This window comes from Oncorhynchus mykiss, chromosome 4, assembly GCF_013265735.2.
Source record: "Oncorhynchus mykiss isolate Arlee chromosome 4, USDA_OmykA_1.1, whole genome shotgun sequence".
NCBI lineage: Eukaryota > Metazoa > Chordata > Actinopteri > Salmoniformes > Salmonidae > Oncorhynchus > Oncorhynchus mykiss.
The window spans coordinates 40,674,983-40,747,071 of NC_048568.1; the positions used below are offsets into that span (position 1 = coordinate 40,674,983).

General features: G+C 43.0%; 3 protein-coding genes across 6 annotated transcripts; 2 read left to right on the plus strand and 1 right to left on the minus strand.

Moving 5' to 3' along the window:
• Window positions 1-3,181: 3,181 nt before the first annotated feature.
• LOC110521110 (prepronociceptin-like) lies at window positions 3,182-19,296 on the minus strand. The gene is made up of 3 exons (XM_036976316.1): window positions 19,178-19,296; window positions 8,773-9,018; window positions 3,182-6,716 (listed from the first exon to the last, which is right to left on the minus strand). Exons 2-3 carry the CDS (start codon window positions 8,917-8,919, stop codon window positions 6,060-6,062), a joined length of 804 nt encoding a protein of 267 aa, XP_036832211.1. The 5' UTR covers window positions 8,920-9,018; window positions 19,178-19,296; the 3' UTR covers window positions 3,182-6,059.
• A 14,383-nt stretch (window positions 19,297-33,679) lies between these two features.
• On the plus strand, window positions 33,680-39,042 carry LOC110522626 (oocyte zinc finger protein XlCOF6). Of its 2 annotated transcripts, none has more exons than XM_021601088.2 (4): window positions 33,680-34,051; window positions 34,615-34,846; window positions 37,308-37,467; window positions 37,649-39,042. In XM_021601088.2, exons 1-4 carry the CDS (start codon window positions 33,743-33,745, stop codon window positions 38,943-38,945), a joined length of 1,998 nt encoding a protein of 665 aa, XP_021456763.2. In that variant the 5' UTR covers window positions 33,680-33,742; the 3' UTR covers window positions 38,946-39,042. The 2 variants fall into 2 exon arrangements, with proteins under 2 accessions (XP_021456763.2, XP_021456764.2); XM_021601089.2 differs by lacking the exon at window positions 33,680-34,051 and adding an exon at window positions 34,310-34,469.
• A 7,501-nt stretch (window positions 39,043-46,543) lies between these two features.
• On the plus strand, window positions 46,544-57,369 carry si:ch211-63o20.7 (uncharacterized protein LOC566836 homolog). Of its 3 annotated transcripts, none has more exons than XM_036976318.1 (5): window positions 46,544-46,747; window positions 48,521-49,385; window positions 53,586-53,826; window positions 56,433-57,243; window positions 57,350-57,369. In XM_036976318.1, the coding sequence occupies exons 2-4, from the start codon at window positions 48,600-48,602 to the stop codon at window positions 56,669-56,671; spliced, it is 1,266 nt and encodes a 421-aa protein (XP_036832213.1). In that variant the 5' UTR covers window positions 46,544-46,747; window positions 48,521-48,599; the 3' UTR covers window positions 56,672-57,243; window positions 57,350-57,369. The 3 variants fall into 3 exon arrangements, with proteins under 3 accessions (XP_036832213.1, XP_036832214.1, XP_036832212.1); XM_036976319.1 differs by having other exon boundaries at window positions 57,342-57,362; XM_036976317.1 differs by lacking the exon at window positions 57,350-57,369 and adding an exon at window positions 57,278-57,312.
• The last annotated feature ends 14,720 nt before the right edge of the window (window positions 57,370-72,089 follow it).

Sequence of the window (72,089 nt, forward strand, 5' to 3'; positions counted from 1 at the left end):
CTGAGAGCATTTCTCCTCCCCTTCCACTGAGAGCATTTCTCCTCCCCTTCCACTGAGAGCATTTCTCCTCCCCTTCCACTGAGAGCATTTCTCCTCCCCTTCCACTGAGAGCATTTCTCCTCCCCTTCCACTGAGAGCATTTCTCCTCACCTTCCACTGAGAGCATTTCTCCTCACCTTCCACTGAGAGCATTTCTCCTCACCTTCCACTGAGAGCATTTCTCCTCCCCTTCCACTGAGAGCATTTCTCCTCCCCTTCCACTGAGAGCATTTCTCCTCCCCTTCCACTGAGAGCATTTCTCCTCCCCTTCCACTGAGAGCATTTCTCCTCCCCTTCCACTGAGAGCATTTCTCCTCCCCTTCCACTGAGAGCATTTCTCCTCCCCTTCCACTGAGAGCATTTCTCCTCCCCTTCCACTGAGAGCATTTCTCCTCCCCTTCCACTGAGAGCATTTCTCCTCCCCTTCCACTGAGAGCATTTCTCCTCCCCTTCCACTGAGAGCATTTCTCCTCCCCTTCCACTGAGAGCATTTCTCCTCACCTTCCACTGAGAGCATTTCTCCTCCCCTTCCACTGAGAGCATTTCTCCTCCCCTTCCACTGAGAGCATTTCTCCTCCCCTTCCACTGAGAGCATTTCTCCTCCCCTTCCACTGAGAGCATTTCTCCTCCCCTTCCACTGAGAGCATTTCTCCTCCCCTTCCACTGAGAGCATTTCTCCTCCCCTTCCACTGAGAGCATTTCTCCTCCCCTTCCACTGAGAGCATTTCTCCTCCCCTTCCACTGAGAGCATTTCTCCTCCCCTTCCACTGAGAGCATTTCTCCTCACCTTCCACTGAGAGCATTTCTCCTCACCTTCCACTGAGAGCATTTCTCCTCACCTTCCACTGAGAGCATTTCTCCTCCCCTTCCACTGAGAGCATTTCTCCTCCCTTTTCCACTGAGAGCATTTCTCCTCCCTTTTCCACTGAGAGCATTTCTCCTCCCTTTTCCACTGAGAGCATTTCTCCTCCCCTTCCACTGAGAGCATTTCTCCTCACCTTCCACTGAGAGCATTTCTCCTCACCTTCCACTGAGAGCATTTCTCCTCCCCTTCCACTGAGAGCATTTCTCCTCCCCTTCCACTGAGAGCATTTCTCCTCCCCTTCCACTGAGAGCATTTCTCCTCCCCTTCCACTGACAGCATTTCTCCTCCCCTTCCACTGAGAGCATTTCTCCTCCCCTTCCACTGAGAGCATTTCTCCTCCCCTTCCACTGACAGCATTTCTCCTCCCCTTCCACTGAGAGCATTTCTCCTCCCCTTCCACTGAGAGCATTTCTCCTCACCTTCCACTGAGAGCATTTCTCCTCCCCTTCCACTGAGAGCATTTCTCCTCACCTTCCACTGAGAGCATTTCTCCTCCCCTTCCACTGAGAGCATTTCTCCTCCCCTTCCACTGAGAGCATTTCTCCTCCCCTTCCACTGAGAGCATTTCTCCTCCCCTTCCACTGAGAGCATTTCTCCTCACCTTCCACTGAGAGCATTTCTCCTCACCTTCCACTGAGAGCATTTCTCCTCCCCTTCCACTGAGAGCATTTCTCCTCACCTTCCACTGAGAGCATTTCTCCTCACCTTCCACTGAGAGCATTTCTCCTCCCCTTCCACTGAGAGCATTTCTCCTCCCCTTCCACTGAGAGCATTTCTCCTCCCCTTCCACTGAGAGCATTTCTCCTCCCCTTCCACTGAGAGCATTTCTCCTCCCCTTCCACTGAGAGCATTTCTCCTCCCCTTCCACTGAGAGCATTTCTCCTCACCTTCCACTGAGAGCATTTCTCCTCACCTTCCACTGAGAGCATTTCTCCTCACCTTCCACTGAGAGCATTTCTCTTCCCCTTCCACTGAGAGCATTTCTCCTCCCCTTCCACTGAGAGCATTTCTCCTCCCTTTTCCACTGAGAGCATTTCTCCTCCCTTTTCCACTGAGAGCATTTCTCCTCCCTTTTCCACTGAGAGCATTTCTCCTCCCTTTTCCACTGAGAGCATTTCTCCTCCCCTTCCACTGAGAGCATTTCTCCTCACCTTCCACTGAGAGCATTTCTCCTCACCTTCCACTGAGAGCATTTCTCCTCCCCTTCCACTGAGAGCATTTCTCCTCCCCTTCCACTGAGAGCATTTCTCCTCCCCTTCCACTGACAGCATTTCTCCTCCCCTTCCACTGAGAGCATTTCTCCTCCCCTTCCACTGAGAGCATTTCTCCTCCCCTTCCACTGAGAGCATTTCTCCTCCCCTTCCACTGAGAGCATTTCTCCTCACCTTCCACTGAGAGCATTTCTCCTCCCCTTCCACTGAGAGCATTTCTCCTCACCTTCCACTGAGAGCATTTCTCCTCACCTTCCACTGAGAGCATTTCTCCTCACCTTCCACTGAGAGCATTTCTCCTCACCTTCCACTGAGAGCATTTCTCCTCCCCTTCCACTGAGAGCATTTCTCCTCACCTTCCACTGAGAGCATTTCTCCTCACCTTCCACTGAGAGCATTTCTCCTCCCCTTCCACTGAGAGCATTTCTCCTCCCCTTCCACTGAGAGCATTTCTCCTCCCCTTCCACTGAGAGCATTTCTCCTCCCCTTCCACTGAGAGCATTTCTCCTCCCCTTCCACTGAGAGCATTTCTCCTCACCTTCCACTGAGAGCATTTCTCCTCCCCTTCCACTGAGAGCATTTCTCCTCCCCTTCCACTGAGAGCATTTCTCCTCACCTTCCACTGTATGTTTTTTCTCTTCTTTTTTAACATTTCATTCTTCCCTGTGGTCTCTACGGAGGTAGTGGAAACCTGTTACTTCTACATGGTGTGCTATCTATGAGTTCTTCCTTTGGACTATTTTGTGTTTGTGTCTCTTTTTAAATGATTGTCTTTCTGTCCCGCCTGAGAGGTAGACAGAGGTTTATGTTATGTTTTGCCACATTTTATGGCAATGTATTTTTACGAGGATAATGATAAATAAGCTACATTTGGTTTGACTCGTTGTGGTTTTTAATCGAGTCAGTTCCTTCCATAACAGTATTTTACTCTTCCCCATCTTGGTAAGCATTGTTATGGTTCTGTCTGTATAAGCTTCTGGACAGTATTGGGGTCATTTTGAATTGGGCAGTCAATTCAGCAATTTAAACTGAAATGGTGTTTGTTCTCAATGATTTCTCAATAAATGGAAGAGGAGAAGCAAATTATTTCAAAAGTTTGTCAAGTTTAGAATTTTTATTCAAAACACTTTCTGTATTGATTGATTTGAATTGGAATTGAACCCAATTCTACTATTGGACCACTACCAAGGGATCAGGCAATTAGACAACTAAATTTGTATTAGCCTTCTAATGAAACAACAAAAAACATATTGTCTAATGTTATTAACACATTCAAATAATGTATCAACAGAAATAACCACTGAGAATATCGGGAACTGACAATTTTCTGTAACGACAATCCACAAGAGAAATAGCAAATTCATTTATTATATTTTTCTCTATACAGGTTTCTTAAAGACTTTTAAACAATAATACACGTTAGAAATGGACACTGTTTTCCCAAAGTTCTTTGTGTATGAACGAGAGACGTGTACTCACAAACACACACTCTTTAACATACCCCACTGGATAAATACTGCCTAGAGGTATGGCAAAACAATATCAACCTCTAACAGGTGAAATTCTAACCTAAAACCATAACATAGTGTTGTGTTATTGAGTATTTTCAGACAAGCAGACAAACTGTGTTTCATACAGTAGCAAGAAGATAACATGCACATATCTCTCATCTTGCCTTTTTTTTTGTTAAAATCAGGTAAATTCAGTTTGGTATGTATCCTAGAAAACAAATACAGGACATGATCTACTCTACCAACACCAGGGGGCAGTGTTACCCTACTGTCTGGGATGCTGATTATACTCTACTAACACCAGGGGGCAGTGTTACTCTACTGTCTGGGATGCTGATCTACTCTACCAACACCAGGGGGCAGTGTTACCCTACTGTCTGGGATACTGATTCTACTCTACCAACACCAGGGGGCAGTGTTACCCTACTGTCTGGGATACTGATCTACTCTACCAACACCAGGGGGCAGTGTTACCCTACTGTGTGGGATGCTGATCTACTCTACCAACACCAGGGGGCAGTGTTACCCTACTGTCTGGGATACTGATTCTACTCTACCAACACCAGGGGGCAGTGTTACCCTACTGTCTGGGATACTGATTCTACTCTACCAACACAACACCAGGGGGCAGTGTTACCCTACTGTCTGGGATGCTGATCTACTCTACCAACACCAGGGGGCATTGTTACCCTACTGTCTGGGATGCTGATTCTACTCTACCAACACCAGGGGGCAGTGTAACCCTACTGTCTGGGATGCTGATCTACTCTACCAACACCAGGGGGCAGTGTTACCCTACTGTCTGGTATGCTGATCTACTCTACCAACACAACACCAGGGGGCATTGTTACCCTACTGTCTGGGATGCTGATCTACTCTACCAACACCAGGGGGCAGTGTTACCCTACTGTCTGGGATGCTGATCTACTCTACCAACACCAGGGGGCAGTGTTACCCTACTGTCTGGGATGCTGATCTACTCTACCAACACCAGGTGGCAGTGGTACCCTACTGTCTGGGATGCTGATTCTACTCTACTAACATAACACCAGGGGGCAGTGTTACCCTACTGTCTGGGATGCTGATTCTACTCTACTAACATAACACCAGGGGGCAGTGTTACCCTACTGTCTGGGATGCTGATCTACTCTACCAACACCAGGGGCAGTGTAACCCTACTCTCTAGTATGCTGATTCTACTCTACCAACACAACACCAGTTGGCAGTGTTACCCTAATATCTACTGTCTGGTAGCTGATCCAATCTGCGGTTGCCACTATATGCCCAAGCTGCAAAATCTAAGTTGGCTATATAGTAAACATTTATGAAAAACTAAAAGGCGCTTTTTGGTGGAAATAAAAAATGAGGTGGGCAAGCCTAAGGTTGGAGGTAAAGGCTAAGTTTAGGATTAAGGTTAGGGTTAGGTTTAAAATCTGATTTTAAGAAGAGAAATTGTAGAATAGGCAGGGGCTTCCAACTTTGCAACTTGGCCAGATAGTGACGACTGTTCTCTGCCCAGTGACATACAGTATATTCTCAGAATAGAGAAGATGCAGATCACCAGTTCTTTAATGACCCAGAGACCGTGAACAGTGCAAATAACAAATGCAACCCCTCACTCGCTCAAGCTTTAAATAAATAAAAAGTTAAAGTGCATACATAGATCATAAACATCCATCCATCATCCTAACATGGGTTGGTATTATATCTATGTCGTCTGGATTTTACGATACTGACACACAATATTACATTGTACTTTTATTTTTTCAGGATGCAGTTCATTAACTGGGGCGGTAGAGGGGGAGAAACATTGATTGGTTGGAAGGAAACGTTCCTTACTTTCTCTTCACAACACCGAATGTGTTTCAGAATGACCATATCGTTACTCTTCTTCATTAGGCTGATGAGGTACGAGGGAGTTCACGGTCCCCGTAGACATAGTTGGTAACTATAGGAACAGAACACTAAAATAATAGTAGACAAACGGTAAACTAAAGTTATTATCATTTCTATGGAGGTTCTTGGGAGGGTGGAGGCACGGGGAGAAGAGAATTCTGCTCCCCCAGGGGGTTGTGGTTGCACGGGGAGAAGAGAATTCTGCTCCCCCAGGGGGTTGTGGAGGCACGCGGAGAAGAGAATTCTGCTCCCCCAGGGGGTTGTGGAGGCACGGGGAGGAGAGAATTCTTCTCCCCCAGGGAGTTGTGGAGGGAAGGGGAGAAGAGAATTCTGCTCCCCCAGGGGGTTGTGGAGGCACGGGGAGAAGAGAATTCTGCTCCCCCAGGGGGTTGTGGAGGGAAGGGGAGAAGATAATTCTGCTCCCCCAGGGGGTTGTGGAGGGAAGGGGAGAAGATAATTCTGCTCCCCCAGGGGGTTGTGGAGGGAAGGGGAGAAGAGAATTCTGCTCTCCCAGGGGGTTGTGGAGGGAAGGGGAGGCTACAGCCGGCTGGGTAGCCTCCTGAATCCCTGGCCTGGGTTATTGAACCGACCAACACCGCGGCCAGGGATGCTGCTGCTGGTCATCCCCAGGTACTGCCGGAGGAGCTGGCTCACCCTCTTCTGGTTGTTCCACTTCCTGGCCGACTTCCTGATCCCGATGAACCCTCCTAGGCGTTTCTGCAGTGGCCGCCCCACCGGCCCACCAATAAACTTCCTATAACCGTGGTGACCTTTCAGGAAGCCCCCGAAACGCTTGGTCAGCTGGACCGTGGCTTCCTCCTCCTCATCTCCTCCCTCCCCCTGACTGCTCCTCCTCCTGTCCTCTTCCTCCTTCTTCTCCTCCCTGTTTTCCAGAGCCAGGGAGTCTTCCTCCTCGGTCGAGCCCAGTGGGGAGGAGTCGTACTGGGCATCACGTTGCTCCAGGGCCCTGTCTTCCTGGTCTTCTCTGTCCTGCTGGTAGTGCTCCATGGCTGCAGAGTAGAGGAGTTGTCCATCAGACTCCAGGTGTACAGGGCCCAGGTTCAGCTCCTCTGCTGCTCTCCTAGACACAGCACCGCCATCTGGTTGGAGGAGATAGTGCGGTAGGATGGCTCGCTGACACAGCTCCCAGGTGAGGGCAGTGGAGACGTGACCCTCACACTCCAACAGACACACCTGTGGACAGAGAAGGACAGGGAGAGGTGTTAGTAGAGTCTAGACTATATGTCCTCTGCGTCAAGTAGCCCTGTACGTTTGTTTGGGTTAAAGGGAGTCATTTGAGACTCATGCACAAACCTGACAGGCCCATGATAGCTGTAATTGTCAGTTTTGATGAAGTAAACAGTAAATCCTGTTGACTAATTCCCCTTCGGATTGGAGATGAATTGAAGAGAGTTGTATGAAATGCGGCTCACATCAAAGAGAATGGGTAGCTATTGGCGGAAATGATTTATCCGTCTCAAATGGAAATGGGCTCACCGGGAGATTCTCCTCACGTCAGATCTTTGCAGCAATTTGTGTGTGTGTGTGTGTGTGTGTGTGAATGCAGACCATGTAATGGCCTCACAATCTCTCAGTGAGTGGTGGGGAATCTATTTACCAATAAAACCACAATCTTTCCATCTAGAAGTTCCTGATACAATGTGTCAATCATCAATCTCTGTCTGCATCACCCTCATAAACAGCTAATACAGAGCACCACAGAGCTCTATCACCCAGCTGCAACAGCCAATTAGCTGCTATATTACCACAGAGCTCTATCACCCAGCTGCAACAGCCAATTAGCTGCTATATTACCACAGAGCTCTATCACCCAGCTGCAACAGCCAATTAGCTGCTATATTACCACAGAGCTCTATCCCCAGCTGCACCAATCAATTAGCTGCTATATTACCACAGAGCTCTATCCCCAGCTGCACCAATCAATTAGCTGCTATATTACCACAGAGCTCTATCACCCAGCTGCAACAGCCAATTAGCTGCTATATTACCACAGAGTTCTATCACCCAGCTGCAACAGCCAATTAGCTGCTATATTACCACAGAGCTCTATCCCCAGCTGCACCAATCAATTAGCTGCTATATTACCACAGAGCTCTATCCCCAGCTGCACCAATCAATTAGCTGCTATATTACCACAGAGTTCTATCACCCAGCTGCAACAGCCAATTAGCTGCCCTATTACCACAGAGCTCTATCACCCAGCTGCAACAGCCAATTAGCTGCTATATTACCACAGAGCTCTATCACCCAGCTGCACCAGCCCACAGAATCATTATCAGCACTGCTATGTCTCAGAACTACTTGGGTTCAAAGAGTATTTGAAACCATTTCAAATACTTGAGCTGGGCTTGATTAAGCTTGACTGGCTTAATGGAACCAATAGAATAGTCCCAGTACTGAAAAACTCATCACCCCATCTGGCACTCCAGGCAAGCTAGAGCAAACACTGAACAAAAAAAATGTCTAATAGTGTTTAAACCCAGGTGTGCTATTTGCTTCGTTAAGCTGCCTCAGTCAGAAGCATCATTAGAATGATTTTCTACATTAGCACTGCTACATCCCATGAGTCACCTTAATGGCAGAATACTCAATTACTGTTCTAACTTGTAAACGCTGTGTCGTTAAACTTTTAGGGAGAACGTTTTTCTTCCAAATAAACAATGATGATCACACTACAACTTTCATCCATACAACCATCATCTATCATCCGCACATCCATACAACCGTCATCCATACAACCATCATCCATCATCCATACAACCATCATCTATCATCCATACAACCATCATCTATCATCCATCATCCATCATCCATACAACCGTCATCCATACAACCGTCATCCAGACAACCGTCATCCATACAACCATCATCCATCATCCATACAACCATACAACCGTCATCCATACAACCATCATCTATCATCCATACAACCATCATCCATACAACCATCATCCATCATCCATACAACCGTCATCCATACAACCGTCATCCATACAACCATCATCCATACAACCGTCATCCATACAACCATCATCCATCATCCATACAACCATCATCTATCATCCATACAACCATCATCCATACAACCATCATCCATCATCCACACATCCATCATCCATACAACCATCATCCATACAACCATACAACCATCCTCCATACAACCATTATCCATACAACCATCATCCCCATTCTGCATGCAGGACATACATACACACACACAGTCACTCACCAGTGTGTTGAATGTTTGCTGCTGGGTCTGGGGGTTGGGTAGGGGTAGTAGGAGACCACAGGCCAGGCAGTCACCCTGGCAGTCACTTCGTCCTGGGGAACACAGACGCACCACCAGCAGCAGTAGGCTCCACAGGGACCACTTCATGACTCACTACAGAGGGAGGGAGGGGCGGGACGGACGGGCAACAGGGACGGGAAGAGGGTGGAGGCCCGGAAGTGTAGGGTGTGTAGAGTAGGGCACGGCCTGGTGAGAAGACACAGAGGTGAGGAAAGAGGAGGTTAGTCGCTCATTTCAAAGGGGTGAGCAGGGGCACAACAACAACAACACCAACAATAACAACAACAACAACAGCATAATACAACTGAGAAAAGTTCAATTGGTCAGGTGTGTCCACTTTTCCAGACAGGATAGATAGACCTTGAGGGTCTGTTTCTGTAAAGTCGATGAAGAAAGAGTTCTCAGTCGGCCCGACAGCGATGCAAGAGTAGCTTGTTTCATACACAGCGCAATACGTTCATTAAAGAGTCACAAAGGGAAGTTCATTATCAGCCTCAGTAATTGTACTGTGCATTAGCTGCCTGGTGGTTTTAATAGGGAGGAAATGAATGAGAGCGAGGAAACGGGAGAAAAAAAAAGAGAGTGGGGGGAACGCGAAGAAGGAACGGAACGGCGCTGCCGCTCGCTCACGATCCGACCAACCAACAAAGTTTTGCGCTTCTGACTCACATTGCCACCGTGTATTCCTGTATTAAATACCAACATAAGGCCCTGGTACTATACTCCTGTATTAGACACCAACACAAGGCCCTGGTACTGTATTCCTGTATTAAATACCAACATAAGGCCCTGGTACTTTACTCCTGTATTAAATACCAACATAAGGCCCTGGTACTATACTCCTGTATTAAATACCAACATAAGGCCCTGGTACTTTACTCCTGTATTAGACACCAACATAAGGCCCTGGTACTGTACTCCTGTATTAAATACCAACATAAGGCCCTGGTACTTTACTCCTGTATTAGACACCAACATAAGGCCCTGGTACTTTACTCCTGTATTAGACACCAACATAAGGCCCTGGTACTTTACTCCTGTATTAGATACCAACATAAGGCCCTGGTACTTTACTCCTGTATTAGATACCAACATAAGGCCCTGGTACTTTACTCCTGTATTAAATACCAACATAAGGCCCTGGTACTTTACTCCTGTATTAGACACCAACATAAGGCCCTGGTACTATACTCCTGTATTAGATACCAACATAAGGCCCTGGTACTTTACTCCTGTATTAGATACCAACATAAGGCCCTGGTACTATACTCCTGTATTAAATACCAACATAAGGCCCTGGTACTTTACTCCTGTATTAGATACCAACATAAGGCCCTGGTACTTTACTCCTGTATTAGATACCAACATAAGGCCCTGGTACTATACTCCTGTATTAGATACCAACATAAGGCCCTGGTACTTTACTCCTGTATTAGATTCCAACATAAGGCCCTGGTACTTTACTCCTGATTTAGACACCAACATAAGGCCCTGGTACTTTACTCCTGATTTAGACACCAACATAAGGCCCTGGTACTTTACTCCTGATTTAGACACCAACATAAGGCCCTGGTACTGTACTCCTGTATTAGATACCAACATAAGGCCCTGGTACTTTACTCCTGTATTAGATACCAACATAAGGCCCTGGTACTTTACTCCTGTATTAGACACCAACATAAGGCCCTGGTACTTTACTCCTGTATTAGACACCAACATAAGGCCCTGGTACTTTACTCCTGTATTAGACACCAACATAAGGCCCTGGTACTATACTCCTGTATTAGATACCAACATAAGGCCCTGGTACTTTACTCCTGTATTAGACACCAACATAAGGCCCTGGTACTTTACTCCTGATTTAGACACCAACATAAGGCCCTGGTACTTTACTCCTGTATTAGACACCAACATAAGGCCCTGGTACTATACTCCTGTATTAGATACCAACATAAGGCCCTGGTACTTTACTCCTGTATTAGACACCAACATAAGGCCCTGGTACTTTACTCCTGTATTAGATTCCAACATAAGGCCCTGGTACTTTACTCCTGTATTGGATACCAACATAAGGCCCTGGTACTTTACTCCTGTATTAAATACCAACATAAGGCCCTGGTACTTTACTCCTGTATTAGACACCAACATAAGGCCCTGGTACTATACTCCTGTATTAGATACCAACATAAGGCCCTGGTACTTTACTCCTGTATTAGATACCAACATAAGGCCCTGGTACTATACTCCTGTATTAAATACCAACATAAGGCCCTGGTACTTTACTCCTGTATTAGATACCAACATAAGGCCCTGGTACTTTACTCCTGTATTAGATACCAACATAAGGCCCTGGTACTATACTCCTGTATTAGATACCAACATAAGGCCCTGGTACTTTACTCCTGTATTAGATTCCAACATAAGGCCCTGGTACTTTACTCCTGATTTAGACACCAACATAAGGCCCTGGTACTTTACTCCTGATTTAGACACCAACATAAGGCCCTGGTACTTTACTCCTGATTTAGACACCAACATAAGGCCCTGGTACTGTACTCCTGTATTAGATACCAACATAAGGCCCTGGTACTTTACTCCTGTATTAGATACCAACATAAGGCCCTGGTACTTTACTCCTGTATTAGACACCAACATAAGGCCCTGGTACTTTACTCCTGTATTAGACACCAACATAAGGCCCTGGTACTTTACTCCTGTATTAGACACCAACATAAGGCCCTGGTACTATACTCCTGTATTAGATACCAACATAAGGCCCTGGTACTTTACTCCTGTATTAGACACCAACATAAGGCCCTGGTACTTTACTCCTGATTTAGACACCAACATAAGGCCCTGGTACTTTACTCCTGTATTAGACACCAACATAAGGCCCTGGTACTATACTCCTGTATTAGATACCAACATAAGGCCCTGGTACTTTACTCCTGTATTAGACACCAACATAAGGCCCTGGTACTTTACTCCTGTATTAGATTCCAACATAAGGCCCTGGTACTTTACTCCTGTATTGGATACCAACATAAGGCCCTGGTACTTTACTCCTGTATTAGATACCAACATAAGGCCCTGGTACTTTACTCCTGTATTAGATTCCAACATAAGGCCCTGGTACTTTACTCCTGTATTAGATACCAACATAAGGCCCTGGTACTTTACTCCTGTATTAGACACCAACATAAGGCCCTGGTACTTTACTCCTGTATTAGATACCAACATAAGGCCCTGGTACTGTACTCCTGTATTAGACACCAACATAAGGCCCTGGTACTTTACTCCTGTATTAGATACCAACATAAGGCCCTGGTACTTTACTCCTGTATTAGATACCAACATAAGGCCCTGGTACTTTACTCCTGTATTAGATACCAACATAAGGCCCTGGTACTTTACTCCTGTATTAGATTCCAACATAAGGCCCTGGTACTTTACTCCTGTATTAGATACCAACATAAGGCCCTGGTACTTTACTCCTTTATTAAATACCAACATAAGGCCCTGGTACATTACTCCTGTATTAGACACCAACATAAGGCCCTGGTACTTTACTCCTGTATTAGACACCAACATAAGGCCCTGGTACTTTACTCCTGTATTAGATACCAACATAAGGCCCTGGTACTTTACTCCTGTATTAGATACCAACATAAGGCCCTGGTACTTTACTCCTGTATTAGACACCAACATAAGGCCCTGGTACTTTACTCCTGTATTAGACACCAACATAAGGCCCTGGTACTTTACTCCTGTATTAGATACCAACATAAGGCCCTGGTACTTTACTCCTGTATTAGATACCAACATAAGGCCCTGGTACTTTACTCCTGTATTAGATACCAACATAAGGCCCTGGTACTTTACTCCTGTATTAGACACCAACATAAGGCCCTGGTACTTTACTCCTGTATTAGATACCAACATAAGGCCCTGGTACTTTACTCCTGTATTAGACACCAACATAAGGCCCTGGTACTTTACTCCTGTATTAGATACCAACATAAGGCCCTGGTACTTTACTCCTGTATTAGATACCAACATAAGGCCCTGGTACTTTACTCCTGTTTTGGTGCCATTATATGATCATGAGGATAATAAGGCATTGAGATGTCATATATATGATGTCACATGTGTCTTTCCAGCGTTCATAAAGACGTGCAGAGTGAATATTGAAAAGGGCTATTCTATGTCAGACTAAGGTAAGGTGATTTTCGAGGAGAAAATTATTTTGAAATCATTAAAATTCTCTCTCATACCTATTAAATCTTCACACATCATTAATGTTTTTTGATACGTTTTTGAGAAGTGACTTGATGGAGAGTTTTTTTTCATGATATTCTGTTTGATAAGAACTTTTTCACTTGTTTGAAATGACATGAATATCTAACGAGATATAAAGAGCAGACAGTGTTTCCGAGGACAAGACAGGGGAGAGGACGGTTCTTCAAGAAATGACTACACTCTTAGAAAAAAAAGAACCCAAAATGGTTCTTCCACTGTTCCCATATAGGAGAACCCTTTGAAGAACCCATTATGGTTCCAGGTAGAACCCTTTTGGGTTCCATGTAGAAACCTTTCCACAGAGGGTTCTACCCGGAACCTAAAAGGGTTCTACCTGGAACTAAAAATGGTTCTCCTATGGGGACAGCCCCCCCAAAAATTTCGGATCCCTTTCTTTTCAATTCAATTCAAGGGCTTTATTGGCATGGGAAACGTGTTAACATTGCCAAAGCAAGTGAGGTAGATAATGTATAAAGTGAATATATAAAGTGAAATAAACAATAAAAATGAACAGTAAACATTACACATACAGAAGTTTCAAAACAATAAAGACATTTCTCAGAGTGTAAATTCCAATGTCTATACTAACTAGTAGATGTGAAGTTGTAGTGCCTCAGAACCAATGATTTATATATACATTAGACGACTGACAGGGGGCGCTGTTTGAAAGCCATCACACCTCCCTCCCACACCCCTTATTCACGTCTACATTTGTTTTCTGACATGTTTATTCTATTACAGACAACCTTAATACATACTTTTACATTATATTATGTGAGCTAAACATACCATTTTTACTAAAGAAATATATCAAAACATTTTCCTTAAAATTAAAGTATAATTTTGTTTTAAAGTTCTAATGTTACTGTACCCACTATATTACAATAACAAAAAAATACTTAAACACTTGTAATTTTCTATTTGAAATGTTTAAAGGGTTTATATACATAATTTCTCAGAGCCCTTTTGTTCAATTACTCAGCTCACTTCACTTGGATTTACAACCAGGTGTGTCAACATCACTTTTCTGAATGGGCTTCAACATATTTGACAATACGATGTAGAAGAGCTCCGCTGAGTGAGCGCGATAGTCTGTCAGAATCTCTGTTAAGCAGTCTGGAGGAGGAAATGTGAAATGACTGATCTATATCTGAGCCAGAGACAATGTGCTAATCCTCCCAGGGTAGGACTACCTGATTATACCAGCCGCTGGTAAACAGCAGCGCACTCCTGTCTCCAGACCTGGGCTCAAGTACTATTTGAAATCATTTCAAATACTTTAGCTGGGAGTGATTACGGATTTCTGGTGCAATAAACCAATATAAATGTCGCAAAACTGCAAACACTGCCCGCTTAGAACTCCACGCAGACTAAAGCAAACTCTCAAGGTTATCTGAAAGATTTCAAATAGCGTTTGAACCCAGGTCTGCAACAATCCTGTATAGATCCTAATCCTGCAGTATGGATCCACACACCTGTGGTATCACACAGGAGAAGGTTGAATCACTGTCAAACAGCAGAGGCTGGGGATACGGGATAGGTATAGTATGTACAGGATGTACAGGGATTAATGCCAAGGTGAAGGAAGACATGAGATTGTGCAGGTACTGATTATAACCCAATTGTCAAAATGGATTAAAAGGTGACATCAACCTTTTTTTTTTTTTTGCCCACTGATAAGTCTCTCAGGATAAAAGCTTCTGTCAAATTAATAAAATGTAAATAGATTATGTAAATGTGCTGTCTGGAGGAAGAGAGTTAAACCGATGTCTGTGTAAGGAAATAACTATGAGAGGAGTGTTCAGTTCAGTGACACTTGTTCAGGTCCCACTGGGCCAAAAAAAAACTGGTTCAATCAACGTTGTTTCCACATCATTTCAACAACAACAACAACAACAAATGCAATGTGATGATGTTGAATCAATGTGGAATACTGATTGGATTTACAAAAAAAAGTCATCAAAGTAAAGATGTTTTGTTGTTGTTGTTGATTTCACATTGAATTCACGTTAGTTGACAACTCAACCAAATGTAAATCAAACCTAGACGTTGAACTGACATCTGTGCCCAATGTGCTCTTGCCTTTAGAAGTAGTTTCATCATGAGTACCTCTGATGTTGAAATTAGCACTGTCTCTAGGTCTGTTGAAATTAGCACTGTCTCTAGGTCTGTTGAAATTAGCACTGTCTCTGTCTGTTGAAATTAGCACTGTCTCTATGTCTGTTGAAATTAGCACTGTCTCTATGTCTGTTGAAATTAGCACTGTGTCTAGGTCTTTTGAAATTAGCACTGTCTCTATGTCTGTTGAAATTAGCACTGTCTCTAGGTCTGTTGAAAGTAGCACTGTCTCTATGTCTGTTGAAATTAGCACTGTCTCTATGTCTGTTGAAATTAGCACTGTCTCTAGGTCTGTTGAAATTAGCACTGTCTCTATGTCTGTTGAAATTAGCACTGTGTCTACTATGTCTGTTGAAATTAGCACTGTCTCTATGTCTGTTGAAATTAGCACTGTCTCTATGTCTGTTGAAATTAGCACTGTCTCTAGGTCTGTTGAAATTAGCACTGTCTCTAGGTCTGTTGAAATTAGCACTGTCTCTAGGTCTGTTGAAAGTAGCACTGTCTCTATGTCTGTTGAAATTAGCACTGTCTCTATGTCTGTTGAAATTAGCACTGTCTCTAGGTCTGTTGAAATTAGCACTGTCTCTATGTCTGTTGAAATTAGCACTGTCTCTATGTCTGTTGAAATTAGCACTGTCTCTAGGTCTGTTGAAAGTAGCACTGTCTCTAGGTCTGTTGAAATTAGCACTGTCTCTAGGTCTGTTGAAAGTAGCACTGTCTCTAGGTCTGTTGAAATTAGCACTGTCTCTAGGTCTGTTGAAATTAGCACTGTCTCTAGGTCTGTTGAAAGTAGCACTGTGTCTAGGTCTCGGTCGATTCAGGGGTTTTGCCACTTCTATCCTACAGAATTTGAAATACATTTGTAATGCTTTGCGCAATCCTCTTGCGCCAGCCTGGGGACGAGGTTTCGCTTAATAAAATAGCATTTGTGTGGATAATATGAAGTAATTCTATTATATTCGAAGCCTGTGACAACATGATAGACACCCACTGATTCCATCCGTTTCCAGCATCGTCGTGTTAGTTTAATTGAGCAGACTGTTTATATTATGGCAGTATGACACTGCAATCTCCTAGGGTTATTATGATGGAGAACAGATGGAGCAGCTTTAGGGCAGACCTTCAGCTCCACAATACTTATTTTCTAATCATATTCAGGATCGTACTGATTATGCTTTTATTTCGGAGAAAAACAACAATAATCATAGCCTAACGTTTTTGTTTTTTATCTCTTTCCACCTATCAAAAAAATTAAAAATAAAACCCCAGGCTACAGCTTGTATGGATTATGAATGCAAGGTATTCGGATTATAATGTTGGGGTATTCTGTCTGGTGTAATTGGGTGCTAAAGGACAAAGAGGAAGTAGAAGGAAAATAACACAAATGAAAAGCACTGTCAAACACTAATGGAAAAATATAAAACAATGGAAAGGCCTACTAGCTTGGCCATGACTGAGAGCTTAGAGCTAGCTACCTTAATAAACTATCCTGTTAGAGCTAGCTACCTTAATTAACCACCCTGTTAGACCTGGCTACCTTTGGGGCGGCAAGTAGTTAGAGCGTTGGGCTAGTAACCGAAAGGTTGCTAGATCGAATCCCCGAGCTGACAAGGTAAAAATGTGTCTTTCTGCCCCTGTTAACCTACTGCCCCAGTTAACCCACTGTTCCTAGGCCATCATTGTAAATAAGAATTTGTTCTTAACTGACTTGCCTAGTTAAATAAAGGTTAAATAAAAAATATATATAAACCATCTTGTTAGAGCTAGCTACCTTAATAAACCCCTCTGTTAGAGCTAGCTACCTTAATAAACCCCTCTGTTAGAGCTAGCTACCTTAATAAACCATCCTGTTAGAGCTAGCTACCTTAATAAACCATCCTGTTAGAGCTAGCTACCTTAATAAACCATCCTGTTAGAGCTGGCTACCTTAATAAACCCCTCTGTTAGAGCTAGCTACCTTAATAAACCATCCTGTTAGAGCTAGTTACCTTAATAAACCCCTCTGTTAGAGCTAGCTACCTTAATAAACCCCTCTGTTAGAGCTAGCTACCTTAATAAACCCCTCTGTTAGAGCTAGCTACCTTAATAAACCCCTCTGTTAGAGCTAGCTACCTTAATAAACCATCCTGTTAGAGCTAGCTACCTTAATAAACCCCTCTGTTAGAGCTAGCTACCTTAATAAACCATCCTGTTAGAGCTAGCTACCTTAATAAACCATCCTGTTAGAGCTAGTTACCTTAATAAACCATCCTGTTAGAGCTAGCTACCTTAATAAACCATCCTGTTAGAGCTAGCTACCTTAATAAACCATCCTGTTAGAGCTAGCTACCTTAATAAACCATCCTGTTAGAGCTAGCTACCTTAATAAACCATCCTGTTAGAGCTAGCTACCTTAATAAACCATCCTGTTAGAGCTAGCTACCTTAATAAACCCCTCTGTTAGAGCTAGCTACCTTAATAAACCATCCTGTTAGAGCTGGCTACCTTAATAAACCATCCTGTTAGAGCTAGCTACCTTAATAAACCCCTCTGTTAGAGCTGGCTACCTTAATAAACCATCCTATTAGAGCTAGTTACCTTAAGCTATATCCCTCTGCTACCTTAATAAATAAACCATCCTGTTGGAGCTAGCTACCTTAATAAACCATCCTGTTAGAGCTAGCTACCTTAATAAACCATCCTGTTAGAGCTGGCTACCTTAATAAACCCCTCTGTTAGAGCTTAATAAACCCCCCTCTGAAGCACGTAGGCATAAAACTACATGATGTAGGGTACACTTGTACACTTAAAACAATACATAAAACTACATGACGTAGGGTACACTTGTACACTTAAAACAATACATAAAGGTACATGACGTAGGGTACACTTGTACACTTAAAACAATACATAAAGGTACATGGTCCATTGGGCTTTGTACACTACAAGCACTACTTATAGATTAGAACATAATTAATTAATGTATCTTCCTGTTAGTAATTTATGATGATAAATCCGGTAATAACATTGCAAGTAGTCACTAATTAAAGATACCATGTACCTGATGTTATGGCATGAATCAATTCTGCACGCCGACATCATTGATTGGACAAATTACACACACACACAAGACATCAAAAGAGGTTCCTCGTGAAAGCATGAGTAAGCTGGCCGATAACTACTGAAACGAAGGACAACTACTAAGTCAGCAGAAAGGCTGGGTGTTGTGACTCTCGATGAGGTTTTTATTCCTCTGTTAATTAATTGGTGAGCCAGAGAAACAGGTGGACAGTTGCTATGATGCTATGGGAATGGAACATACTCAGCGCGGTGGTAATGACGACGGTGTCACGGGCCAGGGGACACAGCACGGTGATAACAACGCAATGAAACACGGGAAAAGCAAAATGGAGTAATGGAAATACAAGTGTTATTCAAGGTGGAATGTATATCCTGTAAAACAGGTCCTGGGGACACAACGTTGTCCACATGGTAGTTTTTGCTCTAGTGTTACACTGACGTGGTTCCACTGATCAGAGATTTGATGATGAGTTGATTAGTGGAATCAGGTGTGTAGTGCTAGGGTAAAAACTAAAAGGTGAACCCCTTTGGGTCTTCCAGGACCAGGTTTAAGAAATGCTGGTATAAAATATATCAGGAAAGATAGAAAATCCAGTGTGAATGAAAGGAACAGAACCCTTTGAAACAATATAGAGAAAAGTACATGATGATGATTGGCTAAACAATGTAATAAGCATTCTGTCCAATGATATTACCCGTAGGCATAATTAAGGATTAAACCCATGACTACACAAACGGTGTGTCAATTTCTCTCATTAGATGTTTTTCTTCCACCCCCTCCCAAAATATAAATATAATCTTATCCAATGCATGCACACACAGACACACACACACACACACACGGAAATCAAACGAATCTCTCTCGTACCTGTATTTGTGGCTTTTGAATCTTAGTCTCTTGTGGATGCAGAGTGGCAGTAGCGGTAAGGTGTTGTCCTTAGGCTTCGAAGAGTTTCTCTGAACCAACTGTCTGCATGCTCCCCTCTCTGGCTTCTTATAGTGACACACCCGTTCCCCTAGCACATACCCCCACCGCTCCCCCTTCCCCTCACCTCACCATTCACGTAGCCGAGGGGAGGGAGAGAGTGACGTGGGGTGTACCCTGTTACGCACACAATGGAGATACCATACATTAATTCTGTGATCAACACTGATGTACTATATGAGGCTTGGCCTACATCACTTTTATCTCTAGTGCTCTAAGAACAAACAAACAAATTGTATATATCCACCATCTACGCTAAACTGCATCTACAGACTGTATTTCTATTGCTTTCATATCAAACCACTATCAAACCCACTATCAAACCCACTATCAAACCCACTATCAAACCCACTATCAAACCACTATCAAACCACTATCAAACCCACTATCAAACCCACTATCAAACCCACTATCAAACCCACTATCAAACACACTATCAAACCCACTATCAAACCACTATCAAACCCACTATCAAACCCACTATCAAACCCACTATCAAACCCACTATCAAACCACTATCAAACCCACTATCAAACCACTATCAAATCACTATCAAACCCACTATCAAACCCACTATCAAACCCACTATCAAACCACTATCAAACCCACTATCAAATCACTATCAAACCCACTATCAAACACACTATCAAACCACTATCAAATCACTATCAAACCACTATCAAACCCACTATCAAATCCACAATCTAAGGTCAAACTAATCCACATCGATTCTAAAGATGCAAGTTAGAAACACAATCCCAAATCAATCGATCAGGGATCAATAAATGTGTTCCTGACGTGTTCCTAACGCAGAAATACTGATACTTTCCTCAGACAAAGAGCCAGGAAACCTCTAGATTCATTCACACTGGGATGAAAAAAACAGGTCTGTTAGACATGGAGACCTCAGAGGACTCTGGTGCAAGACTCGATGAAATCACATTCTGTGGAGACTGGTCCGAAAGAGCTGTGAATGATATGGTTTCTGTGAGGTCTGATACTGAAGGAGGAGTTGTGTCCCCTGTCTACCAGCCCGGCAAAAACACACACACACACGCACGCACGCACGCACGCACACACACACACACACACACGCACGCACGCACGCACACACATCACAACTGATGATCTTACTTACTATAGGTAATACTGCACAATTTAAACACTTGCCCCCCACACACAGAGACAGACAGACAGGCAGGCAGACAGACAGACAGACAGAGACAGAAACAGACAGACAGACAGACAGACAGACAGACAGACAGACAGACAGACAGACAGACAGGCAGGCAGGCAGGCAGGCAGACAGACAGACAGGCAAACAGACAGAAACAAAAACAGACAGACACAAAGACAGACACACACACACACACACAAACACACGTGGTCTAGCTCTGGGACAGCTGCGATAAGCGCTAGAATAGTGGAAACACTAGTTCAGGAGACCACTGTCTCTGCTATCTCTGCTCTGCTATCTCTGCTCTGCTATCTCTAACTGCAGGACGTAGGGTGCTGATGATGCTGCAGCACCCCCTGAAAAATCAGAATATAAAAAAATATATAAATGTAAAAAATAATATATATATCTACTATCAGTATATCTACTCTCTACTATCAGTATCTCTAATATCTGCTATCGGTGCTATGTCTGCTATCAGTATATCTACTCTCTGCTATCAGTATCTCTAATATCTGCTATCGGTGCTATGTCTGCTATCAGTATATCTACTCTCTGCTATCAGTATCTCTAATATCTGCTATCGGTGCTATGTCTGCTATCAGTATATCTACTCTCTGCTATCAGTATCTCTAATATCTGCTATCGGTGCTATGTCTGCTATCAGTATATCTACTCTCTGCTATCAGTATCTCTAATATCTGCTATCGGTGCTATGTCTGCTATCAGTATATCTACTCTCTGCTATCAGTATCTCTAATATCTGCTATCGGTGCTATGTCTGCTATCAGTATATCTACTCTCTGCTATCAGTATCTCTACTATCTGCTATCGGTGCTATGTCTGCTATCAGTATATCTACTCTCTGCTATCAGTATCTCTAATATCTGCTATCGGTGCTATGTCTGCTATCAGTATATCTACTCTCTGCTATCAGTATCTCTACTATCTGCTATCGGTGCTATGTCTGCTATCAGTATATCTACTCTCTGCTCTCAGTATCTCTACTATCAGTATATCTACTCTCTACTATCAGTATCTCTAATATCTGCTATCGGTGCTATGTCTGCTATCAGTATATCTACTCTCTGCTATCAGTATCTCTAATATCTGCTATCGGTGCTATGTCTGCTATCAGTATATCTACTCTCTGCTATCAGTATCTCTACTATCTGCTATCGGTGCTATGTCTGCTATCAGTATATCTACTCTCTGCTATCAGTATCTCTACTATCAGTATATCTACTCTCTACTATCAGTATCTCTAATATCTGCTATCGGTGCTATGTCTGCTATCAGCATATATACTCTCTGCTATCAGTATCTCTAATATCTGCTATCGGTGCTATGTCTGCTATCAGTATATCTACTCTCTGCTATCAGTATCTCTACTATCTGCTATCGGTGCTATGTCTGCTATCAGTATATCTACTCTCTGCTATCAGTATCTCTAATATCTGCTATCGGTGCTATGTCTGCTATCAGTATATCTACTCTCTGCTATCAGTATCTCTACTATCAGTATATCTACTCTCTGCTATCAGTATCTCTAATATCTGCTATCGGTGCTATGTCTGCTATCAGCGTATATACTCTCTGCTATCAGTATCTCTAATATCTGCTATCGGTGCTATGTCTGCTATCAGTATATCTACTCTCTGCTATCAGTATCTCTAATATCTGCTATCGGTGCTATGTCTGCTATCAGTATATCTACTCTCTGCTATCAGTATCTCTACTATCAGTATATCTACTCTCTGCTATCAGTATCTCTAATATCTGCTATCGGTGCTATGTCTGCTATCAGTATATCTACTCTCTGCTATCAGTATCTCTACTATCAGTATATCTACTCTCTGCTATCAGTATCTCTAATATCTGCTATCGGTGCTATGTCTGCTATCAGTATATCTACTCTCTGCTATCAGTATCTCTACTATCAGTATATCTACTCTCTGCTATCAGTATCTCTAATATCTGCTATCGGTGCTATGTCTGCTATCAGTATATCTACTCTCTGCTATCAGTATCTCTACTATCAGTATATCTACTCTCTGCTATCAGTATCTCTAATATCTGCTATCGGTGCTATGTCTGCTATCAGTATATCTACTCTCTGCTATCAGTATCTCTACTATCAGTATATCTACTCTCTGCTATCAGTATATCTACTCTCTGCTATCAGTATCTCTAATATCTGCTATCAGTATCTCTAATATCTGCTATCGGTGCTATGTCTGCTATCAGCATATATACTCTCTGCTATCAGTATCTCTACTATCAGTATCTCTGCTCTCTGCTATCGGTGCTATGTCTGCTATCAGCATATATACTCTCTGCTATCAGTATCTCTGCTCTCTGCTATCGGTGCTATGTCTGCTATCAGCATATATACTCTCTGCTATCAGTATCTCTAATATCTGCTATCGGTGCTATGTCTGCTATCAGCATATATACTCTCTGCTATCAGTATCTCTAATATCTGCTATCGGTGCTATGTCTGCTATCAGCATATATACTCTCTGCTATCAGTATCTCTAATATCTGCTATCGGTGCTATGTCTGCTATCAGCATATATACTCTCTGCTATCAGTATCTCTGCTCTCTGCTTTCTTTGCTATCAGTATCTCTACTCTCTGCTATCAGTATCTCTACTCTCTGCTATCAGTATATCTACTCTCTGCTATCAGTATATCTACTCTCTGCTATCAGTATTTCTACTCTCTGCTATCAGTATATCTACTCTCTGCTATCAGTATCTCTAATATCTGCTATCAGTATATCAACTCTCTGCTATCAGTATCTCTAATATCTGCTATCAGTATCTCTACTCTCTGCTATCAGTATATCTACTCTCTGCTATCAGTATCTCTAATATCTGCTATCAGTATATCTACTCTCTGCTATCAGTATCTCTAATATCTGCTATCAGTATCTCTACTCTCTGCTATCAGTATATCTACTCTCTGCTATCAGTATATCTACTCTCTGCTATCAGTATCTCTAATATCTGCTATCGGTGCTATGTCTGCTATCAGCATATATACTCTCTGCTATCAGTATCTCTAATATCTGCTATCGGTGCTATGTCTGCTATCAGCATATATACTCTCTGCTATCAGTATCTCTAATATCTGCTATCGGTGCTATGTCTGCTATCAGCATATATACTCTCTGCTATCAGTATCTCTAATATCTGCTATCGGTGCTATGTCTGCTATCAGCATATATACTCTCTGCTATCAGTATCTCTAATATCTGCTATCGGTGCTATGTCTGCTATCAGCATATATACTCTCTGCTATCAGTATCTCTAATATCTGCTATCGGTGCTATGTCTGCTATCAGCATATATACTCTCTGCTATCAGTATCTCTAATATCTGCTATCGGTGCTATGTCTGCTATCAGCATATATACTCTCTGCTATCAGTATCTCTAATATCTGCTATCGGTGCTATGTCTGCTATCAGCATATATACTCTCTGCTATCAGTATCTCTAATATCTGCTATCGGTGCTATGTCTGCTATCAGCATATATACTCTCTGCTATCAGTATCTCTAATATCTGCTATCGGTGCTATGTCTGCTATCAGTATATCTACTCTCTGCTATCAGTATCTCTAATATCTGCTATCGGTGCTATGTCTGCTATCAGCATATATACTCTCTGCTATCAGTATCTCTGCTCTCTGCTTTCTTTGCTATCAGTATCTCTACTCTCTGCTATCAGTATCTCTACTCTCTGCTATCAGTATATCTACTCTCTGCTATCAGTATATCTACTCTCTGCTATCAGTATTTCTACTCTCTGCTATCAGTATATCTACTCTCTGCTATCAGTATATCTACTCTCTGCTATCAGTATCTCTATTCTCTGCTATCAGTATATCTACTCTCTGCTATCAGTATATCTACTCTCTGCTATCAGTATCTCTACTATCAGTATATCTACTCTCTGCTATCAGTATATCTACTCTCTGCTATCAGTATATCTACTCTCTGCTATCAGTATATGTACGCTCTGCTATCAGTATCTCTACTATCAGTATATCTACTCTCTGCTATCAGTATATCTACTCTCTGCTATCAGTATCTCTACTATCTGTATATCTACTCTCTGCTATCAGTATCTCTACTATCAGTATATCTACTCTCTGCTAACAGTATCCCTACTCTCTGCTATCAGTATATCAACTCTCTGCTATAAGTATATCTACTCTCTGCTATCAGTATCTCTGCTATCAGTATAGCTACTCTCTGCTATCAGTATATCCACTCTCTGCTATCAGTATATCTACTCTCTGCTATCAGTATATCTACTCTCTGCTATCAGTATATGTACACTCTGCTATCAGTATCTCTTCTATCAGTATATCTACTCTCTGCTATCAGTATATCTACTCTCTGCTATCAGTATATCTACTCTCTGCTATCAGTATATCTACTCTCTGCTATCAGTATATCTACTCTCTACTTTCAGTATATCTACTCTCTGCTATCAGTATCTCTACTATCAGTATATCTACTCTCTGCTATCAGTATATCTACTCTCTGCTATCAGTATATCTACTCTCTGCTATCAGTATATCTACTCTCTGCTATCAGTATATCTACTCTCTACTTTCAGTATATCTACTCTCTGCTATCAGTATCTCTACTATCAGTATATCTACTCTCTGCTATCAGTATATCTACTCTCTGCTATCAGTATATCTACTCTCTGCTATCAGTATATCTACTCTCTGCTATCAGTATATCTACTCTCTACTTTCAGTATATCTACTCTCTGCTATCAGTATCTCTACTATCAGTATATCTACTCTCTGCTAACAGTATCCCTACTCTCTGCTATCAGTATGTCTACTCTCTGCTATCAGTATATCTACTCTCTGCTATCAGTATCTCTGCTATCAGTATATCCACTCTCTGCTATCAGTATATCTACTCTCTGCTATCAGTATATGTACACTCTGATATCAGTATCTCTACTATCAGTATATCTACTCTCTGCTATCAGTATATCTACTCTCTACTATCAGTATATCTACTCTCTGCTATCAGTATCTCTACTATCAGTATATCTACTCTCTGCTATCAGTATCTCTACTATAAGTATATCTACTCTCTGCTAACAGTATCCCTATTCTCTGCTATCAGTATATCTACTCTCTGCTATCAGTATATCTATTCTCTGCTATCAGTATATCTACTCTCTGCTATCAGTATATCTACTCTCTGCTATCAATATATCTACTCTCTGCTATCAGTATCTATATTCTCTGCTATCAGTATATCTACTCTCTGCTATCAGTATCTCTACTATCAGTATATCTACTCTCTGCTATCAGTATATCTACTCTATGCTATCAGTATCTCCATTCTCTGCTATCAATATATCTACTCTATGCTATCAGTATATATATTCTCTGCTATCAGTATATCTACTCTATGCTATCAGTATATCTATTCTCTGCTATCAGTATATCTACTCTCTGCTATCAGTATCTCTACTATCAGTATATCTACTCTCTGCTCTCAGTATATCTACTCTCTGCTATCAGTATCTCTACTATCAGTATATCTACTCTCAGCTATCAGTATATCTACTCTCTGCTATCAGTGTCTCTACTCTCTACTTTCAGTGCTATCTCTTCTATTAGAATCTCTAATCTATGCTGTCAGTGCTATCTCTGCTATCAGTATCTCTACTCTCTGCTATCAGTATATCAGTATCTCTAAATACTGCTGAACCTGTCTTGAACAGCTATGAAAGGCAGCCATGAACCTGTCCTGTACAGCTATGAAAGGCAGCCGTGCTGTACCTGTCCCATTGGGTGCATCACTACCCTGCCTGGTTTATAGCACTCTAAAGCATAATCTGTCAGACCAACTGGTCATAACTAATACTGCATGGAGCCTTCATTCATTTTGTCTGTAAACAATACATGTTTTAAGCCAAGTTAATTAAAAAACACCATTGCAAAAACACTGTCCACCAAAGCTATTTGGGTGCCCTAAGCGAGAGAGAAAAATGTACATTTTAAAATATATTTCCTGCAATTCTACACATTTTGCCACGGGGAGTAGAGAAGTTTAGCAATTTTTGCCATATGGTAGAGAGAACAAATGTGCAATTTCACAGCTAATTTCCTGCAATTCTTCCGATTTTGCCATGGGGTGGAGATTTTGCCACTGGGGCCATGCTCTCCCCCATCCAGGACATCTACTTGAAACGATGCCTAAGAATGTCCCGCAGCATCATCAAGGACCCCACAGACCCCGGCCATGAGCTCTTCACTCCCTTACCGTCAGACAGATGGTATCGGAGCACGAGGTCTGATATCAACAGGCTCAGTTTCTATCTACAAGCCATCAGACTGCTGAACACTTTAAATGGACTCTCCACACCTTAGCACACATGCACTCACTCACCCACACACCCACACACACATACACACACACAGACATACACAAACCCACACAGACATGCACAGACATGCACAGACCCACACAGACATACACACACCCACACAGACATACACAGACATACACAGACCCACACAGACATACACAGATATACACCCCGTCCCTGGAAAAAGAAAATCTGCGTCATTTTCAGCTGGTCCTTGTAATGCTTCATCTGCCCCCCTGCGGACCGCCGGCCAAGATGTAGCTGGTCATTCAGGATCTTCTGCGGCAAGCACTCCTGAGACATTCTAATGACATGCCAAAGCCAGCGTAGTTGATGTTGGGTGACCAAGGCCTCCATACTCTTGTAGTTGGTCTTAGCAAGTATTTCTGTAGGGGGCACATGGTTGCACCAGGTGATTCCCATGATGCACTGCAGACATCTTATGTGGAGTCACTCGAGCTGCTCGTTGTGGCGACTGTAAGTGACCCAGGCTTCCCAGCTGTAAAGAAGTGTGGTGATGCAGACGGCTTGTTAGACGGAGACTTTGGTGTGGAGGTGGAGATCCCTGTTGTGGAAGACCTGAGTTTCCTGAGTTTCCCGAAAGCAGTTGATGCTCGATCCTATTTTGAATTTGAACCTGCTGCCCGGGTATTTGAAGGACGGGACTATTGCCAGTGATTTGTGTTTAATGGTGAAGACAGGCATGGTGGGTGGAGGGCAGGATCTCCATTGGCAGACCACCTCTGTCTTGGGGGTGTTGATAGACAGTCCTATAGACCCTCACAACCTCACAGACCCTCAGTTTTCCAAAGGAGTTCTGATGTTCCATGTCACCAGCATTTTTCGACTACTGAGTGGAACTCCCGATGGGTGCGGTAGCCTATCCAGGATGTAGTTTGTGAGCAATTTTTAGGCCACTTTTTCCATGCCTCTCCCCAGCTGGGGTGAGCAGTGTGATTCCTAAATAGGGCTGCTCAGTCATACAGGGGTCTGCCGAGAGCAGCTGCCACTCAAGTCCCAACCGCTGACGACCATAATAGTCCTGTGCCGCTGGCGTGCAGGGGTCTGATTAAGGGCTTCCGGTGCATTCACTCCTGCCCCCATCACCGGATACCCCAACACCGCCAGACTTTAGTCCGGTTTCACAGTTGATGGCTTCAGCTGAGGTCAGAAGTGGATACCTGCACATAGAAAGTTATTTAAAGTGCTACTGAGGGTGTGCAATCTCCAACAGCACTTCCTCCCTGTAGGAAGGTGAATTCCAGTGGCAAGGGGGGAAACCCAGGATGACCAGTATCTTCCACACCTGCAGGAGGCTTCCGGATTCCCCAGTCTGTCCACATCCGCCTACCGCGCGCCGCCAGCACGCTGCTTTTCTCTCAGGGTGTTCTCCCCTAGCCTTTGTCGTGCCTGACTAACCCACAAGGCAGCGGGGTAGTGGCTGATGGCTGCCAGGACGTGTCCATACAGAGGTGGGCCTGTAGAGATGCATCTCTGGGGCCCACTGCTGCTCTGAGATCCCCTGCCTGAACAGACGCATCTCTGGGGCCCACTGCTGCTCTGAGATCCTCTGCCTTTAAAGATGCATGTCTGGGGCCCACTGGTGCTCTGAGATCCCCTGCCTGAACAGACGCATCTCTGGGGCCCACTGCTGCTCTGAGATCCCCTGCCTGAACAGACGCATCTCTGGGGCCCACTGGTGCTCCGACATCCCCCTGCCGGTTAGCCTAGACTTTCAAGACAACCAGTTAACTTGTGCAGCTGTGAGGAGGCCCGACAGGAGTCTTTGTCATGGAGAGGCTTTGTACCGGCAAGGGGAGACGTGTGCATGAAGCTGCTCCCCAATTCACCACAAGGAATAGCCCGGCGGCAGGGAGCTGTAAGGGAGAGTATGCAAGCACGTGGTAAGCAGGCATTCAACTTTGCCCTACCTAGGCACTATTGCAGTAGACGCATCACATGCACCCTGCAGCTGCACACACACACACACACACAGACACACAGACACACACACACACACACACACACACACATACACACATACGTTCATCATCACAACTGCTGCTACCAGACCCTTATTTATTATAGCTAATACTGCCCCATTTAAAAACTTGCCTCCCAATCCCCCCCCCCCCCCCTCCCCTGTTACAGGTGTAAATATTGTATGGTCCCTTCCTGTATTATACTTATGCTAAAATATTTATTATATTTTACTGAGCCATTTAATTTATGTTTGTTTTCTCATCTTGTATTATTTCTTATTGCCGAGAAGGAACCTACAAGTACGCATTTAGTTGGACAATGTGTATACCATGTGTATCCTGTACATACAACTAATAAACCGTTAAACTTGAGGTCAGGGCCCCTGGGCACATGCCATGTGTGCCCTGTCGATATTCGGCTATGATTAGCTGGCTAGACTAACTTACTAATTACATTATTTTTTTCTGACATAGCTAATTGAGTGACTGTCAGTGACTGTCATAACAAGAGAAAAACTGATCATGCGCAATCACATTGTGACTTGTTTATTCTACAATTCTCTAAGTTGTGACCTCGACTGAGTTTCACATTTTTAGATATTTTTTATTTATTGCCTTTGCAGACGGCAGATTGACATGAAGTGTTGTCAACTTTGTTCTAAGGGCAGAAAGAATCTGACTGGTTTGTGGCAGAACAAATCCGATTGGTTTCTTAAAGGTCAATGGGTGGAGTTTAACAGATGCACAACTTTTGAAAACATGGTGGAGGTTTGAACTGAGAATCTTGTAAATTAAATGTTGAATTACAAGTTCGAAAATAATTTAAAATCATTATTGTGTTACAATAGTCAGACTTCATGTGACAATATCTCTAAGATACAACTGGTCTTCTCACTTGAAGCAAAAAAAGTCAAATGTAGCAAGCTAGCAGCAACATGCTAAAATAATCAGAGCAAGCAAGCTAGCTAGGCATTTAGCAACCTCTTAGCTACATATGTTGAATTAATACATAGAGCTAGCTAGATGTCAAATATACAAGTAAGTCAGCTAACATTTGCTGTATTGAAATTTGAAAAAGATAGCTTGAAAAGATCGCTTGAGGCCATCAGGGCACTTCAAGCACAAAAGGTAATACTAAAGTCTTTACTGTCCTCGGGGAAGCCATTTGAATGCGCTGTTTAAATGCTTCCCCAGGCGAAGTAATGTTAGTTTGGGTTAAGATCAATTTTGTGCCCTAAAGGCAGACTTCAAGCAAATGTTGTTAATTCATGCAATAAGTATCTAAAATATATCCTATGGTTATCTTCACCCAAACTAACAATAATGCTCCTGGATCAGCATTCCGATTTGTAGTTTATTAAAATTTATTTGACCAATTATTCTTGCTTTTTATCATTTTCTCATTTACTGGAATATTTGAGACCTAGCTAGCTAGCTATATTTTATGCCTCAACATTAGTAAGAAATAGCTATTTGCTAGCCAACTAGCTCTGTTTAGCTTAGCATTTAACTTTGCTGCCCCAGCGGCAGCATAGCTGTCCATTACTTATTTTATTTAAGTTCATGAACCTTATTCAACTTAACATTTCAATAAAGCAAATGTTAGCTGACTTACTTGTATATTTGAGACCTAGCCAGCTAGCTCTATTTATTCATTCAACATGAGTAGCTAAGAGGCTAAGAACTTGCACTGACTAGTTTAGCATGTCGCTGCTAGCTTGCTACATTTTACACTTTGCTTCAAGTCAACAGACCAGTTGTATCTAAGAGATATTGTCACATTTGTCTAACTACCGTAACACAACAATTATTAATTAAAAAAAAATGTAAAACACTACCTCAAAGTTTTATTTTCAAGATTCTCACTTCAAACCCCTGCCATTGTGCATCTGTTAAACTCCGCCCATCGACCTTTTTAATAACCAATCAGATTTGTTCTAAACCAACCATATTATGTCTGCCCTAAGATCAAAGTTGACTACACTTTATGTCAATCTGCTTGTGGCAGGGGGCCCCTGAGCAATTGCTTATGTCTGGAGCCATCCCTGAACCAAAGAATCGAGGAGAAATAATGTGTTGAGTGGGTTATTGAGAGTAGCTGGGTGGAAGTTTGAATGTGTATATGTCATTCATATTTTGTATGAAATACTTTATGTGAATCATAGATGTACCAGCTCCCCACATATTTCCTTTTAAAAGTTCCTTGTTGGTGCAATTTAAGGCATGAAGAAACTCTTAACTGTGGACTAACCAAAGGTCAGCATGGGTCAACCCAGGAGACAGATGTATTGACATGTCATTTCATTTCCTGTTCGCTAAGCTTTAAAAGATAAGGATACTGTGAGAAAGAGAAGACTGTGGACTTCAATAACAGCTCGGCTCCAGTCGAGAAACAAATAATGATTCATGACAACTGTCTTCTATTAAATGGAGCATGGAACTGAAATGCTGTGGAGAATGTCTCTCTCTCTCTCTCTGAGAGGTGCTGACACACACATACGAACGCACACACACACACAGAGACACAGACAAACACACACACATGCACACACGCGCACGCACACACACGCTTTAGAACTAAACGAGAGGCTTTGACCCCAATTAGAGATAATTACAAGAGCTACGTGATAATTAGCAACACAACAGCAACCTCACAGAAGCACCATTCAGTTACAAAACACATGGCGATTAAAGCACTTACTGTTGTTGGAGTCATTATGTAGTTTACAACCTCCCGTTTCCCATCTACCACACACACACACACACACACCATGTATTTAGAGGCCTGAATGCTCTACAGAACTAGCTGAAGGACTTCCATTTTTGCCCACACCAGTAGTTCCTAAAAGTCATGACAATATATCATAAGCATTTTGTATTGATATTAATAATACTCACTATTCTTCCACTGTATGTGTATGCAGATGTCTGTGAGCTATAACTCTTACCAGTAAGCCTCTGATCATAAATATAGTTCATTATCTGTAGAAGATAGATAAAAACCAGTGAAACCTATCAGGAGAGGCCCTCCATATTCCATAATCATATTTCACATACCAATGACAGATATCTTCTCCTCTCAATGCAGGGTCTGAGCCTCACACACCCAAACACACTCACATGCGTAAGTGCGCGCGCACACACACACACACACACACACACACACACTCAACCTATCAGCCATTGATGTTGAAAAAAACAATTGCTTGTGGTGCAGCATCTCTTCTTTTCAAACTTGTGCATTCTTTGTTTTCTTTTCAGCCAAATTGAATATTGATTCAATCAGAAAACCTACTGCAGCGCCCAAAAGCACCTCATTGATGTACCAGACTGACGTTTTTCTTCAAGTGTGACATAATAACTGCGTTATTCTAAAAGCAAAACACTCTTCTAAAATGCTGTTTTGTAAAGTACCCACTAAAAAAAATGTAGATCATTACAATAAATACTCTGTCCCTGGTAGACCTGTTGGGTCGGTTTCCCAGACGCAGAGTAGTCCTGAATTAAAATCAAATATTATATTGAGAACAACTTTTAGTCCTGCTCTGGACTAATCTGTGTCTGGGAAACATTTTATTTAACTAGGCAAGTCAGTTAAGAACAAATTCTTATTGTCAATGACGGTCTAGGAACAGTGGGTTAACTGCCTGTTCAGGGGCAGAACGACAGATTCCAGTTACTAGTCCAACACTAATGGGCTACCCTGCCGCCCATTATGCTCTAGAGACAATCTAATCCTGGAATTATTAATAACTGGAAACTGTATGACAGATCACTGTTATTAATCACTGAGATTATCATCTGGAGACTGGACTAGAGGAATGATTTAGGCCGCCCCGGGGTCAATGCTAACAGTGGAGAACAGTTGGACCCAAAAATAATGCAGTTTACAATATTTTCTATGCTAATTTAAAGCTAGAATCCTTAGTCTCTACATGTATTTTGGGATTTATAAATTCATGATATATTCTATTGTATGATATTTATACAATAGAATATTGTATAAATGCTTCATGAGCTTAGCTCATCTCATGTACCCCAGCAGATCGAACCAAAAAGCTTGTTTCACTCCAATGTTTGTAAACAATGTAATTATTTTTTAAATTTATTTAACTAGGCAAGTCAGTTAAGAACAAATACTTATTTTCAATGACGGCCTAGGAACAGTGGGTGAACTGCCTGTTCAGGGGCAGAACAACAGATTTGTACCTTGTCAGCTCAGAGGTTTGAATTTGAAACCTTCCGGTTGCTAGTCCATCGCTCTAACCACTAGGCTACCCTGCCGCCCCAAAACAAACACTATGTTAGCTTCAAAACATGGTTTAAACTATCATTTTGATATCATGGATGGTCAGTCTTTGCATCCATAGCTCTGTCTATGAATTTGAGAGTGGTTACATTTCTCAAGGCCCATATCCCTCAGCTTTATCCAAAACAGAGGCAGGTTGTCCACTTCGTAATTGTTACAATGAAGAACTCTAGTTTTAACTGTGGCAGCATCATAACAAAAGGTCTACGTTTGAAGTATGAGAATATAAAGACAACCACATTTATCCGCGGCTGACATCCGGCTTTGGTAACACTGTGAACAACACCATTGTCTTCATTTTTGTCAGCTCACAATATGTGTATTTTTCAATACATCACGGTATTAGTTTGAAACACTTATGACTAATGTGTATGTTTAATTATCTAACAAATTACACGCCACTGATAGGAGCGTATCCTAATTCTAGATACAACATGTTCACCAGGGCTGCAATGATTAGTAATATACGTTTTGCAACGAAAATGAGTTTCTACTGGACTAATTCAGGTAGGTCCCCCGTCGTTTCGGTTGGTTCCTAGTGAATACACCCAATGTTACGGGAAAATGGTAGGAACATTTCTTCTCAATTGCGTTTCATTTCGGACAATAATACAGCGTAAGGCCGGAAACATTAGACAGCGGAAAAGAAGCAAACTACATATTTTCAAAGTAGGCTATTTCGGAGATAACTTGCTAGCAGTCATGTCGAGCACAGATATATTTCAGACACAGTTATCCCAAATCATGGGGTTATTAGTTGAATCAACAGTTAGCGAGATGGGGCGACTTCTCGACGTGTGTGCTGCTGTTTTGGAGAATAAAGACAATCGTTCCCTGAAGAGAGAAATGGAGCGTGTGAATATAACCAACAAAGTGAGTGAGAAGTGCACCATCAAACCAATTATCTGTGATCAAACCGTAGAGATGGATAGAAGACTCATTTTTATATATATCTGCCATACTAGGGTTTGTGACTGCATGGGCAGCGCCATTGAGGCTGAGGCCACAACCCATAGGAAACCCCACGCAGTTCCACTACATGGTGGAATCCTTAAATGTCGCTGCCCATGCTAAATCGTCCTTTTGGCTACTAGAGGCCTCTGTCATTCTCTATGGATCAATTTTTTTTTTTTTTTTTACATTTAGCTAGCTAACGTTAACCTATAACAGGGCTCTCTAACCCTGTTCCTGAACCACTACCGTCCTGTGGGGTTTTCGCTCCAACCTTAATCTAGCGCTCCGGATTATCATGTGAGTTACAACTGGGGTTGAAACGAAAACCTACATGAGGGTAAGTCTCCAGGAACAGAGTTGGATAGCCCTGGAATATATTTATTCAGATGTGTTAGAAACGAGGCAGGCAGTGAGTGTGTGTTTTGAATGGTCAGTGACGGTGTCAGTAATTCAGTCAATTGTTGTTATTATTAATCTTTCAGATAAAGTTTGCGTCATTCATGGAAGTGTTGAGTAAAAGCTCGATGGAGAAAATATCATTACTGGTGACTGTGGACGAGATGGAGGTGAGAGCCGTGGAGAAGACTGGTGGAGAAGGCACAAGTGGTGGAGAAGCAGTAAACTTGCTTGACCCAGAAGTAAAATCACGTGTAATTATAATCTGTCCAGGAGATATTAGAGAAGCAGTTGCGACTCAAAAAGGAGCCGTAAAGGGTGAGTCATTTGTAGTTGTTTTTACATTGATTGTTCATTTATGGTTGTGGATGTTCCCATAAGAGAAAGTTAAAGTTGTATCTGTCCCATCACAGAGACTGTGAGAGCATGGGGAAGCGCATAGAGAATGATAGAGAGATCGCTTTGCCTTAAGAAAGTTTTCACACTCATTGACCGTAGCCACATTTTATTGTTACAGCCTGAATTTACTGACACCAGGATTTTGTTGTTTAAATGGGTATAAAGCCAAGGTTGGTGATTTTCCTGGAACCTGCAGTTATGGAATGTTTGTTCACGAGTATAATTCATTGGCTGATCCTTCCTGATGACCCGAAAGGAAGGATCACGATTCCATAACCATAGGAAGTCCCACCCAGTTGACTACTTTAAAATGGTGGAAGCCCTTAATGGCAGTGTCCATGCCAAAACTGGTTTTTATGCATTTAGAGTCGTCTATTTAACTCTATGGATGTACAGTTTCCTATTCCTGTGTAACATCAATTATATTACAACATTGTGTACATATTTTTATTGCTACAGTTAAATAATTTGTGACCGAACGGCTTATGTAGTAAAATTTGTACATTGTATAAAAGTAGAGACATTGTATAAAAGTAGAGACTCAGAGCTAGAAAATGGTATATCATACACTACAGTTGAGGAACAATGGGAAAGTAATCCTGCTTTGAAAGTTGATAAATTTGTAATCTCACTTTTGAGAAAATGGCCCTTGAATGTACTGGAGAGGTCCTCTTTGTCTACACCCATTCAGCATTGTTCACACCCTCTTAAGCCTTAGCCCCACCCATCTCTTTAAGGATTCACATGTGAGGCCATGTACTAAACAACCAAAGATTGACTGAAGGCTGTCTATTGACAGTTGTAGCAGTGACATCATGAACATTCTATTGTTGTCTGAAATCAAACTTGTCGTTTATGAATAAGTATAAACACAAAAGCTACAGGCTGCATGACATCACCTGCCTGGTGATCCAAAATAGCATAACTAGTGTATTTTAACACACATAAACCACCCATTTAAAAATTCAGTATATGTCAATCTATCAAACCAGGCAACATTCTAAACAATATTTTGGTTCGTTTCTAGCTTGTTAGTTAGCTGGCTAGCCAGTTCAAACAATGACCATATCACATAGCTGACGACATCTTCGCTTTAGCTCATGTGTCTTCATTATTACCGGAAAATAAACTCACAACAATATCATTACTTACTGGTTAATGGTGAGCCAATTACAGAACACAGCTTACGTTTGTGAGTGCGACGAAATAAAAGCAAAGCGTTCTACTGGAGAATTTTAGAACTTTGGACACGGGCCAATGAGACAAACGTTAGAGCCTCATTTGACTTTGGTGCAGATCATGTTCTACATGATGTTCTATGGTAAACACATGCTATATCAAATAAAAGTTTATTTGTCACTTGTACAGGATACAGAAGGTGTGGTGAAATGATTACTTGCATGGTGGAGTCTTTTTTGTTGTTGTTGTTTGTTTAGACATGTAGCTAGCTAGCTAAACAATGAACCACAATCCCAACTCGTGACGTTGCTACCCTGCATGAATCTGCGGGTATCTAACCAACTAAGTTCAATATTAGCTAGCTAGCTAACATTAGGCTATATCTAGCTATGCAAATGTCTTATAGATAGATACATGTATAATCGTGTAGTAATATTATTTGTAACGTTAGCTAGCTAACAGTACGCTTTAACTTGAAATGAAAACAACTTTGCGGCAAAGATAAAACATATATGAAAATGTAGCTAGCTAGACTATCTTACCCCCGTATACATGGATGGAAACTTCTCCCTCTCTGTCACCATGTTTGAAGATGTAATCCAGAGACAGGTTATACAACGGCATTCTATGTGTTCTCTTTTTGACTCCGTCTGCATATTTGCAATCAAACGCCAGAAATTTTCTGCATCTCCGTAGCTATCACACTCCTAATTCCACTGATTTCAAAACTCGGTCCTTCAGAAAGTGAAGAGTTCTACCACGTGATATCTTTTTTTTTAAAAGCTGCGCTCGAAAGGAGTACCTACACATACTGACCAACTCATGTTATAGACACAAGTGTGCTACATGGCAGACCAATCAGAACTCATCTCTCGGCATGTCCAGCCAAATCCATTATCTCAGCCAAGTATGGCTAGCGGGAAGGTTCCTCTCTTTTTCTGTGACTAAACCATCTAGGCTTCTAATATAACAATTGTATTTACAGATGGCATACAAGTTTGTTACTAAGGCAAATGAAAGTTAATATATTCCAGAAATATTCAGAACACATTTTTTGATTAAAAAATAACATTTATTTGCATTCAAATGCCTCTCCTGTGAAGTAGTGACGCGAGCCAAATGCCTAGTTTCCTGAAACCAGTTACATCTCCGATTTTTCTTCCGCACAGCAACAACCACAATGATCTTCTCTGTTTTACAGACGAGGGATCTTCTGAGTCTGATAGTCAGGAGGATTACCCTGGCCTTGCCCCCTTGCCCTCACCTTCATCAGATGAGGAATGGCTCCCTGAGGTTGATACCAGCCAGGGTGATGACCTTGACCCTCAGGCACCATCTGCATCTAGGTTGAAGATACCCAGGTTAGGACAACCCTAATAATTCCATATGGTAGTTTTTTGAAAATAAACACATTAAGCACTGTTGCTAACTAGCATAGCTCCCTTTTTTTGATTTAAAAAAATAATAATTCTTCCTCTTTAATGCAAAGAGTTATGGGATATTAGAATCCTCTTGTCTTAACTTTTTTTCTCTTCAACCTAGATCTGCTTCGGACCCAGACAAACAAGACGCAGGTAGGGATGGAGATGATCAAGATGTCCAATGTGGAGATTCTGCAGACGCCGCCCACCAGGGGCCCCTCATCTGTACCCACCAGGGGCCCCTCATCTGTTCCCACTGTGGAAAATGTTTCAAGGAGAAATGGTATCTGACGAGACACCTTCAGTCCCATACAAAATCTTACAGATGCTCTCATTGTGCGAAAGGTTTTAATCTGGCGAAGCAGCTAGCAAAACATTCCATTAAACACCAGGAGAACACCTTCAGTTGTACCGATTGCGACGCGGTGTTTCGCCAGAAATGTACTTTGCAGTCGCACAAGAAACGTCACAAAACGGAGAAAACGGTCACGTGCGCGGTTTGTGAAAAAAAGTTTGTAGGGGAAAGGCACAAGTGCATTGTAAAGCAGAGGACGTTCAGCTGCTCTTCCTGCCCAAAGGTCTTAAAGACCAGAGAAGGATTGTCTTATCACCAGGGAACACACTCCGGGGAGAGGAAGTATTGCTGTGAGACATGCGGCAAAACGTTCTTCACCGGCGTGTCCTTAAAAACCCACATGATGACTCATAAAGAGAAGGATCATAGCTGTACTGTATGTGGCCAACCTTTCAACAATGGACACGCTCTCAGAAAGCACATGGTGGCCAGCCACCCTGGAGAAACGCCAGAGAAACGCTTCGTCTGCGACGTGTGTGGCAAATGTTTCGCCAAAAGAGACCATCTGTATAAACACATGAGGAGACACAAGGAAGAAAAACCCTTTTCCTGTGACGTTTGTGGCAAGAAGTTTCACTCTTCGGGTAATTGCAAAAGACACGAGATAACGCACACAGGTGAGAAACTATACCACTGTGACCTTTGTGGGAAGAGTTTTACCCAGTCCGGAACCCTAACCATACATAAACTAAACACGCACACGGACGGCGATGAAAAGCCTTCTTTCAAGTGTGAGATTTGTGGGGAAGTCTTTCCAAGACGTTATACCCTAAAAAATCACATGGTCACTCACACGGGGAAGAAACCATGTCAATGTAGCGTTTGTGGGAAAGGTTTCTTTAGCAATCCTACTCTTAAAGCTCACATGCTCATTCACACAGGGGAGAAACCGTTTGAGTGTGATCAATGTGGGAAAAGGTTCACCCAGTCGAGTCATCTGAAATATCACGAGCGGCATGTGCACACGGGTGTCAAACCATTCGTGTGTGACATCTGTGGGAAGGCCTATGCAAATAGACAGAATCTGAAACTCCACAAGTGCAGTGCTTCTGCTAAGCAGTAGTCTGCGCAGTGCTTATGCTAAACGGTAGTAATCTAGCGTCACAACTAGATAATTGTCACCCTGTCAATGAGCAATATACACTGCTCAAAAAAATAAAGGGAACACTAAAATAACACATCCTAGATCTGGATGAATGAAATGTTCTTATTGAATACTTTTTTCATTGCATAGTTGAATGTGCTGACAACAAAATCACACAAATTATCAATGGAAATCAAATGTATCAACCCATGGAGGTCTGGATTTGGAGTCACACTCAAAATTAAAGTGGAAAACCACACTACAGGCTGATTCAACTTTGATGTAATGTCCTTAAAACAAGTCAAAATGAGGCTCAGTAGTGTGTGTGGCCTCCACGTGCCTGTATGACCTCCCTACAACGCCTGGGCATGCTCCTGATAAGGTGGCGGATGGTCTCCTGAGGGATCTCCTCCCAGACCTGGACTAAAGCATCCGCCAACTCCTGGGCAGTCTGTGGTGCAGACTGGTGGATGGAGCGAGACATGATGTCCCAGATGTGCTCAATTGGATTCAGGTCTGGGGAACGGGAGGACTAGTCCATAGCATCAATGCCTTCCTCTTGCAGGAACTGCTGACACACTCCAGCCACATGAGGTCTAGCATTGTCTTGCATTAGGAGGAACCCAGGGCCAACTGCACCAGCATATGGTCTCACAAGGGGTCTGAGGATCTCATCTCGGGCTGTGCGGCCCCCCCAAAGAAATACCACCCCATACCATGACTGACCCACCGCCAAACCGGTCATGCTGGAGGATGTTGCAGGCAGCAGAATGTTCTCCACGGCGTCTCCAGACTCTGTCACATCTGTCACGTGCTCAGTGTGAACCTGCTTTCATCTGTGAAGAGCACAGGGCACCAGTGGCGAATTTGCCAATCTTGATGTTCTCTGGCAAATGCCAAACGTCCTGCACGGTGTTGGGCTGTAAGCACAACCCCCACCTGTGGACATCGGGCCCTCATACCACCCTCATGGAGTCTGTTTCTGACCGTTTGAGCAGACACATGCACATTTGTGGCTTGCCGGAGGTCATTTTGCAGGGCTCTGGCAGTGCTCCTCCTTGCACAAAGGCGGAGATAGCGGTCCTGCTGCTGGGTTGTTGCCCTCCTACGGCCTCCTCCACGTCTCCTGATGTACTGGCCTGTCTCCTGGTAGTGCCTCCATGCTCTGGACACTACGCTGACAGACACATCAAACCTTCTTGCCACAGCACAGTTGTAGACTCCGTCTCATGCTACCACTAGAGTGAAAGCACCGCCAGCATTCAAAAGTGACCAAAACATCAGCCAGGAAGCATAGGAACTGAGAAGTGGTCTGTGGTCACCACCTGTAAGAACCACTCCTTTATTGGGGGTGTCTTGCTAATTGCCTATAATTTCCACCTGTTGTCTATTCCATTTGCACAACAGCATGTGACATTTATGGTCAATCAGTGTTGCTTCCTAAGTGGACAGTTTTGATGTCACAGAAGTGTGATTGACTTGGAGTTACATTGTGTTGTTTAAGTGTTCCCTTTTATTTATTTGAGCAGTGTATTTTTGAATGGACTGTATCTGTGAGCTGGAGGTTAGTGCAGACGTGCCAAGACCAGAGTGGGCGCATTCACTATAGTCAGCAGAGTTGAAAAGAAGATGGAATCCCATTTAACTTGTTTTTTTTTTTTTTGGGGGGGGGGGGGGGGGGGTATTCGTATGTGCACTGTGTCCATCATGCACATCCTTTTATCCTCAAGTACATTTATAGAAACTCATCTCAGATTGTAAAAATATGAAGATTGTTTTTATGCAGATTTGTTTTAGAATATTCGCATTTAAATTCTGTCTCCAATTGGATGGAAACCTTGCTATTTTAAGGGAAATAATCTGTGTACATTTTTTTTTAAATCTGCTTTGAGTGTCTATTGTCATGACTGGACTCCATTCTGTGTCGGGCTTGGTAGTCGTTTAGCACCAGACCAAACCGTGCAGTGGCTAGCTCCCATCACAATGTCCTTGTAAATGTATTGATCCTGCTGCTTTTAATTGGAGACCTTCTTCATATTGTTAGGAGTCTGTTGATTGATCGTCTACTCATTATCAATCAATAGACGAGCTCATTTTCCAATGTCATCCGGTAACCAGGTCTTTATGATAAAAAAAAATAAAATATTTGACCTTTTTACTTTTATCTAGATGAGATCAATGTTTTTTTTTATTTGATTTTTGTTGTTGGCTCTCAAATAGCAGTGAAATCAAATGATAGAATTTGTGATTTTTACCCCTAGCATAGTTGCTTCGGCTTTAAATGCAAACATTCTGTATTTAAATAAATAAACAAATTAGCATCTGTGTATTTTGTTCTTGTGTCTCTTCTCCAAGCCACTCCGTATTAAAATCACCATCAGCATGTCTTGAGCTCTCTGGCAGCATATTATTTTAGGGATTGAGCAGCCTCTTATCCAGGGTGACAGTGCATTCATCTTAATAATGTAGGTGGGACACATCTCAGTCATAAACCATGTTTCCATCCACAGTCATGTATTATAGTAATATGTAAAAATATATGTAAAATAAAAATAATCACAACAGATGATGGTACAATTTTATGAATGCTGACAGATGAGTTGTCCAGTTTGACATGGTGGGATCTTTTTGTAACCAGGTTATCATCTAACCTTTTATTTTGCGAGTAAAGGAAGTCAGATATGCATGTCACCGTCCAATGATTTACAGTCCACATTGTTACAGCCGGAATTCAAAATGTACACACATCTACACACAATTCCCCATAATGACGAGGGGAAAAATGTTTTTTAGAAATTTTTGCAAATGTATAGGAAATGAAATACAGAAATACACTATATATACAAAGTATGTGGATTTGGCTATTTTAGCCACACCTGTTTCAGGCAGGTGTATAGAATCAAGGAGCACACCGCCATGCAATCTCCATAGACAAACATTGGCAGTAGAATGGCCTGTACCGAAGAGCTCAGTGACTTTCAACGTGGCACCGTCATAGGATGCCACCTTTCCAACAAGTCAGATGGTCAAATGTCTATCCTTGCTAGAGCTGCCCCGGTCAACTAAGTGCTGTTATTGTGAAGTGAAAACATCTAGGAGCTACAACAGCTCAGCTGCGTAGTGGTAAGCTCACAGAACTAATGTCAGTTCCATTGTGGACATTTCCCTGAAATGAGATGTTGGCCTACCACGGCTAAGGGCTGTGTCCTAAGAACAGCCATTGGCCGTGGTATATTGGCCGTATACCACACCACCTCTGGTCTTTTATTGCTTACTTATAGCCGTCAAAACAAGTTAAATTCGACATCTATTGATCGAAAATGAGCTGGGAAGTTTAATAAGGGCAAATGATTTTCTCTTGAGACATGCAGTGCATTCATAAAGTATTCAAACCCTTTTTGACTTTTCTGTGTTACGTTATGCAATGTTTCATCGTGCTCATGCGCACCATCTAGTGCTCGTTCGACTTTTGAATCGGATTTGACACCATATTAAATCAAATATAATTTTATTGGTCACATACACAATTAGCAGATGTTATTGCGGGTGTAGCGAAATGCTTGTGTTCCTAGCTCCAACAGTGCAGTAGTATCTTAACAATACACACATCTAAAAGTAAAAGAATGGAATTAAGAAATATATAAATGTTGGGATGAGCAATGTCGGAGTGCCATTAACTAAATATAGTACATGCATATGAAATTAGTAAAACAGTATGTAAACAAAGTGCCCAGTGATTCCATGTCTATGCACAGTGGAAGTCGGAAGTTTACATACACCTTAGCCAAATAAATTTAAACACAGTTTTTCACAATTCCTGACATTTAATCCTCGTAAAAATCCCCAGTTTTCAGTCAGTTAGGATCACCACTTTATTTTAATAATGTGAAATGTCAGAATAATAGTTGAATGATTTATTTCAGCTTTTATTTCTTTCATCACATTCCCAGTAGGTCAGAAGTTTACATACACGCAATTAGTATTTGGTCGCATTGCCTTTAAATTGTTTAACTTGGGTCAAACGTTTCGGGTAGCCTTCCACAAGCTTCCCACAATAAGTTGGGTGAATTTTGGCCCATTTCTCCTGACAGAGCTGGTGTAACTGAGTCAGGTTTGTAGGCCTCCTTGCTCGCACACGCTTTTTCAGTTCTGCCTACACATTTTCTATAGGATGGAGGTCAGGGCTTTGTGATGGCCACTCCAATACCTTGACTTTGTTGTCCTTAAGAAATTTTTTCCACAACTTTGGAAGTATGCTTGGGGTTATTGTCCATTTGGAAGACCCATTTGCGACCAAGCTTTTAACTTCCTGACTGATGTCTTGAGATGTCTCTTCAATATATCCACACAATTTTCCTTCCTTGTGATGCCATCTATTTTGTGAAGTGCACCAGTCCCTCCTGCAGCAAAGCACCCCCACAACATGATGCTGCCACCCCCGTGCTTCACGGTTGGGATGGTGTTCTTCGGCTTGCAAGCCTCCCCCTTTTTCCTCAAAACATAATGATGGCCATTATGGCCAAACAGTTCTAATTTTGTTTTCAGACCAGAGGACATTTCTCCAAAAAGTACATTCTTTGTCCCCATGTGCAGTTGCAAACTGTAGTCTGGCTTTTTTATGGCGGTTTTGGAGCAGTGGCTTCTTCCTTGCTGAGCGGCCTTTCAGGTTATGTCGTAATAGGACTTGTTTTACTGTGGATATAGATACTTTTGTACCCGTTTCCTCCAGCATCTTCACAAGGTCCTTTGCTGTTGCTCTGGGATTGATTTGCACAATTTTCTGGAATTTTCCAAGCTGTTTAAAGGCACAGTCAACTTAGTGTATGTAAACTTCTGACCCACTGGAATTGTGATACAGCGAATTATAAGTGAAATAATCTGGCTGTAAACAATTGTTGGAAAAATGACTTGTGTCATGCACAAAGTAGATGTCCTAGCCGACTTGTCAAAACTATAGTTTGTTAACAAGAAATTTGTGGAGTGGTTGACAAACTAGTTTGAATTACTCCAACCTAAGTGTATGTAAACTTCCGACATCAACTGTACATAGGGCGGCAGCCTCTAAGGTGCAGGGCTGAGTAACCGGGTGGAAGCCGGCTAGTTATGGCTATCTAACAAGTCTGATGGCCTTGAGATAGAAGCTGTTTTTCAGTCTCTCCGTCCCAGCTTTGATGCACCTGTACTGACCTCTCCTTCTGGATGGTAGCGGGGTGAACGTGGCTCGGGTGGTTGATGGCCTTGATGATCTTTTTGGCTTTCCTGTGACATCGGGTGCTGTATGTTTCCTGGAGGACAGGTAGTGTGCACCCGGTGATGCGTTGGGCAGACCGCACCACCTTCTGGAGAGCCCTGCGGTTGCTGGAGGTGCAGTTGCCATACCAGGATGTGATACAGCCCGACAGGATGCTCTCAATTGTACATCTGTAAAAGTTTGAGGGTCTTAGGGGCCAAGCCGAATTTCTTCAGCCTCCTGAGGTTGAAGAGGTGCTGTTGCGCCACCTTCACCACACTATGTCAGTGGACCATGTCAGTGATGTGTACGCCGAGGAACATTTTCACCTTCTTCACTGTGGTCCCATGGATGTGGATAGGGGCGTGCTCCCTCTGCTGTCTGAAGTACACAATCGGCTTCTTTGTTTTGTTGACGTTGAGGGAGAGGTTATTTTCCTGGCACCAGTCCGCCAGGGAGCTCACCTCCCTGTAAACTGGTAATCATGCCTACTCCTATTGTCTGCAAACTTCATGATTGAGTTGGAGGTTGTGTTGCGCATCTGCGTAATGGTGTCGTGTCCTACCTTCACCACCTGGGTGCGGCCCGTCAGGAAGTCCAGGACCCAGTTGCACAGGGCGGGGTTCAGACCCAGGGCCCCGAGTTTAATGATGAGCTTGGAGGGTACTATGGTGTTGAAGGCTGAGCTATAGTCAAAGGAACAGCATTCTTATGTAGGTATTTATTCTTGTCCAGATGGAATAGGGGAGTGTGCAGTGTGATGGCGATTGCATCTTCAATGGATGGGGTGGTATGCAAATTAAAGTAGGTCTAGGGTGTCAGGTAATGTGAGTGATGATGTAGTGAGCTCCAGCTAACAGATAGCAGATACAGTGCTGGTGCAGACTACTACTACATCATGAGATTATGGACAAAGGAGACAGATTATTTGTATTAGTCAAACGGCAGCCAAAGCATCGATCATCATGTCACCATGATTAAGATCCCTGATATTCCATTGGAAAGGAGTCATTGATTCATTTTTTGAGGTATTTGAGTTGTTAGAAACATGAATACTTAAATACATTTCATCAATCTTACATGATTTCTAATTATAATTTTGAATTAAATCGTGTTTGAGTAACACAAGTAAATATGTAATAATCATTTCAAGTAAAAAATCATTTGTTTCCATTAGGTGTAGCCTAACTACTGTCCAACATCGCATTAAGTATATATTATTTGCACTTTTACCACTGAAATTCACAATTGATTTCATCTCTAGCCTAATAAACTGCATGGTTTCCTGAGTCATAGTGGGAGGACCACACACCATATCCTCGTCTGACTCCAAGGGTTTTCGTGTATTCATTCTGGCTATCTACTCCGATTTCAGAGCACTCTCACCTGAGCGTGCCAGACTGCAGAATAACTGATGAATTTACAAACGCTCAACACCTGTTGAATATGGCCGATGTCAGTAAACTTTGGCAAAAAAAGCCTCCACCATTTATTGCATAATTAATTTTATTGACACAAAAAGATCCCACCATGTAGGGTGTGTTCCTAAATTAAATCTGGAGTGCCAGAGTGCCATCTGGCTGTAAATTCAGCATGGTCAGATTGTCCATTCATAAATTCTTGGACCCTTCAGAGGGCACACTGAATTCCCTGGCTGAGGCGTAGGGTTGATCCGAGTATTCTGACCTCACAACTGCGGTCAAGCACCCCGGCTAACTTGCTAGCTACTTACAGACACAAATGATTCTGACCGTTTTACTCGCCCTAGCAGAGCCGGTTAGGCTGTTTTCATGCCAATCCAGAGCGTTGATGGCTAAATGTGACGCTTGCAACAATTTAATTGCGCTTTTTTTGCCGATGTTTACTGACACCGGCCATGTTCAACTGGTGTTTGTAAATGAATGAGTTATTCTGCGCTCTGGCACACTCAAACGAGAGTGGCTATCTACTGCGATTTCAGAGCAGAGTGAATAAATTATCTGTCGGCATATATAAAATTGTACCGAAACGACCTGTTTCCATCACAGATATCGTGATTATTTTTTTGTAGACAGTATGACTTTACTCGCATAAAAAACTGGATGGAAACGTGGCTACTGACAGTCAATGAACAAAGTAGACTACCCAGCTGCTATTGATTGCATTGGTGTATCTGGGAGACACCCAGTTAAGTAGACCGCAATTTACACTTTTATTTCAACAGCAAACACTGCCTGAGTGAACTATCTTCATTTATCCGCCATTTTGATTAAATTATATGAAACGTTCCGTCATTGGACATTTCGAATTATATCAAACATGCATCTTCGTTGATTGGCCAATGATACACGTAAACGTTGTCGTTACGTATGGTTCTGTAGCCTATCACAGCGCACGTTTGTCTAAGAGCGGGACGTTCCAAAGGGGAGACGAAAGTTCTGCAAATCCATCTTTGTTTTCATTTGACTTGAAGATGTTGGTGTCCGTTTCAGATTCAACTGTTAGTCAAATTAACAGATACACATAGTTATAATGAACTTTTAGTGAAAAAATCTAAATGAACTCTATGGGGGTAAGTGTAATTTACTTAATGTAACTAAATTAAAATGTCTCGATACGTTTAGCAAGCTAACCAGTTAGCCAACGGTAACTCAAACGAGAAAGACGCTCGGTTGTTACCGTTACCAAGACAAGCGATTTAAATATGCAAATCTGGTAAATGTATTTGTGAAAAGTGAAAGTCAGTTGGAAGTACATTACTATTGTTAAGGTCTCAACTAGCTAGGTACCCACATTTTACTATAGTCAGTCAAATTGACAAAATCTTAGCTAACGTTATCTAGTTAGCTAACTTATTTAGCTACTGTTAATGCCTGTTAGCAAACAACACGTTGACAAGTTAGATACATTAGATAATTATCGCGGGCTTCTAGGTAGCTAACATTTGCCCATTCAAATAGATGGTAAATGTTAGTCAATGTGAGTGCATAACGTTACATTTTCGTGCATACATTTTCATGTTGTCATCTAAAGGCATTGTAGTGCAGACACTCTACTAGCATTGGTGGTGGGACATTGTTTCATAAAGAACGGGTGCGTATACTTTCCCTGTTGTTTTTCACCATTAAATCGACGCATTTGCAGCTGAATATAAGATGTATTTATGAACGGTCCACGGGAGATCCGATTGTGTAACCAGTTGAATACCAAGTCTTAAGATGAAATGACTAACTCCATCTACAGGCCTTTGGGCTATTCACAAAATCCTCTGTCTAAACGCAAATACGCCTTTTACTCGATACAGTTTTGGAAACATTTATAACTTTAACATTCATATACGCGATAAATAATGTTTCAAATTCAAAATATACAGTTAATGTTCACAGTTTAGTAAAGTTGTATTCTGGTTGCACAATGCAGAGGGCTCCACATGTGACATGTTTGGTTAACGGTAGTTAACTTACTTCCTTGACAACTTCCTTCACAAAAGCTCTGCCCGTAGAAGCACAAGAAGTATGAATGCCCTGACTTCTGCAGAGGACATAACACTGTAAATGCTGCACGGCAAATGCAGATATCTGAATGATCATGCAGCGCCTTCTTAGGGTTAGTGCTATCCGGAATCCTTGGGACATCCTAACCTTAACTCCTACCCTAACCTTAGCCATAACCCTTACCTAACCTAAACCGTTTCACATTTCAACTTCATTGGGGTGACATCAAGAGTTGGGATGTCCCAAGGATACCGTTTAGACTTTCCCCACTTAGTGACTCTGGGAAGATCTCAATTGTAAACTCCTCGTATCCTCTTTTCTCGTCTTCTTCTCAAAATCCATTGGAGGAGAAGGTCACAGGGGAGGGACCTCTGGCCTTCTCATCCAATGGATTTTGACAAGGAGGAAATGATGGATGCAAGGAATCAAGAAAATGCCATTGAGATTCTGCCAAATTAAGCATAATTGGGGACGAAGTTTCGTATCATGTTTTGAAAATTATTTCGGGTGCAACCAGGATGCCACTTTGCTTAACTATATACATTTAACTGTGTCTTTTGTATTTGAAAGATTCTTTTCACTGTTAACTTCCAGATGTTTCTAAAAACGTATTGCAAGTGAGGATTATTAACGTTTCTAATTGTAGTGGGATTGTAGTTCACATGGTCCCAGCTGCCCTCCATACAATCAGCTGATAACCCAAAAGGGTGTATGCTGGAAGCACCTTTGTGTTTTCGAGAGCTACCTGTTGCTAAGTTTATTTGCTCAAACAGGAAAGACTGAGATCATATCACGTCTCATCAATTTCATGATAGCTACAACTAGCTAACAATATTTTTGTCATTTTGCAGACATGGTAAACTCAAACACTGACTTCAAATCAAGAATCTAAGAACAATCCAAGTTACTGTTTATATAGTGAGTCAGAAGATGGAGGAGTTGTACACCCTTGAGAGGGAGGTCGGACGGGGCAGTTACGGGGTGGTCTTCGAGGGCCACATGGCTAAAACAGGCGAGCGGGTTGCCATAAAACGCCTGCCCTGCAGTAGCCCAGAGTGCATCGAGCTTTACCTCCAGGAGCTGTGGGCTATGAGAACCACGGCCAAGAACCATCCCAATGTCATCGCCCTCCATGGCTGCCTGCTGCAGACCGGACCCAAGACCCTGCAGCCCCTCAGGCCAGGCAGGCTGCCTCTGGACCTGGTGGAGAGCGCCCTAAAAGGGAGCGTGGTGGGGATAAAGCAGAGCCAGGAGGAGAAAAGGACTAAGTCAGACTCCTCCCGGTCAAAAACTAAGAACAGAACTAACTCAGGTGGTCTCTTCAGAACCAAGAGCAGATTGAGAACTAACTCCGAGTCAGACTTCTTCAGGTCCAAATCCCAGGAATCAACTAACTCTGACTTATCCATGTCCAAAACGCCTGTGAGGAAAATTTCTGGCCTCTCCAGGCCCAGAAAGAGACCAGCCCCCACAGGAGAGAAGGACAACCGTGGTCCCAAGCGCTGCTTGGCCCTGTGGCTGGTGATGGAGTACTGTGATGGGGGAGACCTGAACCACTACCTGTTGTCCAGACCTCCAGAAAGCCAGAGAAACCACGGCGTGGTCCAGCAGCTAAGCTCAGCCATGGCCTTCCTCCACCGCCTCCGCATCGTACACAGAGACCTGAAGCCAGATAACGTGCTTGTCTGTCTCACGCGTAACGGGCCTCTCATCAAGGTAGGTGCACCAAAATTCAAAGGGAAGGGAAAGGGGGGTGTGTCTGTGGTAAGAAGATGAACACTTCAGTGTAACCACGGTCCCAACTGAACACTTCAGTGTAACCGAATACAACAGGTTACCTTACCAGGTTACCTTAAGCACCTTACCGTGCTTACTCACAAGGCCTTAACCAACAACAATGCAGTTAAAGAAATATACTTAAGAAAATATTTACTAAATAAACTAAAGTAAAAAATAAAATATAAATATATATAAACCTTTGGGTACCGGTACTGAGTCAATGTGCGGGGGTACAGGTTAGTTGAGGTAATATGTACATGTAGGTAGAGGTAAAGTGACTGCATAGATAATAAACAGTGAGTAGCAGCAGTGTAAAAACAAAGGGGGGGTCAATGTAATTAGTCCTGTGGCCATTTGATTAATTGTTCACCAGTTAAGAAGCTGTTCAGGAGCCTTTTAGACCTAGACTTGGCGCTCCGGTACTCCTTTCCATGCGGTAGCAGAGAGCACAGTCTATGATTTGGGTGACTGGAGTCCTATACCTTTTTTTGGGCCTTCCTCTGACACCGCCTAGTATATAGATCCTGGATGGCAGGAAGCTTGGCCCAAGTGATAGGCTGTACTCGTTACCCTCTGTTGCACCTTACGGTCAGACGCCGAGCAGTTTGCAATATACCGGGCGGTGATGGTGCAGCTGTATAACATTTTGAGGATCTGGGGACCCATGCCAAATCTTTTCAGTCTCCTGAGGGGGGAAAGGTGATGTCGTGCGCTCTTCACGACTGTCTTGGTGTGTTTGGACCATGATAGTTTGTTGGTGATGTGGACACCAAGGAACTTAACTCTCGACCCGCTCCACTTCAGCCCTGTCGATGTTAACAGGGGCCTGTTGGACCTTCCTTTTCCTGTAGTCCACTATCATCTCCTTTGTCTTGATCACATTGAGGGAGAGATTGTTATCCTGGCACCACACTGCCAGGTCTCTGACCACCTCCCTATAGGCTGTCTCATCGTTGTTGGTGATCAGGCCTACCACTGTTGTCGTCAGCAAACTTAATGATGGTGTTGGAGTTGTGCCTGGCCACGCAGTCGTGGGTGAACGGGGAATACAGGAGACGACTAAGCACGCATCCCTGAGGATGCGTTGAGGATCAGCATTGCGGATGTGTTCTTGCCTACTCTTACCGCCTGAGGGCGGCCCGTCAGGAAGTCCAGGATCTAGTTGAAGAGGGAGGTGTTTAGTCCCATGGTCCTTAGCTTAGTGATGAGCTTTGTTTGCACTATGGTGTTGAACGCTGAGCTGTAGTCAAAGAACAGCATTCTGACTTAAGTGTTCCTTTTTCCAGGTGGGAAAGGGCAGTGTGGAGTGCGATAGAGATTACGTCCGTAATAGTAGTCCGTAATAGTTTGCAAGCCCTGCCACATTCGGTGAGCATCAGAGCCGGTGTGGTAGGATTCAATCTTAGTCTTGTTTTGATGCTATGACTGTTTGGTAGTTGATCTAAGGATATAGCGGGATTTCTTATGTGTCCGGATTAGTGTTCCGCTCCTTGAAAGTGGCAGGTCTAGCCTTTAACTTCTGGTTGGGATATGTACGTACGATCACTGTGGGGAATGACGTCGTCGATGCACTTATTTAGTTATTTAATTTTGAATTTTTACCCCCTTTTCTCCCCAATTTCGTGGTATCCAATTGTTTTGATAGCTACTATCTTGTCTCATCGCTACAACCCCCGTACGGGCTCGGGAGAGACGAAGGTTGAAAGTCCTCCGATACACAACCCAACCAAGCCGCACTGCTTCTTAACACAGCGCGCATCCAACCCGGAAGCCAGCCGCACCAATGTGTCGGAGGAAACGCTGCGCACCTGGGAACCTTGGGTAGCGCGCATTGCGCCCGGCCCGCCACAGGAGTCGCTAGTGCACGATGAGACAAGGATATCCCTACCGGCCAAACCCTCCCTAACCCGGACGACGCTAGGCCAATTGTGCGTCGCCCCACGGACCTCCCGGTCGCGGCCGGTTACGACAGAGCCCTTAACCACTGCGCCACCCCAGAGGCTGTCAATGCACTTATTGATGAAGATAGTGACTGAGGGGGTATACTCCATGCCGTTGGATGAATCCCGGAACATATTCCAGTCTGTGCTAGCAAAACAGTCCTGTAGCGTAGCATTCGCGTCATCTGACCACTTCCGTATTGAGAAAGTCACTGGTACTTCATGCTGTAGTTTTTGCTTGTATGCAGGAATCAGGAGGATGGAATTATGGTGAGATTTTCCAAATGGAGGGAGAGCTTTGTCTGCGTCTCTTTGGAGTAAAGGTGGTCTGGAGTTTTTTATTATTTTTTTTCATTTAAAAAAAAAAAATAATAATTATTATTTTTTTCTTCTCTCTCTCTCTGGTTGCACATGTGACATGCTGGTAGAAATGAGGTAAAACGGATTTAAGTTTACCTGCAGTAACGTCCCCGGCCACTAGGAGCACTGCTTCTGGATGAGCATTTTCTTGTTTGCTTATGGCCTTATACAGCTGGTTGAGTGTGGTCTTAGTGCCAGCATCGGTTTGTGGTGGTAAATAGACTGCTCCGAATAATATAGATGAGAACTCTCTTGGTAGATACACTACCTCAGGCGAGCAGTACCTCAAGGCTTTTTTAATATTAGACATTGCACACTCTGTCCTGCTGATGCACTGTCATGGTAATTTCCTGTATTACTAAGTGAAAGGAGAGTTTACAAACCACACACAAGTCAGAGTTATACTTTAAACTTCATCTTTTAATAATATGAGCTTCACCATAGCCCTGTGACTCTCAGATCAATTCAGTGTCTATAAATGAATTCTGAGAGAGTCAACATAATGGCAACTGAGGTCTTTTATAGCAAAGATCCACCCCCTAGTCGACATGACAAACCACAGATAATAGGAACTGTTCACAAAGAAATACTTTTACTTGAGAGAGGAGTATCCCATAGCCAGACAGCATTAGCTATAAATGATCATTCAGTTTGGTCTCCTAAATGAGGTTCTAATCTCATTCTTGGTACTTCATATTACCAAAACATTACCTCATCCAATGGCATATATCAATTGTCAATTCTAGATATTCCCAACTCAAATACAACCCACCCCTGGACAAACTCTGAGAGGAGTGAGCCTCCAGGTCATATACTAGGTCAAGATAAGTTTCAACATCAGAGGGGACATACAATGGTTCCAGACACTGCTGTACTCCTCCCCCCAATGGGAAAAGGAGGGAGTGACTGGAGTACAGACATTGTGGAGCCCTTCATATGGTTTAACATATACACTCACATATGAAGACAGCCCTGACCTCTCCCCTCTCAGGGCCCCAAGTGACTTTCCCCACATAAGCATATTATGAAAGTAAATAAAACTTCTTATTTATCAATGTTACCTAACTTATTCTGATTCAGCTATGACAACACGGAAACCCAGCCAGCGCTATATCTTCATTCAGCTACGACCCGGTGAAACTTAAGATATTACAGTTTTTAATGTCCCATTGGTAGGATAGTCTCGACCATAGATCATCCAGTGAGTGCACGTTGGCCAATAGAATCGATGGTTGTGGTGATTTACTCACTCGCCTCCGAATCCTCACAAGGCACCCCGTCATTCTCCCTCTGTATCTCCGCCTTTTCTTGACGCGAATGACCGTGTATTTGGGCCTTGTCTCCGGAGAGCAGTATATCCTTTGCGTCGGACTCATTTAAAGGAAAAAATCTTTGTCCAGTTTGAGGTGAGTAATCGCTGTTCTGATATCCAGAAGCTTATTTCGGTCATAAGATATGTTAGCAGCAACATTTATGTACAAAATAAATTAGAAACAACGCAGTAAAAAAAAAAAACACTAAATAATACAGTTGGTTAGGAGCCCGTAAAACGGCAGCCATCCCCTCCGGCCCCATTACATGTAGGGTCCTACATATAGGGACACAGGTGACACAATCTCCTCCGGCCCCATTATAACACCGTTGTACTGAACACCAGTGTAACCACGGTCCCAACTGAAAAGTACATAGAACATTTCTTTCATTTTGTCTACTAAAAGGGTGAAAGGGTTTTAACAGCCAAACACAGACAGTTAATTTAAATCCTCAGCTTGATACTGTAACAATATTCACCTTCTTCACCTTCTTCAATCTTCCTTTCCACACTATCTTCTTTTAGGTGGCTGACTTTGGCCTGAGTAAGATGAGCGTTGAGGGGGGCCAGGGGACGGAAGGAGACACCAGTCTGACCAGACAGCACTTCTCCTCTACGTGTGGCTCTGACTTCTACATGGCTCCAGAGGTGTGGGGTGGCCTCACCTACACAGCCCAGGCAGACATCTTCTCCCTGGGGGTGATGTTCTGGGCCGTCCTGGAGAGACTCACCTTCCTGGAGGAGGGCTCCACACAGGAACAACTGGGTGAGTTGGAGGGAGGGAGGGAGGGCTCCACACAGAAACAACTGGGTGAGTTGGAGGGAGGGAGGGCTCCACACAGAAACAACTGGGTGAGTTGGAGGGAGGGAGGGCTCCACACAGGAACAAATAGGTGAGTTGGAGGGAGGGAGGGCTCCACACAGGAACAACTGGGTGAGTTGGAGGGAGGGAGGGCTCCACACAGGAACAACTGGGTGAGTTGGAGGGAGGGAGGGCTCCACACAGGAACAACTGGGTGAGTTGGAGGGAGGGCTCCACACAGAAACAACTGGGTGAGTTAGAGGGAGGGACGGCTCCACACAGAAACAACTGGGTGAGTTGGAGGGAGGGCTCCACACAGGAACAACTGGGTGAGTTGGAGGGAGGGCTCCACACAGGAACAACTGGGTGAGTTGGAGGGAGGGCTCCACACAGGAACAACTGGGTGAGTTGGAGGGAGGGCTCCACACAGGAACAACTGGGTGAGTTGGAGGGAGAGCTCCACACAGGAACAACTGGGTGAGTTGGAGGGAGGGCTCCACACAGGAACAACAGGGGTAGGGAGGGTGTGTTTGTGTTGTCTCGGCCTGTGGCGGCCTATGGAAAACAAATCTATGTTGACTATCTGTGAAAAGATTCAGAGGGGTTAGTTACGCTAACCCTTGAATATGAATGCTCGGCAGTTTCATTTTGGCTCTTCAGAGTCGGAGAATGATGAAGCAGTATAATACAGACTGTCAGATTTAATTCTCTAAAATGTCTGGTGTCCACGAGCAGCTCTGTTGGAGGAAAACACTGCTACAGGTTTACAATAAAATGATTTGCTTTCCCACCTCCTTTAAAATGCCTTCCTTCCCCACCTCCATTATAATATCTTCCTTCCCCACCTCCATTTATAATACCTTCCTTCCCCACCTCCTTTATAATGCCTTCCTTCCCCACCTCCTTTAAAATGCCTTCCTTCCCCACCTCCTTTATAATACCTTCCTTCCCGACCTCCTTTAAAATGCCTTCCTTCCCCACCTCCTTTAAAATGCCTTCCTTCCCCACCTCCTTTATAATACCTTCCTTCCCCACCTCCATTAAAATGCCTTCCTTCCCCACCTCCTTTAAAATGCCTTCCTTCCCCACCTCCTTTATGTCTTCCTTCCCCACCTCCATTATAAAACCTTCCTTCCCCACCTCCATTTATAATACCTTCCTTCCCCACCTCCTTTAAAATACCTTCCTTCCCCACCTCCATTTATAATGCCTTCCTTCCCCACCTCCATTATAATACCTTCCTTCCCCACCTCCATTATAATACCTTCCTTCCCCACCTCCATTATAATGCCTTCCTTCCCCACCTCCATTATAATACCTTCCTTCCCCACCTCCATTATAATACCTTCCTTCCCCACCTCCATTATAATACCTTCCTTCCCCACCTCCATTTATAATACCTTCCTTCCCCACCTCCTTTAAAATGCCTTCCTTCCCCACCTCCATTTATAATGCCTTCCTTCCCCACCTCCATTTATAATGCCTTCCTTCCCCACCTCCATTATAATATCTTCCTTCCCCACCTCCATTTATAATGCCTTCCTTCCCCACCTCCATTATAATGTCTTCCTTCCCCACCTCCATTATAATACCTTCCTTCCCCACCTCCATTATAATACCTTCCTTCCCCACCTCCGTTTATAATACCTTCCTTCCCCACCTCCATTATAATGTCTTCCTTCCCCACCTCCATTATAATGTCTTCCTTCCCCACCTCCATTATAATACCTTCCTTCCCCACCTCCGTTTATAATACCTTCCTTCCCCACCTCCATTATAATGTCTTCCTTCCCCACATCCATTATAATACCTTCCTTCCCCACCTCCATTATAATGCCTTCCTTCCCCCCTCCATTATAATGCCTTCCTTCCCCACCTCCATTTATAATACCTTCCTTCCCCACCTCCATTATAATGTCTTCCTTCCCCACCTCCATTATAATACCTTCCTTCCCCACCTCCATTATAATACCTTCCTTCCCCACCTCCATTATAATGTCTTCCTTCCCCACCTCCATTATAATACCTTCCTTCCCCACCTCCATTATAATACCTTCCTTCCCCACCTCCATTATAATATCTTCCTTCCCCACCTCCATTATAATACCTTCCTTCCCCACCTCCATTATAATATCTTCCTTCCCCACCTCCATTATAATATCTTCCTTCCCCACCTCCATTATAATACCTTCCTTCCCCACCTCCTTTAAAATGCCTTCCTTCCCCACCTCCATTATAATACCTTCCTTCCCCACCTCCATTTATAATGCCCCAATTGTACAAATTAATCTAAGATCTCAAAAGTAATGACAGATTCCTTGAGTTATTTTTGATCTTAGTTGCGCATTTTACATCTAACTCCGATGTTTGGGGCGTAGACTCCGGCTCCGAACTTGCCTCCCAGAAAAGAAAAGAAAATGGTGTGCCTGAACATCCCGGGGAAAAATCCCGTCGCCGAAGTCTAAAATGAACAAAAAAACGTCACAAAATATCATCAAAGTATCTTCCTTTGACTGGGAAACAGACTCCTTAAAGGTGTTAGTACTGATATACAGTATGTTTCCCTACAGGTGCGTATGTGTGTAAGGCTCGCTGGCTGATGCCACTGGGCGAGGCGTTGTGTGAGAACCCAGACCTCCAGGTGTGCATCCCCATGAAGTCCCGCCGCGCCCCCCCTCTACCGCCCCCTCCTGGCCAGGCTGTCTGCACCCTGCTACTGGACATGCTGGCCTCAGACCCTGACGCCCGGCCCACCGCCGCCCAGCTGGAAGACAGGGTCCGCTCTGCCATGGAGGAGGACGCACTGTGACGGGGTTTGCGTCCCAAAGGATAACCCTATTCCCTATATAGTGCACTACTTTAGACCAGGACCCTTTAGGGTTTTAGTTAAAAGTAGTGTATTGTTACAGGGATATTGGACCCTGATCATAGTAAGTGCCCTAGATGGGGAATGGGGTGCATATTGGGATGCAGAGCTGGTGACAGAGCTTCTATATCCAATGTGCTGAACACTCATAGTCAGTCTTCTCTACTAGTGTGAGGGACCATGATGGCGTTAAACGTTGCCACCTGTCCGTACCATGCTAACCACTGATGCTTCTCTTCTTCTTATCTATATATTCAGTTGTATGTGGTCCCTACAGAAATATAACCCACAACCTTGGTGACCCAATGCTCTAGCCATCTAATGGTCAAAAGAAACGTGTGCTGACTTGCCAGCACCATGCACGCACCAAGTCACCAGGAACAACTACTGCTACATCGGAACCCGTGGTTCTGTACCTAGCCTTAAATATGCTTTTGGGAAAACCGGGCCCTACTCTTCTGACTCTGAGGGAAGCTTACTGTTCTTTAGGCACATCAATATATCGAGTGAGTGAGGTAGGTAGGTAGGTGAGGTAGGTGGGTGGGTGAGTGAGTGAGTGGGTGAGTGAGTGGGTGAGTGAGTGGGTGGGTGAGTGAGTGGGTGAGTGGGTGAGTGGGTGAGTGAGTGAGTGAGTGAGGTAGGTGGGTGGGTGGGTGGGTGAGGTAGGTGGGTGGGTGGGTGAGGTAGGTAGGTAGGTAGGTAGGTAGGTGAGTGAGGTAGGTAGGTAGGTGGGTGAGTGGTGTTTTTGTCTTCGATGCTACAAACAGTTTGGTTCGCTAGCCTATAGGCCTACGTTGTGGTCAGGAATGGTTTGCACCTAATATTTATTATTTCATTCATCATGGAATGTGCTTGAAGATACCACTTGATGTATATACATGAATTAAACTGTAACATTTTATTTTAAGGGAATGTGATTTAATAAATACATATTTATGGAGTTTGAGTCGGTCAGTAGTGTCTTCAATCAATATGATGCTCAGTTCATTTGTGAATTTGAGATATGTTTGTATATACAGTACATTCGGAAAGTGTTCAGACCCCTTGACTTTTCCCACATTTTGTTACGTTACAGCCTTATTCTAAAATGGATTAAATTGGTTTTTTTCCCTCATCAATCTGCACACAATATACCATAATGACAGAGCAGAAACAGGTTTTTAGAATTTGAAATATCACATTTACATAAGTATTCTGACCCTTTACTCAGTACTTTGTTGAAACACCTTTGGCAGCGATTACAGCCTCTTCTTTGGTATGATGCTACAAGCTTGGCTCACCTGTAGGCCCTAAAAATTGTCAAAGACCCCAGCCACCCCAGTCATAGACGGTTCTCTCTACTACCGCATGGCAAGCGGTACCGGAGTGCCAAGTCTAGGACAAAAAGGCTTCTCAACAGTTTTTACCCCCAAGCCATAAGACTCCTGAACAGGTAATCAAATGGCTACCCAGACTATTTGCATTGTGTGCCTCCTCCCAACCCCTCTTTTTACGCTGCTGCTTCTCTCTGTTTATCATATATGCATAGTCACTTTAACTATACATTCATGTACATACTACCTCAGCCTGGTTGGTCGGCCCAATTATCTGCATTGTGTCCCGCCACCCGCCAACCCCTGTTTTACGCTACTGCTAGTCTCTGTTCATATATGCATATCACTTTAACCATATCTACATGTACAGTGCCTTGCGAAAGTATTCGGCCCCCTTGAACTTTGCAACCTTTTGCCATATTTCAGGCTTCAAACATAAAGATATAAAACTGTATTTTTTTTGTGAAGAATCAACAACAAGTGGGACACAATCATGAAGTGGAACGACATTTATTGGATATTTCAAACTTTTTTAACAAATCAAAAACTGAAAAATTGGGCGTGCAAAATTATTCAGCCCCTTTTACATTCAGTGCAGCAAACTCTCTCCAGAAGTTCAGTGAGGATCTCTGAATGATCCAATGTTGACCTAAATTACTAATGATGATAAATACAATCCACCTGTGTGTAATCAAGTCTCCGTATAAATGCACCTGCACTGTGATAGTCTCAGAGGTCCGTTAAAAGCGCAGAGAGCATCATGAAGAACAAGGAACACACCCGGCAGGTCCGAGATACTGTTGTGAAGAAGTTTAAAGCCGGATTTGGATACAAAAAGATTTCCCAAGCTTTAAACATCCCAAGGAGCACTGTGCAAGCGATAATATTGAAATGGAAGGAGTATCAGACCCCTGCAAATCTACCAAGACCTGGCCGTCCCTCTAAACTTTCAGCTCATACAAGGAGAAGACTGATCAGAGATGCAGCCAAGAGGCCCATGATCACTCTGGATGAACTGCAGAGATCTACAGCTGAGGTGGGAGACTGTCCATAGGACAACAATCAGTCGTATATTGCACAAATCTGGCCTTTATGGAAGAGTGGCAAGAAGAAAGCCATTTCTTAAAGATATCCATAAAAAGTGTTGTTTAAAGTTTGCCACAAGCCACCTGGGAGACACACCAAACATGTGGAAGAAGGTGCTCTGGTCAGATGAAACCAAAATTGAACTTTTTGGCAACAATGCAAAACGTTATGTTTGGCGTAAAAGTAACACAGCTCAACACCCTGAACACACCATCCCCACTGTCAAACATGGTGGTGGTAGCATCATGGTTTGGGCCTGCTTTTCTTCAGCAGGGACAGGGAAGATGGTTAAAATTGATGGGAAGATGGATGGAGCCAAATACAGGACCATTCTGGAAGAAAACCTGATGGAGTCTGCAAAAGACCTGAGACTGGGACGGAGATTTGTCTTCCAACAAGACAATGATCCAAAACATAAAGCAAAATCTACAATGGAATGGTTCAAAAATAAACATATCCAGGTGTTAGAATGGCCAAGTCAAAGTCCAGACCTGAATCCAATCGAGAATCTGTGGAAAGAACTGAAAACTGCTGTTCACAAATGCTCTCCATCCAACCTCACTGAGCTCGAGCTGTTTTGCAAGGAGGAATGGGGAAAAAATGTCAGTCTCTCGATGTGCAAAACTGATAGACAAACCCCAAGCGACTTACAGCTGTAATCGCAGCAAAAGGTGGCGCTACAAAGTATTAACTTAAGGGGGCTGAATAATTTTGCACGCCCAATTTTTCAGTTTTTGATTTGTTAAAAAAGTTTGAAATATCCAATAAATGTCGTTCCACTTCATGATTGTGTCCCACTTGTTGTTGATTCTTCACAAAAAAAATAACAGTTTTATATCATTATGTTTGAAGCCTGAAATGTGGCAAAAGGTCGCAAAGTTCAAGGGGGCCGAATACTTTCGCAATGCACTGTACATACTACCTCAGCCTGACTAACTGGTGTCTGTATGTATGTACCCTCGCTACACATTTCACACCTGTTGTATTCAGCATTTCACTGTCAGGTCTACTACACCTGTTGTATTCAGCATTTCACTGTAAGGTCTACTACACCTGTTGTATTCAGCATTTCACTGTCAGGTCTACTACACCTGTTGTATTCAGCATTTCACTGTAAGGTCTACTACACCTGTTGTATTCAGCATTTCACTGTCAGGTCTACTACACCTGTTGTATTCAGCATTTCACTGTAAGGTCTACTACACCTGTTGTATTCAGCATTTCACTGTCAGGTCTACTACACCTGTTGTATTCAGCATTTCACTGTAAGGTCTACTACACCTGTTGTATTCGGCATTTTGAGTGAGTTCAATCTTGGTTTCATCAGACCAGAGATTCTTGTTTCTCATGGTCGGAGAGTCCTTTAGGTGCCTTTTGGCAAACTCCAAGCGGGCTGTTATGGGCCTTTTACTGAGGAGTGGCTTCCATCTGGCCACTCTACCTTAAAGGCCTGATTGGTGGAGTGCTGCAGAGATGGTTGTCCTTTTGGAAGGTTCTCCCATCTCCACAGAAGAACTCTGAAGCTCTGTCAGTGTGACCATCGGGTTCTTGGTCACCTCCATTACCAAGAACCTCCCCGATTGGTCAGTTTGTCTGTGCGGCCAGCTCTAGGAAGAGTCTTGGTGGTTCCAAAATTCTTCCATTTAAGAATGATGGAGGCCACTGTGTTCCTGGGGACCTTCAGTGCCGTAGAAGTGTTTTGGTACCCTTCCCCAGATCTGTGCATCAACACAATCTTGTCTCGGAGCTCTACGGACAATTCCTTCAACCTCATGGCTTGGTTTTTGTTCTGGCATACACTGTCAACTGTGGGACCTTTTTATATAGACGTGTGTGTCTTTCCACATCATGTCCAATCAATTGAATTTACTACAGGTGGACTCCAAGTTGTAGAAACATCTCAAAGATGATCAAAGGAAACAGGATGGACCGGAGCTGAATTTCGAGTCTCATAGCAAGGCGTCAGAATAATTACGTAAATAAGGTATTCATGTTTTTTTACATTTGTAATACATTTTCGAAAAATGTCTAAACCTGTTTTCACTTTGTCATTATGGGGTATTGTGTGTAGATTGATGATGAAAATAAATACATTAATACATTTTAGAATAAGTTAGATTTTTAACAATGTTGAAAAGATGAAGGGGTCTGGATACTTTCATAATGCACTGTGTAGTGTATGTAGACACCTCTTCATAACTGTGGATTCAGCTATTTGTCACACCTGTTGCTGACAAGTGTAAAAAAATCAAGCACATAGCCATGCAATCTCCATAGACAAACATTGGCAGTAGAATGGCCTTACTTGAAGAGCTCAGTGACTTTCAACGTGGCACCGTCATAGGATGCCACCTTTCCAACAAGTCAGTAAGTTACATTTCTGCCGTGCTGGAGCTGCCCTGGTCAACTGTAAGTGCTGTTATTGTGAAGTGGAAATGTCTAGGAGCAGCAACGGCTCGGCCACAAAGTGGTAGGCCACAACAAGCTCACATAATGGGACTGTCGAGTGCTGAAAGCCTGTAAAAATTGGCCAAGTTGAGGTGACTAAACTGCCTGGAGAAATCCCGGATTGTAAACTCAATGGTCAAAACATTGGTACAACAGTAAGATGGGGAGAAGTCTGTCTATAATAAAGTGCTGCTCTGCCTTCTTTTAACAACACTATCAACAAGGAAGGTCCTACAGGCCCTAGTTTCTACCTTCTCAACAACACTATCAACAAGGCAGGTCCTACAGGCCCTAGTTTCTACCTTCTCAACAACACTATCAATAAGGCAGGTCCTACAGGCCCTAGTTTCTACCTTCTTAACAACACTATCAACAAGGCAGGTCCTACAGGCCCTGGTTTCTACCTTCTTAACAACACTATCAACAAGGCAGGTCCTACAGGCCCTGGTTTCTACCTTCTTAACAACACTATCAACAAGGCAGGTCCTACAGGCCCTGGTTTCTACCTTCTTAACAACACTATCAACAAGGCAGGTCCTACAGGCCCTGGTTTCTACCTTCTTAACAACACTATCAACAAGGCAGGTCCTACAGGCCCTGGTTTCTACCTTCTTAACAACACTATCAACAAGGCAGGTCCTACAGGCCCTGGTTTTGTCACACCTGGACTACTGTTCAGTTGTGTGGTCAAGTGCCACAAAAATGTACTTAGGATAATTGTCTCAGAACAGGGCAGCACGGCTGGGCCTCAGAACAGGGCAGCACGGCTGGGCCTCAGAACAGGGCAGCACGGCTGGGCCTCAGAACAGGGCAGCACGGCTGGGCCTCAGAACAGGGCAGCACGGCTGGGCCTTGGATGTACACAGAGAGCTAATGTTAATAATATTTATGTCAATCTCTCCTGGCTCAAAGTGGAGGAGAGATTGACATCATCACTACTTGTACTGAGGTATTGTCATGTTGAATACACCAAGCTGTCTGTTTAAACTACTAGCACACAGCTCAGACACCCAAACATACCCCACAAGACATGCCACCAGAGGTCTCTTCACAGTCCCCAGGTCCAGAACAGACTATGGGAGGTGCACAGTACTACATAGAGCCAGGACTACATGGAACTCTATTCCACATTAAGTAACTGATGCAAACAGTAAACTTTGATTTAAAAAACAGAAAGAAATACTACTTATGGAACAGCAGAGATTATGAAGCAACACAAACAGGCACAGGCACATGCATACACACACACACACACACACAATAACATACACACACACACACAATAACATACACACTATACACATGGTGTTGTGAAATCTGTGAATGTATTGTAATGTTTTTAAAATTGTATAAACTGCCTTAATTTTGCTGGACCCCAGGAAGAGTATCTGGGTAGCTAATGGTGATCCATAATAAATACAAATACTAATCCCTCCAGGCTATGCTTTAGTTTATATGATTCTGCCAATTACAGCAAGCCTGAGAGATGGTACACATCAATTTACACAAATCCTAAACTCATCACACCAAAATTATGTTTAGTCTCTCTCAGCGTTTCACAGTGACAACGAGGGTCAGTTTTTTGTTAGCCGTTTTTCAAATGACAAGCCTCCTTTTATGGAGAGCGGTTACATCCCAAGTGGTACCCTGTTCCCAATAGGGCTCTGGTCAAAAGTAGTGCACTATGTAGAGAATAAGATGCCATTTAGGATGCATGTCAGTGGGCCACTCAGTCGGTGCTCAGTTGACTGAGGACTGATAGAGATGTAATTGGACTGGCTTCGTGTGTCAAATGAAGCAGTAAAAACCATCAGAGTTCTCATCATCTGGGGTCTCCTGAGGAACACAACCTCTGATAGGCTACTCTAGATTCTAGAACACATCACCATAGGAAGTGCTGCCATGGTGATGGAGCCAGGTTCTTTAATGCAAATGGATTTTCAGAGTCGGAGACAAAGGAAAATCTTTTGTTGTTGAAATATTCTGTTATTTTCAGACAGCTGGAAAAACGTTATAGTTAATATTTCTCTGCTCTGTTTTTAACAACACTAGTTGTTGTATAATTAGATTGTTTTTAATCTTATCAACACAGATTCTCTGATTATATCCGTTTTGTGATGTTATTAATCAGTCTCTGTGTTAACATCTGGGGGGAGGTTGTTGCCGTTGACACTAAATGGTTTGCTGAATTCCCACGTTAAACACCAGTAATACTTTTTCATACAAACATTTTCCCATTCGTTTCATGTTCCTAGCATTAATCCTTCCATTTACTGTGCATACTTTCACATGGATAAGCTTTCAGATAGATAAGCTTTCAGATAGATAAGCTTTCAGATGGATAAGTTTTCGAAGATGGATAAGCTTTCAGATGGATAAGCTTTCGAAGATGGATAAGCTTTCAGTTGGATAAGCTTTCATATGGATAAGCTTTCGAAGATGGATAAGCTTTCACATGGATAAGCTTTCAGATAGATAAGCTTTCAGATAGGTAAGCTTTCAGATGGATAAGTTTTCAGATGGATAAGCTTTCAGATGGATAAGCTTTCGAAGATGGATAAGCTTTCAGATGGATAAGCTTTCGAAGATGGATAAGCTTTCAGATGGATAAGCTTTCAGATGGATAAGCTTTCGAAGATGGATAAGCTTTCAGATGGATAAGCATTCGAAGATGGATAAGCTTTCAGATGGATAAGCTTTTAGATAAGTTTTCGAAGATGGATAAGCTTTCAGATGGATAAGCTTTCAGATGGATAAGCTTTCGAAGATGGATAAGCTTTCAGATGGTTAAGCTTTCAGATAGATAAGCCTTCAGATGGATAAGCTTTCAGATGGATAAGCTTTCAGATGGATAAGCTTTCATATGGATAAGCTTTCAGATAGATAAGCTTTCAGAAAGATAATCTTTCAGAAAGATAAGCTTTCAGAAAGATAAGCTTTCAGATGGATAAGCTTTCAGATGGATAAGCTTTCAGAAAGATAAGCTTTCAGATGGATAAGCTTTCGAAGATGGATAAGCTTTCAGATGGTTAAGCTTTCAGAAAGATAAGCTTTCAGATGGATAAGCTTTCAGATGGATAAGCTTTCAGATGGATAAGCTTTCAGATGGATAAGCGTTCAGATGGATAAGCTTTCAGATTGATAAGCTTTCAGAAAGATAAGCTTTCAGAAAGATAAGCTTTCAGATGGATAAGCTTTCAGATTGATAAGCTTTCAGATGGATAAGCTTTCAGATGGATAAGCTTTCAGATGGATAAGCTTTCAGATGGATAAGCGTTCAGATGGATAAGCTTTCAGATAGATACGCTTTCAGATGGATAAGCTTTCAGATGGATAAGCTTTCAGATGGATAAGCTTTCAGATAGATAAGCTTTCAGATGGATAAGCTTTCGAAGATGGATAAGCTTTCAGATGGATAAGCTTTCAGATGGATAAGCTTTCAGATGGATAAGCTTTCAGATGGATAAGCTTTCGAAGATGGATAAGCTTTCAGATGGATAAGCTTTCAGAAGGATAAGCTTTCAGATGGATAAGCTTTCAGAAGGATAAGCTTTCAGATGGATAAGCTTTCAGAAAGATAAGCTTTCAGATGGATAAGCTTTCAGATAGATAAGCTTTCAGATAGATAAGCTTTCAGATGGATAAGCTTTCGAAGATGGATAAGCTTTCAGATGGATAAGCTTTCAGATGGATAAGCTTTCAGATGGATAAGCTTTCGAAGATGGATAAGCTTTCAGATGGATAAGCTTTCAGAAGGATAAGCTTTCAGATGGATAAGCTTTCAGAAGGATAAGCTTTCAGATGGATAAGCTTTCAGATGGATAAGCTTTCAGATGGATAAGCTTTCAGATGGATAAGCTTTCAGATAGATAAGCTTTCAGATAGATAAGCTTTCAGATGGATAAGCTTTCAGATGGATAAGCTTTCAGATGGATAAGCTTTCAGATGGATAAGCTTTCGAAGATGAGTTGAGTAGTAAAGGCAGTTGAATGATGAAATGACGTGGTCTCTAAGTCACCAATCACACATTCTGTGTTCCCGTGCTGTTTCTGTGTTCCCGTGCTGTTTCTGTGTTCCCGTGCTGTTTCTGTGTTCCCGTGCTGTTTCTGTGTTCCCGTGCTGTGTCTGTGTTCCCGTGCTGTGTCTGTGTTCCCGTGCTGTTTCTGTGTTCCCGTGCTGTTTCTGTGTTCCCGTGCTGTTTCTGTGTTCCCGTGCTGTTTCTGTGTTCCCGTGCTGTTTCTGTCTTCCCGTGCTGTTTCTGTGTTCCCGTGCTGTTTCTGTGTTCCTGTGCTGTGTCTGTGTTCCCGTGCTGTGTCTGTGTTCCCGTGCTGTTTCTGTGTTCCCGTGCTGTTTCTGTGTTCCTGTGCTGTGTCTGTGTTCCCGTGCTGTGTCTGTGTTCCCGTGCTGTTTCTGTGTTCCCGTGCTGTTTCTGTGTTCCCGTGCTGTTTCTGTGTTCCCGTGCTGTTTCTGTGTTCCCGTGCTGTTTCTGTGTTCCCGTGCTGTTTCTGTGTTCCTGTGCTGTTTCTGTGTTCCCGTGCTGTTTCTGTGTTCCCGTGCTATTTCTGTGTTCCCGTGCTGTTTCTGTTAACAATTCTAACATGATCCAAGCGGTGTAATGTTTCTAATCTGGTCCCAGATCTGTTTGTGCTATCATTCCCCTCACGAGTGGCATGATGACACCAGGCTATAATATTTTCTAAATATATTTATGGAAAATTATATACTGACCCAAATATATATGCAACATGTAAAAGATCCCAGAAATGTTTCAAGCTCACAAAAAGCTTACTAATCTAAAATGTTGTAAACAAATTAGTTTACATCCCTGTTAGTGAGCATTTCTCCTTTGCCAAGATAATCCATCCACCTGACAGCTGTGGCATATCAAGAAGCTGATTACACAGCATGATCATTACACAGGTGCACCCTGTGCTGAGGACAATAAAAGGTCACTCTAAAATGTGCAGTTTTGTCAAACAACACAATGCCACAGATGTCTCAAGTTTTGAGGGAGCGTGCAGTTGACATGCTGACTGCAGGGAATTGAATGTTCATTTCTCTACCATAAGCCGCCTCCAATGTCATTTTAGAGCATTTGGCAGTACGTCCAGCCGGCCTCACAACCGCAGACCACGTTGATGGCGTGCGTCATTGTGGGTGATTGGTTTGCTGATGTCAACCTTGTGAACAGAGTGTCCCATGGTGGGGTTATGGTATGGGTAGGCATAAGCTACAGACAACGAACACAATTGTGTTTTTATCAAAGGCAATTTGAATGCACAGAGAGACATTGACAAGATCCCGAGGCCCATTCTCGTGCCATTCATCTGCTGCCATCGCTTCATGTTTCAGCATGATAATGCACAGCCCCATGTCGCAAGGATCTGTACACAATTCCTGCAAGCTGAACATGTCCCAGTTCTTCCATGGCCTGTGTACTCACCAGACATGTCACCCATTGAGCATGTTTGGGATGCTCTGGATCATGTCCCAGTTCTTCCATGGCCTGCATACTCACCAGACATGTCACCCATTGAGCATGTTTGGGATGCTCTGGATCAGCGTGTACGACCCCATCTTCCAGTTATCCAACAACTTCGCACAGCCATTGAAGAGTGGGACAACATGAGGCAAATGGTGGTCCCACCAGATACTGACTGGTTGTCTGATCCACGCCCCCTACCTTTAAAAAAAAAAGCTATCTGTGACCAACAGATGCATATCTGTATTCCCAGTCGTGAAATTAGATAGATTAGGTTCTAATGAATTTATTTCAATTGACTGATTATCTTATATGAACTGTAACGTAGTAAAATCTTTGAAATGTTTGCATGTTGCGTTTTTATTTTGGTTCAGTACACTTGAGACTTTCTCCTGTATTGACCTGTAGGGTTCCCTGATTGTTCCTCCTATCACTCACTCAGCCCAGGTGGAGATGGCTCTCGTTAAAAGGTAACAGATCAGAAATCTGGGTCCCTGAAATACGGCCTCATTACCATAACGGACAGAGTTTGCATCCCAAATGGCACTCTGTTCCCTAATGTAGTGCACTACTTTTGACCAAATCCCTATGAGACCTGGTCCAAAGTAGTGCACTACATCGGGAATAGGGTGTCATTAGGGGGACGAACACAGCAGCTGAAGCTGAGAGTGGCTGGAGGATAGAGAGAGAGAGAGAGTAGCGACAGGGCCAGGGAGGGTAAACCCACAGTGATACAACTACCTCTGTGTTATGGGCTAACCTTTAGACTGTAGAATGAGATAGAGTTCTGCTCACAGTCTTTTAAACACGTTTTATATGGGGGGCTTGCATCCCCAATGGTACCTTGTTCCCTACATAGAGACCTACTTTAGACCAGATTCTTATGGGCCCTAGTCAATCAGTGCACTATATAGGGGCTGTGACATTTCCTCCTCTCAGAAACTCCTGGCCTTTCACTTCACGCCTGGCTGGCTGCTAAATAAAACACTCAGACACAGAATATGTCCCAAATGGCACCCTATTCCCTAATATAGTGCACTACGTTTGACCAGGGTCCATAGGGATTTGGTCAAAAGTAGTGCAGTAGGTCTGGATTAGGGTGCCATTTGGGATACGGCCACCGTTTGACCTCAGCTCAGTAAGGACAGCTTTCAGGTGCTTCGTGTCATCTTCATAAAGCTAGCTAGGAAGGCCACAGAGGTCTGGAGGAAACGGACTGGTAACCTGGGATTCTGTGGATTTTGGAAACTCAAACTCGTTTTCATCTTCAGGTTATCTTAGCGACCTAATTTTCACTGCGTTTTAGCAATCAGGCTACCACTCTGTTTCCTCCAGACCTCTGTGGCTTCCCAGCCTGATGAAGATGAATTGGAAATGACCACGGGAGCTCCTGAGAACTGAGGCGAGGTCTGATAAGGTCTGAGCTAGCCAACTGAGCTGTTTAACCTGCTTTCGCCTACGTTTTATAACAGTGAACTGTATCAAAATCAGCTTGGACCCCAGGCTTCCAGTCTGTTTGCTCCAGACCTCTGTAGCCTCCTGGCCAGTTGAAACGTTAACAGGAGATGACATAAAGGAGATAAAAGTTAGGGAGAAAATTGTCAGTTGGGGATTCTGAGGAGAGTAGTTTTAGATTTCACAGATAGTAGCAGACCGAGGGAGAGCGGCAGCATAAGGAGATGCGATATTGGCCCCATTGCTTCAGTGTTGAAAGTGAAACAGTAACACACAGTGAAGTCACAACATTAGTTCCAGGAAATGATGCAGTGCAGAGTAGGGCTTACTCATTCAGACTTATTCATCTTTGACTCCACCAACACCACACTCACTGAAGAGAATCTGAGACATGGGGCACGATCGAGCGGATCACTTTTGTAAAGTGGTCACCGCCTTTTCAAAGTGTGTTGCATTATGGGGGATAAAAATGGTCCTACTAGCGGATACAAACAACAAAATAGTTTTGTCGCACTGGAGCCTGATCTTCCTGCCCCTTCGTCGCTGGGGGACCTGTGTCTGGAGCCTGATCTTCCTGCCCCTTCGTCGCTGCGGGACCTGTGTCTAGAGCCTGATCTTCCTGCCCCTTCGTCGCTGGGGGACCTGTGTCTGGAGCCTGATCTTCCTGCCCCTTCGTCGCTGGGGGTACCTGTGTCTGCGGCCGCTGTGCCTACTCCTACTCCTTCCCCTGTGATTTCGAGGTCGACGTCGGCAACCTTCCATCCCTGCTTTGGATCGAGCGGGGCGTCTCCATCTGTCGGAGGCACCATCCCGTGAAGTGTGTGAGTGGGCGGATTTCCTCGTCCTTCTCGCCAGCTGTGATTTTGAGCTGCTCCATGGTAAGAAATGTGTAAGAAATGGTCCTGGTGCAAAAACAATATCCTATCCTGGAGCTCGAGTATAATGACATCACTAAGCTGCTCCTGAATGAACTACGTCAGGACATGGACATTGATTCTATCGTAGTCCAGTTGGGTTTTAATGACATTATGAAGGGCAGCTCTGAACAGTTGAAACTGGATTTTAAAGAGCTGATTGACTCTGCACGACACTAATAAAAGACCAATCATATCTGGCCCTCTGCCATCTCTGAATCACAGCATTGAATGATTTAGCAGGATTCTTTCTCTTCACAACTGGCTACGTGATTATTGCAGCTCAATGGGTGTAACTTTTGTTGACAATTTCGATACCTTTTGGAAACAAAACACATTTTATAAGGAGGATGGGAACCAATTAATTTTGGTTCACACCATCATAAGGCTGCGTTGAGACAATGATTTATCAATGACCCGAGCCCAGCTCAGTTAATCCTCTACCATTGTGCCACTCAGTCATCATAATGCTTTAGTAAATGTACATTATCCCAGGGGCGTTGGTAGACACAATGTAAGTAACCTAAATGATGTCCTTCGAACTGCTGATCCTAAAGCTATTGTATATTATATATATTTTTTAAACCTTTATTGAACTTGGCAAGTCAGTTAAGAACAAATTCTTATTTTAATGGGTTAGCTGCCTGTTCAGGGGCAGAACGACAGATTTGTACCTTGTCAGCTCGGGGATATGAACTTGCAACCTTTCGGTTACTAGTCCAACACTCTAACCACTAGGCTACCCTGCCGCCCCATGATGTAGGAATCATGTGTCTATGAACCAGATTTCTGCTGTTAGCACAGAGGCGGTGTGCCTTAGAAGGAAGTCCACTGTGTGCAACTCACCCTGCACTAACATAAATAACATGATAATATTATCATGATAATGGGCTTTAGGTGATCATAATATTATATGATAATATAATATCTACTTCTGCTAAGCTTCCTAGTAAAAGCAATGAAAACAAGCAAGCATCCAAGAAAAGTGCTAAAAATAACCCACATTAGCATATGTAGTTTAAGATACAAGGTTCATGAAATTAATAACTTGCTAGTAACAGATGACATTCATATGCTGACTATATCTGAAACTCACCTAGACAATACCTTTAATGAAACAGTGGGGGCAATACAAGGTTATAACATTTACAGAAATGCCAGTGGTGGACGTGTTGCTGTTTATATTCAGAACCAGATTAGAAAGGATTTCATGTTAAATACTGTTGAAGTAATATGGCTACAGGTTCATCTGCCTCACCTAAAGCCCATTATTGTGGGAAGCTGCTATAGACCACCAAGTGCTAACAGACAGTATCTGGATAACTAGTGTGAAATGCTTGATAATGTACAGTACCAGTCAAAGGTTAGGACACACCTACTCATTCAAGGGTTTTTCTTTATTTTTTACTATTTTCAACAATGTAGAATAATAGTGAGGACATCAAATCTATGAAATAACACATGGAATCATGTAGTAACCAAAAAAAGTGTTAAACAGGTTCTTCAAAGTAGCCACCCTTTGCCTTGATAGCAGCTTTGCACATGCTTGGCATTCTCTCAACCAGCTTCACGAGGTAGTCACCTGGAATGCATTTCAATTACCAGATGTACCTTGTTAAAAGTTCATTTGTGGAATTTGTTTCCTTCTTAATGCATTTGAGCCAATCGGTTGTGTTGTGACAAGGTAGGGGTGGTATACAGAAGATAGCCCTATTTGGTAAAAGACCAAGTTCATATCATGGCAAGAACATCTCAAATAAGCAGATAGAAACGACAGTCCATCCTTACTTTAAGACATGAAGGTCAGTCAATGCAGAAAATGTCAAGAACTTTGAAAGTTTCAAGTGCAGTTTCAAAAACCATCAAGCACTATGATGAAGCTGGCTCTCATGAGGACCGCCACAGAAAAGGAAGACCTTTACCTCTGCTGCACCTCAAATAAATGCTTCACAGAGTTTAAGTAATAGACACATCTCAACATCAACTGTTTAGAGGATTCACTGTGTGAATCAGGCCTTCATTTTATTTTTAGTTAACTAGGCAAGTCAGTTAAGAATAAATTATTATTTACAATGACGATCAAGGAACTGCCTTGCTCAGGGATTCGATCTAGCAACCTTTCAGTTACTGGCCCAACACTCTAACCAGGTAGGCTACCTGCCGCCCCAAATGGTCAAATTGCTACAAAGAAACCAATAAGAAGAAGAGACTTGATCGGGCCAAGAAACACGAGCAATGGACATTTGACCAGTGGAAATCTGTCCTTTGGTCTGATGAATCCAAATGTAAGATTTTTGGTTCCAACCGCCGTGTCTTTGTGAGATGCAGTGTAGGTGAACGGATGATCTCCGCATGTGTGGTTCCCACCGTGAAGCGAGGAGGAGGAGGTGTGATGGTGTGGGGGTGCTTTGCTGGTGACACTGTCTGTGATTTATTTTGTATTCAAGGCAGGCTTAACCAGCGTGGCTACCACAGTATTCTGCAACAATATGCCATCCCTAATGGTTTGTGCGTAGTGGGACTATCATTTGTTTTTCAACAAGACAATGACACAACACACCAGGCTGTGTACGGGTTATTTGACCAAGAAGGAGAGTGATGGAGTGCTGCATCAGATGACCTGTGCTTAGCATATGTGGGAACTCCTTCAATACTGTTGGAAA

Coding starts and splice junctions, on each gene's coding strand:
- LOC110521110 (XM_036976316.1), bottom strand. CDS start 8,919: ATGAAGTGGTCCCTGTGGAGCCTACTGCTGCTGGTGGTGCGTCTGTGT. Junction 6,717..8,772: donor AGCAAACATTCAACACACTG/GTGAGTGACTGT, acceptor CTCTGTCCACAG/GTGTGTCTGTTGGAGTGTGA.
- LOC110522626 (XM_021601088.2), top strand. CDS start 33,743: ATGGTAGGAACATTTCTTCTCAATTGCGTTTCATTTCGGACAATAATA. Junction 34,052..34,614: donor GTGTGAATATAACCAACAAA/GTGAGTGAGAAG, acceptor TTAATCTTTCAG/ATAAAGTTTGCGTCATTCAT. Junction 37,468..37,648: donor TCTAGGTTGAAGATACCCAG/GTTAGGACAACC, acceptor TCTTCAACCTAG/ATCTGCTTCGGACCCAGACA.
- si:ch211-63o20.7 (XM_036976318.1), top strand. CDS start 48,600: ATGGAGGAGTTGTACACCCTTGAGAGGGAGGTCGGACGGGGCAGTTAC. Junction 49,386..53,585: donor GTAACGGGCCTCTCATCAAG/GTAGGTGCACCA, acceptor ATCTTCTTTTAG/GTGGCTGACTTTGGCCTGAG. Junction 53,827..56,432: donor CTCCACACAGGAACAACTGG/GTGAGTTGGAGG, acceptor GTTTCCCTACAG/GTGCGTATGTGTGTAAGGCT.